Source organism: Vicia villosa, linkage group LG6 (assembly GCF_029867415.1).
Source record: "Vicia villosa cultivar HV-30 ecotype Madison, WI linkage group LG6, Vvil1.0, whole genome shotgun sequence".
In the NCBI taxonomy this organism is placed as follows: Eukaryota; Viridiplantae; Streptophyta; class Magnoliopsida; order Fabales; family Fabaceae; genus Vicia; species Vicia villosa.
In genome coordinates, this window is record NC_081185.1 from 25,337,027 (window position 1) to 25,409,115 (window position 72,089).

Here is a 72,089-nt window from a genome sequence, read left to right on the forward strand (position 1 = left end):
ATAATTGAAATTTCGCGGCTATGTAAGATATTTATGGGTATATTGAGAATTTGTCGTATGAAAATATGTTAAGTAGTATATAAAAGTTCATTTTGTCTTCTAAAGTACAGTAATTTTTTTTCTTTTCTGATAGAGATGTAAAAGCTCAAATTAATTATTTCATGAATGCATTTGAAATCCATAACAAAACAACAATCATAACAAAAACCAAAATGTTATACACTACTTGCAGAATTTGTTAAATCATAGGCATGAGAGTAGCACTTAAGCTGAGACTTTATTGTACTCTGTTTCAACTGCTTTCTTGAGGATGCTGTCTTCTTCCAACACCATTTGAATCGGCATGAAACCCATTCCATCCGCCATCGCAAGCATCATCTGCTTTGTTTCTGTCTTGAATTCTTCCAGATCAACCGTGCCATTTAAATTGTGATCGAATTGTATGAACAAGGACGCATAAACACGAGCAAGCTCATCTGGATCCGGCTCAACATCAATACCAAAATGTGTTTCGAAAACCCTCAGACCTTGGAGCTCTTTCAACATCTCGTCATAAGACAGAAGACCATCATTATTTGTGTCGAGGCGAGCAAACCGATTGCCTACCGTGTTATTAAATGCTTCTTCATCTTCAAGGAAGTGGACAATGGTAGCACCATCTAAAATTTCTACACTCATCTTTGTCTCTTGATAAGAAATAGAAGGTAGTTTGTTTGGACAAAAAGTAATGTTTTTTTGCAAATGCTAGTTGGTTGGTTGATGAGAAGAATTGGGAAATTGCTACTATATATATAGGCATTGGTAAATGGTAATGAGTTTTAAAAGTATATATTCTTTAACCACTAACATGGTATAGAAACCATGTGTTGTTTAATATGTGTATTTCTTTATTCATTGGTTAAACTGAGATTCCAATGGATGCTTTTTAAACCGTTGGTTACTGATTTTTGGAAATTTATCAGTAGTAAGTACAAAAATATACGGTGGAAGCATGAACGCGTAATGTAGTGGTGAAGCATATGATAAATGATGTAATATTATTTATTTATTTATTTTTGTCATGAAAGTAATGAAAGTAGTTATGTCAATGTCTTAGAGTCAGAATTGGTGGTTTTATTTACTCCATCCGTCTCATAATAAGTGTTCCATTTGTAATTTTTTCTTGTCTCAAATTAATTGTCCATTTACAATTCCAATGCATCAATCATTATTATTTTTTCACTATTATACCCTTATTTATTAACTTTCACGTTATTCAACTACTATTAATAGGGGTATTTTAGTAAATGACATTAACTTTTTTACTAAAACCAACACATCCAATCATTTTCTTAAAAACTGCGCATTATTCAAATGGGACACTTATTATGAGACGGAGGGAGTATTTATTAGACACGAGGTTTTAGTTAAAAGTCATAAACAACGGGCTGCTCAGGCTAGGGTGAGAGACTTATTTATTATTTTTTTTTTTGTTTCAAATGCTTTTCTGTCATTGAATTGAATTAATGTACCCTTGGATTGAATTGGAGCCATGGATGCTATGGTGTACCAAACACACACAATAAAATTCCTTTAATGTTTGTGTAAGTGTGACGCTGTTTCCAATGCAGAATGATACAGTAAAAGCTGAAAATTCTGCAGGCAATGATTATAGCATTAATTGAATGCTGAAGAAATTGAAAAAAAAGGAAAATCGGAAGGGAGCAAAATTGAGAAATGCAGCAAATTAAGAAATGCATAGATCTTTGGTTTTCATATTTGCTACCTGCACCAACTCATTATATTTTAATTTTGCAACCTGCACCCCCTCATTAACATATAAACATTACTAAATTAAAATTAATAATAAAAAAATTGCATATTTATTTATTTAAATTAAAAACTTGATATTCATTTAAATTAAAAAAATCAATAACATTTTTTTAAAATACATTAACATATTTTTTGTAAAATTTAATTTTTTTTTTTAATTTAAAATATAAATTATGTTAATCTTATAAAATCTCACGTTAATTTTAATTTTTTTTAAATTTAAAAAATATTATTTTTTATTTAAAAACTGGATGTTTATTTATATTAAAAAAAAATTAACTTACAAAATCTGACGTTCAATGTATTTTATAAAATTTGTTTTTTTTTTAATTTAAAAAATAAATTATGTCTAAATTTAGAAATCTCACGTTAATTTAAATTAAAATTTATTGTATTTAAAAACAATTATTTTGACGTTTAAATAAATTATATTGACCTATAATAATAATAATAGTAATAATAGTAATTATAATAAGAAAACTATTATAATAATAATAAAAATAATAATAATAATAATAATAATGATAATAATAAAAATAATAATATCAACAGCACATAGTTATAATAACCATAATAATAATAAAAATATTAATAATAATAATAACAAAAATAATAATAATAATATTAATAATAATAATAATAACTAAGTGGAACATGTCAGGGATTCAACTGATGATGTCGAACTATGTACGGACCATGTCAGGGATTCAACTGATGATGTCGAACTATGTGTGATCCATGTCAGGGATTCAACTGATGATGTCGAACTATGTGTGGACCATGTCAGGGATTCAACTGACGATGGTAAACTATGTGTGATCCATGTCAGGGATATAACTGATGATGTCGAACTATGTATAGACCATGTCAGGGATTCAAGTGATGATGTCGAACTATGTGTGATCCATGTCAGGGATTCAACTGACAATGGTAAACTATGTGGGGAACATGTCAGAGATTCAACTGATTATGTCTAACTATGTGTGGAACATGTCAGGGATTCAATTGATGATGTCGAACTATGTGTGGAACATGTCAGGGATTCAACTGATGATGTCTAACTATGTGTGGAACATGTCAGGGATTCTACTGACGTTGGTAAACTATGTGTGATCCATGTCAGGGATTCAACTGATGATGTCTAACCATGTGTGGAACATGTCAGGGATTCAACTGACGATGGTAAACTATGTGTGATCCATGTCAGGGATTCAACTGATGATGTCTAACCATGTGTGGAAGATGTCAGGGATTCAACTAACGATGGTAAACTATGTGTGATCCATGTCAGGGATTCAACTGATGATGTTTAACCATGTGTGGAACATGTCAGGGATTCAACTGAAGATGTCGAACCATGTATGGAACATGTCAGGGAAACAACTAATGATGTCTAACCATGTGTGATCCATGTCAGGGATTCAACTGATGATGTCTAACTATGTGTGGAACATGTCAGGGATTCAACTGATGATGTCGAACTATGTGTGGAACATGTCAGGGATTCAACTGATGATGTCTAACTATGTGTGGAACATGTCAGGGATTCAACTGATGATGTCTTACCATGTGTGGAACATGTCAGGGACTCAACTGACGATGGTAAACTATGTTTGATCCATGTCAGGGATTCAACTGATGATGTCTAACCATGTGTGGAACATGTCAGGGATTCAACTGACGATGGTAAACTATGTGTGATCCATGTCAGGGATTCAACTAATGATGTTTAACCATGTGTGGAACATGTCAGGGATTCAACTGATGATGTCGAACCATGTGTGGAACATGTCAGGGAATCAACTGATGATGTCTAACCATGTGTGATCCATGTCAGGGATTCAACTGATGATGTCTAACTATGTGTGGAACATGTCAGGGATTCAACTGATGATGTCTAACCATGTGTGGAACATGTCAGGGATTCAACTGATGATGTCTAACCATGTTTAGAACATGTCAGGGATTCAACTGACGATGGTAAACTATGTGTGATCCATTTCAGGGATTCAACTGATGATGTCTAACCATGTGTGGAACATGTCAGGGATTCAACTGACGATGGTAAACTATGTGTGATCCATGTCAGGGATTCAACTGATGATGTCTAACCATGTGTGGAACATGTCAGGGATTCAACTGACGAAGGTAAACTATGTGTGATCCATGTCAGGGATTCAACTGATGATGTCTAACCATGTGTGGAACATGTCAGGGATTCAATTGACGATGGTAAACTATGTGTGATCCATGTCAGGGATTCAACTGATGATGTTTAACCATGTGTGGAACATGTCAGGGATTCAACTGATGATGTCGAACCATGTGTGGAACATGTCAGGGAATCAATTGATGATGTCTAACCATGTGTGATCCATGTCAGGGATTCAACTGATGATGTCGAACCATGTGTGGAACATGTCAGGGAATCAACTGATGATGTCTAACCATGTGTGGAACATGTCAGGGATTCAACTGATGATGTCTAACCATGTGTGGAACATGTCAGGGATTCAACTGACGATGGTAAACTATGTGTGGAACATGTCAGGGATTCAACTGATGATGTCTAACCATGTGTGGAACATGTCAGGGATTCAACTGACGATGGTAAACTATGTGTGATCCATGTCAGGGATTCAACTGATGATGTCTAACCATGTGTGGAACATGTCAGGGATTCAACTGACGATGGTAAACTATGTGTGATCCATGTCAGGGATTCAACTGACGATGGCAAACTATGTGTGATCCATGTCAGGGAATCAACTGATGATGTCTAACCATGTGTGATCCATGTCAGGTATTCAACTGATGATGTCGAACCATGTGTGGAACATGTCAGGGAATCAACTGATGATGTCTAACCATGTGTGGAACATGTCAGGGAATCAACTGATGATGTCTAACCATGTGTGGAACATGTCAGGGATTCAACTGATGATGTCTAACCATGTGTGGAACATGTCAGGGATTCAACTGACGATGGTAAACTATGTGTGGAACATGTCAGGGATTCAACTGATGATGTCTAACCATGTGTGGAACATGTCAGGGATTCAACTGACGATGGTAAACTATGTGTGATCCATGTCAGGTATTCAACTGATGATGTCTAACCATGTGTGGAACATGTCAGGGATTCAACTGACGATGGTAAACTATGTGTGATCCATGTCAAGGATTCAACTGACGATGGTAAACTATGTGTGATCCATGTCAGGGATTCAAGTGACGATGTCTAACCATGTGTGGAACATGTCAGGGATTCAACTGACGATGGTAAACTATGTGTGGAACATGTCAGGGATTCAACTGATGATGTCTAACCATGTGCGGAACATGTTAGGGATTCAACTGACGATGGTAAACTATGTGTGATCAATGTCAGGGATTCAACTGATGATGTCTAACCATGTGTGGAACATGTCAGGGATTCAACTGACGATGGTAAACTATGTGTGATCCATGTCAGGGATTCAACTGACGATGGTAAACTATGTGTGATCCATGTCAGGGATTCAACTGACGATGTCTAACCATGTGTGGAGCATGTCAGGGATTCAACTGACGATGTCGAACTATGTATAGACCATGTCAGGGATTCAATTGATGATGTCGAACTATGTGTGATCCATGTCAGGGATTCAACTGACCATGGTAAACTATGTGGGGAACATGTCAGAGATTCAACTGACGATGGCTAACCATGTGTGATCCATGTCAGGGATTCAACTGATGATGTTTAACCATGTGTGATCCATGTCAGGGATTCAACTGATGATGTCTAACCATGTGCGGAACATGTCAGGGATTCTACTTATGATGTCTAACCATGTGTGGAACATGTCAGGGATTCAACTGACGATGGTAAACTATGTGTGATCCATGTCAGGGATTCAACTGACGATGTCTAACCATGTGTGGAAAATGTCAGGGATTCAACTGATGATGTCGAACGATGTGTGATCCATGTCAGGGATTCAACTGATGATGTCTAACCATGTGTGATCCATGTCAGGGATTCAACTGATGATGTCTAACTATGTGTGGAACATGTCAGGGATTCAACTGATGATGTCTAACCATGTGTGATCCATGTCAGGGATTTAACTGATGATGTCGAACTATGTGTGGAACATGTCAGGGATTCAACTGATGATGACGAACGATGTGTGATCCATGTCAGGGATTCAACTGATGATGTCTAACCATGTGTGAACCATGTCAGGGATTCAACTGATGATGTCGAACTATGTGTGGAACATGTCAGGGATTCAACTGATGATGTTGAACTATGTGTGATCCATGTCAGGGATTCAACTGATGATGTCGAACTATGTGTGGAACATGTCAGGGATTCAACTGATGATGTCGAACGATGTGTGATCCATGTCAGAGATTCAACTGATGATGTCGAACGATGTGTGTTCCATGTCGGGGATTCAACTGATGATGTCTACCCATGTGTGATCCATGTCAGGGATTCAACTGAAGATGTCTAACCATGTGTGATCCATGTCAGGGATTCAACTGATGATGTCTAACCATGTGTGGAACATGTCAGGGATTCAACTGACGATGTCGAACTATGTGTGAACCATGTCATGGATTCAACTGATGATGTCGAACTATGTGTGGAACATGTCAGGGATTCAACTGATGATGTCGAACCATGTGTGATCCATGTCAGGGTTTCAACTGACGATGGTAAACTATGTGTGGAACATGTCAGGGATTCAACTGACGATGGTAAATTATGTGTGATCCATGTCAGGGATTCAACTGATGATGTCTAACCATGTGTGATCCATGTCAGGGATTCAACTGATGATGTCTAACCATGTGTGGAACATGTCAGGGATTCAACTGATGATGTCGATCCATGTGTGATCCATGTCAGGGTTTCAACTGACGATGGTAAACTATGTGTGGAACATGTCAGGGATTCAAATGACGATGGAAAATTATGTGTGATCCATGTCAGGGATTCAACTGATGATGTCTAACCATGTTTGATCCATGTCAGGGATTCAACTGATGATGTCTAACCATGTGTCGAACATGTCAGGAATTCAACTGATGATGTCGAACTATGTGTGGAACATGTCAGGGATTCAACTGATGATGTCGAACTATGTGTGAACCATGTTAGGGATCCAACTAATGATGTCGAACCATGTGTGATCCATGTCAGGGATTCAACTGACGATGTCGAACTATGTGTGATCCATGTCAGGGATTCAACTGATGATGTCGAACTATGTGTGATCCATGTCAGGGATTCAACTGATGATGTCGAACGATGTGTGGAACATGTCAGGGATTTCAACTGATGATGTCTAACCATGTGTGGAACATGTCAGGGATTCAACTGACGATGGTAAACTATGTGTGATCCATGTCAGGTATTCAATTGATGATGTCTAACCATGTGTGGAACATGTCAGGGATTCAACTGACGATGGTAAACTATGTGTGATCCATGTCAGGGATTCAACTGACGATGGTAAACTATGTGTGTTCCATGTCAGGGATTCAAGTGACGATGTCTAACCATGTGTGGAACATGTCAGGGATTCAACTGACGATGGTAAACTATGTGTGATCCATGTCAGGGATTCAACTGATGATGTCTATCCATGTGCGGAACATGTTAGGGATTCAACTGACGATGGTAAACTATGTGTGATCTATGTCAGGGATTCAACTGATGATGTCTAACCATGTGTGAAATATGTCAGGGATTCAACTGACGATGGTAAACTATGTGTGATCCATGTCAGGGATTCAACTGACGATGGTAAACTATGTGTGATCCATGTCAAGGATTCAAATCACGATGTCTAACCATGTGTGGAACATGTCAGGAATTCAACTGACGATGTCGAACTATGTATAGACCATGTCAGGGATTCAATTGATGATGTCGAACTATGTGTGATCCATGTCAGGGATTCAACTGACAATGGTAAACTATGTGGGGAACATGTCAGAGATTCAACTGACAATGGTAAACCATGCTTGATCCATGTCAGGGATTCAACTGATGATGTTTAACCATGTGTGATCCATGTCAGGGATTCAACTGATGATGTCGAACCATGTGTGGAACATGTCAGGGATTCTACTGATGATGTCTAACCATGTGTGGAACATGTCAGGGATTCAACTGACGATGGTAAACTATGTGTGATCCATGTCAGGGATTCAACTGACGATGTCTAACCATGTGTGGAAAATGTCAGGGATTCAACTGATGATGTGGAATGATGTGTGATCCATGTCAGGGATTCAACTGATGATGTCTAACCATGTGTGATCCATGTCAGGGATTCAACTGATGATGTCTGACTATGTGTGGAACATGTCAGAGATTCAACTGATGATGTCTAACCATGTGTGATCCATGTCAGGGATTTAACTGATGATGTCAAACTATGTGTGGAACATGTCAGGGATTCAACTGATGATGTCTACCCATGTGTGATCCATGTCAGGGATTCAACTGAAGATGTCTAACCATGTGTGATCCATGTCAGGGATTCAACTGATGATGTCGAACCATGTGTGGAACATGTCAGGGATTCAACTGACGATGTCGAACTATGTGTGAACCATGTCAGGGATTCAACTGATGATGTCGAACTATGTGTGGAACATGTCAGGGATTCAACTGATGATGTCGAACCATGTGTGATCCATGTCAGGGTTTCAACTGACGATGGTAAACTATGAGTGGAACATGTCAGGGATTCAACTGACGATGGTAAATTATGTGTGATCCATGTCAGGGATTCAACTGATGATGTCTAACCATGTGTGATCCATGTCAGGGATTCAACTGATGATGTCTAACCATGTGTGGAACATGTCAGGGATTCAACTGATGATGTCTAACCATGTGTGATCCATGTCAGGGATTCACCTGATGATGTCGAACTATGTGTGGAACATGTCAGGGATTCAACTGATGTTGAAATCAATATATATATATTTTAATGTCCAATCCATTGGTTGTTTAAGATTTTTATTTAAATACTTACTTAAATTTACAATTTATACACAAATATTCTTATTTTGTCCAATTAATAAATATGTTGTTTTTTAATGCAAAATTGAAATATGTTTTTTTTTTTAAATATACATATTTCAATTAAAATTAAGTACTTATATTAAAATAACCTTTTCAAATAATACATATGGCCCACCACTTTATCATGTTACAGCACTTGGTTTTTTTGGAGGGAGTGTATTTAAAGGCGCCATATTTTAATTAGGCGGTAAAATGAATGCATAAAATATTTAGTTTTTACCGCCTACTATTGCACAAATGGGTCAAGATGGATGAAGGAAAGGAATGTGTTGTCCACGTGTGAAAAAAAAACTATATTAAATGAAGCAAAAGGTGAATATCAACTGTGTCAGTAAAGTAGATTTTTTGCAGAAAAAATAATGTACTACTAGTAGTACTAGTACTACTTAAAGTAATGCTCAAGAAATCAATATAGTGTGCTATTTTTGATTAAAGTAGTGGAAAGAATGGGGTGGTGGGACCAGCAGAGATGGCTATGTGTGAACAATTGTATTTTCTGTAGCATTTGTCCTTTTTCGAAAACGACATAGTTTGCATGGGAAAAGCTGGACGACATATTATCCCAATCCCCAGAAACATGAGAAACCAAACATGGGCAGATAGGCCAAAATTGGCAACATATATTTAACATAAATATAAGCATTTCTATATATAATATAACTACTGCAATAGAGAATATAAATGCTATAGATAATTAACACACAACCAATGTTCAACGTGCATAGCTAATTCTTAAACAAAATAGAAGTCTTTGAAATAATAGTACCACAATATTTCAAAATACATGCAACAACCTTCAAAACATCATCAAAATACATAGTAACTTCAACAAACCCCACAAAATCTGGCCTTACCATCCCCTGTGTTCAATGTTCAAACTGTGACAACGATTTCTTCAGCATGAGGATACTTGATGCTGAATCCCACCAAGTCTCCATTGCATAGCCCCAGATTCCTTGCAAACCTGTTCTAGCCGCCACCTAAATACTTCTCAGTGTGGCCTCCCCTCTCAAAGGTATGCACTTCAGACTGATAGGTGTCACCGGTTATGCCATCGACAATGTCGATATACCTCACTCGCTGAAGACAGCCAGTCATAACAACTTCCTGCGGGATTTGCTGCACGTTTACATCTCAACCAATGTTAGTTTTTATGTTTACGCGTAATATAAAATAAACTAAATTCATATATGTACATGTTTATGGTTTTAGCAACTAACTTACAAGAAGGTTACTTCGAGCAATCTGCGCATCTTTAACCTCCCTCTTCCATAAGCAATATGATGAACGGCGGGTCCTACTTCCAACAATGTCATAACCAACAGACATTACACCCCGACTGAAATAAATTTTGCAAGGAAATATAAATCAGCTTACATCATAACATATAAATAACCGATGATTGCAATAACATATAAATAAAATCTACACTTTCAAAAGCTATGTGTGTGAGTTAACAAAACAAAGTTTCAGAACCTACAACAATGACCAATCTGGTGATTTGCTTCTGGCCTCCTCATCGTTTTTCCCTTCACTGTGGTATGTAAAAAAAGATCTGCAAAAAGAAGTTTTGGAATCAACACACAATGTTAAAGATTATTTGTTAAACAGAGCATGCAAACAAATAATACTAACATATGATCTAAAACTTACCTTGCAGATGCCATTGTATGAACAGATGAAAAGATTGGAGAGATTACAAAAGAACTTATGTTATTTTTCCACCTTTACGTTTCAGCAGCAAATGCAAGTTTTAAGAGTAAGTAGTGTAGTGGTAATTATAAATGGTATAGATGAAGTAATTTTAATATCCACAACTACCAATACCCTACCAGCTTCCAATCCTCGATGATCTCATTTACTCCTCTTAATTGGAACCCCAAAACATCCTTTCAAATTCTTTAACTTTTACAATTCTAAATCTTCAAAATAATGCCATAAATATATTTTCTCAAAAGCTATATTCTCACAATTATCTAACAGAAGGTTTTCAAGACATTTTACCATTGGGACGGAGCCACGTTTGCAACACTGTAGACCTATGCCCCCACTTCATTTTGATTTATATACTATATATGTACCATAGTCTCGAAATATGAGTATTTAGATGGGTCCTACTCAATTTTACACATTATATTACACTTTCAAAAATTTTAAACAACTCAACTATATGTTTTACATATCCAGCCAACCCTATTTTTTCTTAATTATCCATCAACTGTGACAGCATGACAATATATTTATGCAAGCCATTTATATATCCATCCCTTTCTTTATTTTTATTTATTTAACTTTTAAAAAAACATACTATTAATAACATATAGTACTTTTCTATTTTCTTTTTCTTTTATTTTGTTTATTTTTTAAAACTTACATGTATAATATTTTGTAACTAAAGTTTACATAGTTATACATATTTATAAACATGAATTATAGTATTCTAATTAATAAATTATTTTAAACACTTATTTTACTATTTATTTAAAAATAAAAAATTTAAAATTATTATAAATTTATGTGAATATTGCCCCCACTATTTAAATTTTCTAGCTCAGTCCCTTTGATATATGTCCAATATATTTTTACTTTGTTTGTATGCATGGTGTAGAGCAACCCTTTTGCTCTAGTTAAATTCAATTGCCCATTAAAAAAAATATTTTAAACTGTATAATTTTTTTTATTGATATATGTTAAACTGTATAAATTATTTCACTATATATTATATATGTCCTATTACTTTTCATTTTGATTTGAATTTTGAAATACTGCAATTTTGTTTAAATTTTCGTGTAATGTACGTACATCAACAAAATACAATTAAAAAACCTTTACCTCCATTACTATAATATTGAATAACAAAAATCAATTAACAAAATAATATTACAACAATATTTTCTAACCTCCATCTCTTTACAATTATATTTCCTATTCTTACAAATTTTTTACCACAACTTAAAAATGAGAATTAATATGAAGAAGGGGAAAGAGAAACAGCTTAAAAAAAATAGAAATTGATATAGTTTTATGAGATAATGAGAAGTTAAATTATGAGGAAGTTTTTTTTAGAAAAGCATTATTTTTTATAATTAATTAATAATAGAATACGTATCATTTTATTTAGGAAGTGGAGTTAATGGTTTAGTGGGATTTATTTCATTTTTAGGGAGTGTGGACTGACGATGGTAAATATTTTAATTTAATAAAATTTTCTTAAATCATTAATAGTAATTAATATAAATAGAGGTTGGATCGTGAATTGAGTTAGTGGGACGTTTTGACTAATAGTTAATAGTTTTTATTTTTATTGATAAATATAAATGAGTTAGTGGGATGTAATACTATTTTAATTTAATTATTATTAAGTATTTAAATTTAAGAATAGAAAAAAATTTGACCAAAATTTTCTTGTGCGTAAATTAGTTGGGGTAATCATTAAAGAAATAGTTAGTTATCATCAATTTTTGGGAGTAGGTGGTTAATTGAAACGTGGTGAGTTGTTTAAATATAATATTTATCAATTATTAATTATTATTATTATTATTATTATTATTATTATTATTATTATTATTATTATTATTGTTTAAATATATTATGGGACATATAATATTTATCGCTAATAAAATGAAATACACTAGACACATATTTATTGATGACATATAAAATAATATGTTCAAGATGAACCGATGACGGTCATAAAAAAATTATTTATTCATCCATTATAATTGTTTCATAAGAAAGTTATATATAAATTTATTTTAAAGTTTTTATAAATTCAATAATATAAAATATTTTTGTTTTAAATTAGGTTTGTTAACAATATAAAATATATAGAAGGCTTATATATATATATATATATATATATATATATATATATATATATATATATATATATATATATATATATATATATATATATATATATATATATATATATATAGAGAGAGAGAGAGAGAGAGAGAGAGAGAGAAAAGGGGTGATGCACTGACAGTGTAAAATATTTTTACACTGTCAACCAATCACCACCCATGTATCCAATTAATGATTTTTTTATTTGAAAAAAACTAAATGACATGACACCTTTATCATTTTCTATTGGATGACAGTGTAAAATTATTTTACACTGTCAGTGGAGTACCTTATATATTTATATATATATTTATATTTTAAAGAATCCCAACAGTTTGTAAAAACTTTTTAGGAACATATTGGGCCTACAAATAGAACTTTTTGCATTTATCCTCAAATAGAAGTTGCAGAAGTTGCAGAGGCTCTCCGTCCGTTCGCAAAGGAAGTTTGAAATCCGGTTTCTCCAGCCCTACTATGTCTACTCCTGTGCCGATAGTAGAGGATAAGAGGTACATGTAGGTGTTGACGTTGATCGGAAGTAGTGAATGTTTATATTTCGTTTTGCATGGTAGATGTTTGGTACCCATTTTTTTGGTTGTTGTCTGTTTTTCAAAAATGTAGGTGTTATTATCCAGTACAAGTGTTATGTTTTGATCTGTAGTCCCATTGAAGGAAATGTTTATATTTCGTTTTACATGGTAGATGTTTGGTACCCATTTTTTGATTGTTGTTTCTTTTTCAAAAATGTATGTGTTGTTGTAGTTAACCAGTTCCAGTACATTGTTATGTTTTGATCTGTAATCGACCCATTGAAGGAAACTCTGTTATTTTGCATGTGTTTTTTTTTATAATCTACATTTGTTTGGAACAATTGATTTAGATTTACGGTATTTAAAATTTTAAATATGCGTTAGGTTTGTATTTTGGGATATTATGTGGATGGTAAATTTATTAGGGTTTTGTGTACAGCTCTTCTGAATTTGTTGTTGGGCAAGCAAGTGGTGAAAGCGTCGTTGGAGACGTTGTGGAAGTAAATGGTGTGAACCCGTAAGTATCATGTTTTAATGTAATGCAGTTTCCCGTTTTTTAAGTCATTAGTTAATGTTGTACTCTACGATTTTGCAGAGATGATACCTCTGATGAATCATATGATGGACTATTTGAAAGATTAACTGCTGTTCAGATGCGAGTTCGGAAAGAACTGAGAGATCCAAATGTGGATGTTCACAGCTCTGGTTCGGAAAGTGATGAATCAGGTGATGAGGAATACCCGGATGATTACTGTTGGAAACGAGTGGTGAAAGACGGTCAAAGTGCGCAGAAGAATGTCCTGGTAATGTCGTAGACTGGTTATAACTATTGTTTGAATTATGATTTGAAATAGTTTTAAGTGAGTTAGCTTGGATTTTGTTTTTCATGCAGCATTTCCCTCGCTGTGTTACCAAACACTAACTGTTTTGGAACCAGAGATCTATAGAACTTATAGATGAAGACACTCGCAAGAACTATTACGTTGAAATTGGCTGCAAAAGGAAGAGGAAGAAACTGTTGAAAAAGGAAAAATTCATGGGGCAAGGATGGTATCAGTTTGCGAAAACCAGGAATCTTGGAACCGGAGACATTTTGTTCTTCACAATAACATCGCCACCGAGACGTCTCTATGTTACGTTGAGAAATCCTTAGTCTTGTTTGGTTGTGGTGGCCTGTTTTTTAAGGAGCTTTAATCTCAAACATTATTAGTTTTTTGTATTATATATGGTACAATTAGGGGTGGCAAAACGGGCCGCCCGCCCCGCCCGCCCCGCCTTATGCCCGCCAAAAAACGAGCGGGGCGGGCATGCCCGCCAAGTAAAATGGGCATAAAAGTCATGCCCGCCCCGCCAAGATGGCGGGTTGGCGGGCGGCGGGCTTACCCGCCTATTTTTATTTATATTTTTTTAATAGTTTAATAGCCTTTTTTTACCTTTTAATTAAACTTTTTACTTATTTTTTAAAACAATTTTTTATAAAAGCAATTTTTTAACAAATTTACTTAAAAAAATATTACATATATTTATAAATAAATGTATAAAATAAACCATCAAGAATTAAAATTACTAGAATTAACTAAAAAAAGAGTGAATTTTGGAGGAGAGGCGGGTTTTGGCGGGCGGCGGGCTTTGGCGGGGCGGGTATGGCGGGCGGCGGGTTTTTGCGGGGCGAGCTTTGGCGAGCGGCGGGCCTAAAATCCCAACCCAACCCGTCATTTTTTGGCGGGTGGCGGGCCGGCCCCGCGGGCCACGGCCCGTTTTGCCACCCCTAGGTACAATTACAATGTTGGTTTTTTGGTAGTTATTTTTAGTTGATACAAGACTTGTTTTGAAGTATATATGTTTACATCAACTGCAGTTTGTTTGTTTGGTAGTCAATGACATTGACTCTATGGTTGAATCGCAATTCCGAATGTTTTAAGAATGCTTTCTTTATCTTTGATGATTGTTTGTCATCGATAATTCTCAATGCGTTGGTTGAATTTTAGAATTGTGAAAATAAAATTGTGACATAAACTATTTTCAACAAATATTTAACTGAAATAGCTTGGCTCGGTAGCAACAAACTATGGTTTCTAAATAAACAAATTGACGAGGAAGCTACTCTGGTTTATTTGATTTGTCAATTAACAGAAGATCCGCCATAAGAACAGGTTGTTTTTAAAAAATTAAATATATTTTCTATATGTGGCCACGATTATTTTTTCTCTCTAATCTGAAACAAATATGCAAAATGATTCTCAAATTTTAAATAAAATGTGTTTTCTTTTAATTTTTGTTATTGCCTCGTTTTACCTCAATTTTACATGTTATGTGTAGAAATGCTACTTATTAAAAAAAGAAACTCAATTAAATATTTATATTTATTTGATTTTAATTGTTATTATTTATTATAATTTTTGGATAATAATATTAGCCTAATAAATATTTAAATCAACACCTTATTTATATTTATAAAATTATTAATAAAAATAATAATAAAGATATATATTTACTATTTATTTATTATTTTTTATGAAACATAAAATAATCATTTCATAAATTAATTTTTAAAAACAATTTTATTCTTTGACTTGATCTCTTTTATTTTAAATTCAATATTTATATTATATATAAAAATAAAGTAGTAAATAATTTTATTCTTACTTGATCTCTTTTACATTTAAATATTTGTTGAATAATTATTAATGTATTTATTTTTTTATATAATAATAAATGTTTTCACATTCACTTTTAAAAATTTATCAATATTTTTAATCTTGTTTACAACATAGCAAACACAATATTCCTTAAATACACTCTTTTGATTTTAGGGTTTAATGGATATGCACTGACAGTGTAAATTAGTTTTACACTGTCATCCAATAGAAAACAAACAATCTGCCATATCATTAAAACTTTTTCAAAATAAAAGTGTGGTATAATTAGATGCATGGGGTGTGATTGGTTGACAGTGTAAAATTATTTTACACTGTCAGGGAGCATCACCCTTTTTCTCTTATTTTATTACACATTTCCAAATCAAATTGTAACTTTAAATTTAAATGGATTTTAAAATATATGCCACCATAAAACATTTTAAACAATAAAAAATAGTGTCAACACGTGTAGAGATTAACTCATTTATATGCTTTTAGACTTTTAGTAGCCAAAATAAATGGCAGATTGAAAGAGGAATAGCAACGTCTCTTTAGTTTCCAAGTGAGAGGAGCTGCTTCTTCAACAGTAACCCCACACCACACCCCATCAACACAGCCTCCATCACCGGCGGTCTCACGGCTGAAAATGGCTAATGGAGATAAAAGACAAAGACTTTCTAGGTAAGCGTACCATGTTTAATACTCCCTTTGTGTTAATTTCATATTGTACCATGTTCCCTCATGAAACCGCTTCTGAACCGTAAAGAATCGCTGTGTTACCCATTTATGGTTGACTTACAGAGAGGCCGAACACATTTCTACCGGCATGCATGGTGTATATCTAATGTGTCTTGAAAGTTTATGTTTTATGCAGATCTGAAACCCACAATGGACGACATTTCGAAGAGCATGAACTTCGAAAGATGTACGACAACTATGTTGATCACGAGGAAGAGCGGGAGCTAAGAACAAATAAGATCAGAAAAACCATATCTTATGAAGAATTTTGTGGGATTGTGCTGCAATCTGGTGAGGCGGGAAGTAATGAAGAACTTGAAGCAGATAAGGAAATCCCTTTTCCTACTCATTTATCAATGTCACCCGAGGCGGCAAGGTATACTATTTAGCATTATATAAATGTGGTGGTTCTGTTGTTCCAATATATACATTGAGTATTGACTGATTATGACTATGTTGCAACTTATGCAAAAGTTTTGCTGAGTACAGCATGTAGTGGTCGTGTTTTCGATTCAGATTTATTGTTCATGATATCTGCATGTGTCATGATAACTAAGTACTGTCTTTTTCTTGATCATGATTTATAAAGAAAGCTGTAAGATTTTAGTTAATGGAAGAGGTAGAGATAAACACAATTGTTATTAACTGGAATATGCATGGTGTATAAACAATGTTTGTTACATGTGTTATTTTATGCAGATCTCGAAATCTGAAGAAGCTACACTTTGACAAAGACGTCAGGGAAAGGTTGTACAACGGTTATCTGCATTATGAGGCCGACCGATTTATGCGAACAAAAGAGACCAGGAAAACGTTGTCATATGAAGAATATTGTTTGGAGATGCTGGGAATGTGTTATGTGGAAAGTACAGATGAAGTTGAAGACAAGGAACCGGGTAAGGAGGAAGTGCTGGGATCGGGTGGAGAAGGAAGTAAAGATGAAGTTGAAGACAAGGAACCGGGTAAGGAGGAAGTGCTGGGATCGGGTGGTGAAGGAAGTAAAGATGAAGTTGAAGATAAGGAACCAGGTAAGGAGGAAGTGCTGGGATCGGGTGGTGAAGGAAGTAAAGATGAAGTTGAAGACAAGGAACCGGGTAAGGAGGAAGTGCTGGGATCGGGTGGTGAAGGAAGTAAAGATGATGTTGAAGACAAGGAACCGGGTAAGGAGGAAGTGCTGGGATCGGGTGGTGAAGGAAGTAAAGATGATGTTGAAACAAGCAAAACTGCTAAGGATGATACTCAACGTGCTGTTGCAGATACGACATGGTAAGCTGTTTTATTAGTCACTATTCTTACGGTGTACTGATAGTATTTTGAGGTCACGACTCACGATTATTATCACATCATGTTAACTAAAGTGGCTGTTTTATTATAAAGTGTGTTAACTTTAAGTTGACTATGTTGCATGTAATGTGAATATAGTGATGAAGAAAGGGAGGAAAACACTGAGTTTGAAAGTAAAGAGATCACCTGGGAGCTAGTGGTGAAGCCGGGGAAGACTAAGACTATCAGGAATAATGTGCTTGTAAGTTGCATATTGACAAATTATAATGATATTGATTAGTTCTGTTATTTGATGGTAAATGATTTCATTAAATTGAATATGTGCAGCAAATTCCAAGACATGTGATAAGGACCTGTTTGTCCGCCCCCCAGGATACGATTGAACTTTTTGACACCGACACGGGAGAAACCTACCAGTGTGAAATGGGGGGACGAGACGATGAGGTGGAAAAGTATCTTTGCCGTGATTGGTACCGCTTTGCAAAAGACCGTGATCTGAGAGAAGGTGATGTTTTGTCTTTCTGCATCAGATACCCTCCAGCCACAAGGATATTGGTCTGTGTGGAGAGATGATAATTCTGGGTCGATAATGTATCCGTGCAGCAGGTGGTTGTTTTGGTTCATACTTGGTGGGTCGTAAGTGACGTTGTTGGTTCAGTTTGGTTAATAGTCTAATCAGTTTCAGTTAGATTTTGTTAGAGTATTATAAATGTTGTTGAAGACTTCATGTGTGAACTATATGTGTAATGGTCTAATGGTGTATTTTGAACTTTAGAGCTGCTGCTCTTTTATGATTGTATGAATATTACTGCATGTCTACTATTATGTAGTGGTTAAACTTTGTAGTGTTGATTTTGCATGGGATGGAGCTCTAACCATTTTCATTTTAGTGGACGTATGTGGCAAGGGTTAACACATGCAAACTGGAATTTTGGGCTTAGTAAAATAAGTATTCTACAAAAGTAACATAAAGGTTGGAAATATAAAGCATAGTATAGTTAAAATTCTTTATATAAAATTGATTTAATTTGTAAAAATAATATAATTCATACAAACTTTTATTCTAACTTTTATCAATTTTAATTACAAATTATTATAGGAGTTATACATAGTAATTATATGTAATAATTATTATTTTAATTTTGTCATTATTATAATTGTATAACATTTAATATTTATTTGTTTTTTTAGTATAAATTTTAGTTCTTAATATTTTTTTTAATTTTGAAAATTTACTCTTAACATAGGGAGTTTATTAGAAACCCTAATTTTGCCTTTTACTAATTTAACCCTACATTAAAAATAAATATAATAATCATAATAATAATAATATAATATTCATCCACAACTATTAATAATAATTATATAAATAATATATAAAGATGTAATATTTAGGTAATAATAATAATAAAAGAAAATATTAATGATAATATAATGTCCGAATATATAAAAATAAATATAAATAAATTTATACAAATAATTTATAAAGAATAAAAAAATTAAAAATATAACTTAAATGTAAAAATTTATAAATATTAAAATAAAAGTTAAATATCTCTATCTTTTACGATTCAGATTTAAAGTTAAATAATAATAATAATAAAAATTTTAAATCCAACTTATAACTTAAATATTAAACTTAAAATAGCTAAAGTATTTATATTTTTATAGTTATAAATTTATGTGTTAAAATTCTTTTTATAAAAAATAGTTTAAACAAAACAAAGTAAAAACAATTCAATATGCTATTCAACAAAGTAAAAATCAATGCTCCAATACACAAAACAAAATATTGCTCATTCATCACTAATATTTAAGAACATAAAACACATTTGGGATCACGACAACAAAACCAACACCCAGCACTGGCAGCCGCTGCGACACAACGCGGATTTGCGTTACATATAACACGACTATTGTGACTGCTACATAACACTATAGTTCACATTATTACATACATAGATACGGCGACCCATAAACATTAAGTTTTCCAGCTTTTTGATTTTACACCGCGAAACATGTCACCTTCAACGATTCAACAATTTCACGTACAACCTATTAGGAACCAGCGAAACGGTAAAACCTAACCGATCACCTCTCCTAAATCTTTTCATCCTTGCAAATTGGTACCACCCCTCCCCTATATACAGCTTCTCTCCACTGTTAAGAGTTGCACTCTGGATGATGCATTCATGTGTAAGTCCTGTATCATAATCACACAAATCTATCTGTGAAGAGTAAAAGCGACAGGACCTACAGACTCTCCTTGGAAAATGCTGCAGAATATATGATTACAACACCTGAGTTAGTGTTAATGAAACATGGAAGCAGCATATTGAATAACATGTATATACTTACAAGAACATTTCGGCTTGCAATGTAGCCTGATGTAATGGTTTTCTCCCAGTAGTATCCATCAGCTCCACCATCATCTGATGATTCATCTAAACTGCAATATGTAACATATTACAACAGATGCATTTCAAAAACATTTGTATAACAAACAACCAAACTATTTTATAACTTATTACCTGCTTCCGTGATTCATTTCTCCTTCTTCAGCAAACCTTCGCAGATATAAAATGAAACACTCAGCTGGCTTGACATTTATACATGCACGGTTAGGGAACAGTTTCAAACAGGTTCAGTTGAGTGCACCATTCAAAAGAATAATATAACTACTACAACACTCAATATAGTGAAACACTCAATGCAGTGAGGTCGACATGTAGTATTGGAATAAAATTGTTCATTCACGGGTGTCTTTTTCAGTTTTATACAGGGATGGAGCTAGGTGCATTGGAATGGGGTCACTAATTTGCACCCACTATGTTTTCTAAAAAATATATGAGTGCTATATATATATATATATATATATATATATATATATATATATATATATATATATATATATATATATATATATATATATATATATATATATATATACATACACTAATTATTTAACCATTGATAAAGAAATATTTAATTAAAATTGTATAACGCATTAACTAATCAAAAAAGTATTTTTGTTATAAATATGAATTCACGTGGTATATGAATAATTATTTAAGGTTTCATTATAAATGATAGTAAGTTTTTTATTATAAAAATCATATATGTCCTACTAAAATAGAGACGAGTTGGTTTTATGCTTAAATTTAAAATAATTCTTAATTAAATTTTCAAAAATAAGATTATGTTGTATATTTTTATTTTAACATTACAACATTATCATCAAAGATGGCAAACAAACAACTATTCATATCATTATTATTTATATTTATATATAAAAAGAGATTGATAGATAAATAATTTTGTTTATAATAACATTGAGAAAATTATACAAATAAAAATTACAAAATTATTAAATATTTTTCAAAATTAAATCTCATAATAAAATATATGTATGATATATATTTAATATACGTATGATGTATATTTAAGCTTAGAAAATAAACACTCTTTTATTACACTACATGAATATATTGCTCTCACAAAATATCGGACTCCGTCACTGATTTTATATATATCAAAATTAATCTCAATTGGGTCTTCCAATTTAGGACCGTTTTAGGGGGGTCAACTCTCTAAAATGGCTTTTATTTTTAGATCCTCTTCATTTTATTTTATGCTTATATTATGATTAATTAGTATTACTTAATTACTAACATATATTTTTCAATCTAACTATACTTATTTTGTGACATATTCATTAATACAAAAGAGTACAAAACTTTATTTATTTAATTTTATTCATATTATTATTCATAGTTTCATGTTATTCAAATAATGCTATAATAACTATTAAATAAAATAAAAAAGCAAACCGTATCAAAATAGTGTGTAATTGTCAAATTTGGGTGTAATAATGTCATTCCTCAATATTAAACTATCATATCAATTACTACCATACTCAACCGCTCAAGTAATTAACCCATGGCCAACTACTACCACCCTACCTCAGTTATTGCTCTCATTTACTCAACTTCATCTACTTAAACTTGAAAGCTGGTAAACTTCATCCACTCAAAACAGACAAGGGATCTACTGTGACCTGGGTGATAATGGAGAAAGTATACGTAGTTTTTGAAGGTCGTAACCCAGGTATATATTTGTCGTGGCCTGAATGTTTTGCTCAAGTTAACAAATGGAGTAACAACGCACATGGCAAATATTACAGCCTTGAGCAAGCTGAAAGGGCATACACGGAATATTGCAAACAAGTAGGTCGTGTCTATGAACAACATCACAACATCAACTCGTGCGAATCTGAAGAGTGTTCGTATGCAGACGACAGAGTTCAGCCTTCTCAAGATCTGTCGTGTAAGTTGATACAATACAACCTTATGTTATGTAGTATATATACGTTGCTTATCATATTAAACGATAACCATGATATGTAACTATGTATGACCTTTATTAACCTTTATGAACCTTTTTTATTTGTATTATAAGCTACGGTTTTGTCGAACTTGGCCGGGGAGACAGACGCGGAGGATATCGTTCTACAAAATAGCATACAAAAACAGGTAGAGGTAGTTTGCAACCGTATGAGAATCCTTGTACCGGTATACAATCTACACGAAGTCAAGGTTGAACATGGTTTCCAATTTTTAAGGTATCATGCTTGTTTGTGTAGTCCTTTGTTTTCCAAATCTATGGTTTCAGTTGGCCGTTTTGCGAAGACCGACTATGACGCGAAGGAAGATGTTGCGGTGCTGTTAATGCGTCGTTTGCTTTGCGCAACAGGTAGAAGGATTCGTGATTACAACTACTATAACGTCCAAACACTATCGGAAGAACTTCAAAATGCGAGGGATGCAAACTTTAAACTGAACATGGAGATTGCTACTTTGAAAGCAGAAAACAGGCTCCTCAGTAACCAAGTTTTAGCTAATGAACATGTTAAGTGAATGTATATAATAACAATGTGGACGGTGTTCCATTTTTTAGATTGATTCAGGTCTCAATGTAGTGACTACGGTCTTAATCGTTGTTGTGTTTTTAGCTTAGTTGCATGGCGTTGCATGTGTATAAGTTCCATTTTATGAAACTCGTTTGTCGTACCTTTCATTTGATCCCTATATGTGTATGGGATATTTGATTATGGATGAAGTGGTGTGCACCTCATTATATATATATATATATATATATATATATATATATATATATATATATATATATATATATATATATATATAATATATCATTAGTTTCAACCTTATGGTATGTATGTGATTACAATATTAATATCTCATGTGCAAGTAGCATATCAAACAGGTCTTAATATTATATTAAGATATCATTAGGTTTACTTTATGCAATTGTGATAGCTTGGGTCAATTCCACATTAAATGGTAATTAAGTGATTTGATGGAATATGTATCGAGATTAGTCTCTACATCATTACTCTACGTTTCTCCTTATTTTCTTTATATTAGCAACATCAACAACAAGCAAGTTCTATAAAAAAAACAACAAGCAAGAGAGCACTCATTATCAATGGAACCAACAAGATGCAACGACTTTGTGTTGATCCCTGGCCATTCAAAAGACAACGAAATGCAAGTTTTCCTTCTTAATAATATTTATTAGTATGTCTTTATGTGTTACATTTTTATATGTTCATGTACATAAGTAATAAAGGTTGTGGTGTTTATGTAGGGATGGTGACAAAAACTCCTCAAAGATGGGCGAGAGGATTTGTTCATCAACCATTCCAAGGGTTGGACAAGATGTAGATCACGACTCATTTAAACCTGATGTAAGCTCCAAAGAAGTCACGTTAGCTGATGTGTTGGATGCCGTGGAGGTAAACATTTTTGAAACCAACATGCTTTTAAAATATAAGTATATAACTATATAAGAGTTGTAATATTCATACAACTCTGTAATGTGGAAATGCACTACTGGTGCTGAGTAATAAAATCCATTGCTTATAAAAAAAGAGATATAAGAGTTGTGTTGAAACGTTTTATGTTGAACTTTTGTGTTATATAACTACTGATATGGTTCAACCATTGTGTATGATGCAGAAACTAAGTTTCAGGATAGATATTATGGAGATTTCTCACAAAGACATGATGACCAAACTTGTGTTCAATCAAAAAGAGATACTAAAAAAAGTAGGTGGGTAAATGCGTAGCCCAAGGTTCAAAGACAAAGTTGTCCATGCTAGCTCTGGATATTCCCCTGATGCAGAAGATGATGGAAATGATCGGGGCAAAGAAAAGATGATGGACAGAGGGATGGAGAAGCTGAAGAACTTTGGTACAATAAACATATCTGACTACGACTCTGAGGAAAGAATGAATGCTAAAAAAATAACAGTCTCCCATAACAACTACGTACGTACCGATACTGTTTGCAAACGGCAAAACACAAGCTATGGGAAACTTCCATACATTGATGCCGATTCAAACAGGGGTGGGAAAGAAGTTGCCGACAAAACCAACAAGCCATTCAGTAGTGATTATAGCCGAAGGTTTAATGCAAAGGTGGCATGCCTTCCACTCATATATTTGCATGGTTTTACGTTAATGTTGTTTAAACTTTAAACACTTGATTTACCATGTTATTCAAATTAATTGTTCTAATATTTATTTCAATAAACAAGGAGCTGATGACGAGATCAACAACTCCCAAGGGTCGAAAGCTCTCATTCACACCATCACCAGGAGAGGGGTCGAGGCCTATAGGTAATGCTATTGGCAACTTGCAGAGAAAAGCTGGAACCACTCCCAGATCACTCGGTGTCAAACGACAATCTCCGGGCGGTAGAGCTAAAAAAGCTGTTGCTATTGGGAGGACTAATGCATTCAGAAACAGTACTGGTTTAATGGTCCCGAAGGTAATCAAAATTCATTAAGCAGTACTTATGAAAGAACAATGTTTATATCGATTGTGTATGATATTCTAAACAAGTCCTATATTAAGCAGCATTTCAGATGCGCGGTTAAGACCTCCCCTGATATGAAACTGGATCAATCGGAAATCAGGGTGTGTGCGTATGTCTTCCAAGAAGACTTTGACTCATCGTACGTGGACATGAATTTTATTACCTTATTATGAAATCTCTTTAACAATGACTAACAATCGTTGTTGTATGTCAGTGATACAATATTCAGGGTTGGTAGGACAGAGTACACCAGAGCTGATTTTGAGTGCATGTGTCCAGGAATGTTGGTTTCGAGTGAGGTACATTTTTAACCTATACACATACCTATCATTTTACGTATTATGTTTGGTGGCTAACTGGTTACTGGTGTAAATGAATTCCAACCTTGGAACAGATAATACTGATGATGGCATTGAAGGTGATGTGGTCACAACACCAAAACTTATGCAAAAATTTGTGGTGCCTGCCTCCGTCGTTCGCGGTAATTACCATAAACTCCAAATTATTCATGATGCTTATGTTACATGAGTCTTTACTAATAAGTGATAATCACATGCTAATGTATTAAACTATCTGTTGGTTGTAGGAAGATGTTGTTAAAAATAATGGTCATGAGGAATTACACATGTTTTACAAAGATGACTGGGCTGTTCGTTTTGATCACCTGAGATTGGTAGAATGTTTCATTTAATTGTCTCTAATCGTTAGATGTTGTATGCACTGCCTCCTTTTTTACATAAGCCAATTAACGGATTTGTTCAAAAATTTGATATACGTTATAGATTTATGTCCCAGTAGAAGACCAGCGTGGACACTGGTACCTCATGGTCATTTCATTAGATGATCGCAAGATCTATCATTTGGACTCGCATCTGACCGAGGACGTGGTCGCAGAAAGAAGGTCCACCATCAGAAACACCGTGAGTATAAGTGAATTTTATAATCACATGTTTGAGAAAAGAAGCTATAATAAGCTATATCTTCTTAATTTATCAGGGAGTTGCGCTAAATAAGCTGGTGGAAACGGTGTATGAAAGTTCATTCTCACTCCACGTGATGACAGACTTTGAATACTGGGATATTGTGGAGGCAAGAGGGATCCCAAACTGTGGAACCAGGTATCAAATTTCTTCCAATCGACAATCACTTTCCATATACAATTGGTCAAACTGAACCCGTTGTGTTGTATTGGCAGCGACAGCTCTGCACTATGGGTGGTAGAGTGGATGAATATGCAGAACAACTTCACAAGCAACACTCTTGGTGTGGTATGATTATATGGCAATTCTGATGTGTTGTGTTTACAATAAATTATCACCATTTAACCCCAAAAATAATCTTTGTTAACTATTTCACATTTCACTTCCAGATGAATGAGATTGTCACAAGGATGGCCGTAACTATGCGTTTGCTTATGGGAAACCATAACGACTGCAACAACGAGCTGATTCAGAAGTCGAAGGAATACTGGAAAGTTATGACAACCACGACTTAGACAATGAGAATGTGCGGTGGCCATTTGTTTAGATATTTGGAAGGCAATGTGGACCATGTTTTGTTGATTGAAACTACTACTATGATTGTCTGTAATATATTTTTAGGATAATTTGCTTGCTGCTTTATGCAGTTTTGTGTAATTTGGACCGCCCTTTGCTGCTTTATGTTGCTTACATTGTTATGTGCTAGTTGTTGTGTCCTTGGGTGTGGATATATTGATGATGGCAAATAACAACAACGCATTATGTGAAGTAATTGGCAGAGGATTGAACTGTAGGCTGCAGCGAATGCTGTTGAAGGAGCGGTTTGAATGGTTGCACCTAAGGCTTCTGTGCTTGCACCAAAGCATTTGATTCGAGGAAAGTAATGATATAATAGTAGCTTCCACTGAAACTATGTTGATATTGTAAAATAGAAATGTAACATGAAGAATATTTAAATTATGTTGATGCACCTTTAATTGTTATGTTCCATTGAATTGAAAAATTATGCTATTTATTTTTGCATTTTCATATTGCACTAAAGGTACCAAAGTTTTGAAATAGTACAGGTAAGCAATCCTGTCCCGGGACCTTTCGGGTTATGCAAAGTTTTTTTTCATGCATTTATTTGTACTGCTTTAGAAATTTTGGTGCTGTTCTATTTTAATTTAATTTGGCTGGTTTCATAATCAAAATTGTGCATTGTATTTTTATCACAAATAATACAATATGAATTTACTCTATCTAAGTAATATTTAGAACATTGTTGATTAATTTATGAAATATATTATGTTGAATTAGGGAAATTACAATACAACAATAGATGAATTTCAATGTGCTTTAGGATAAAATTACAGCAATTCACTTCTTCAGTTACATCAACTTCCAGCCTTGGATATATTAAAACTAACAAGACACAATGTCTGTTACAATAAGCATACCAAATGCCTATTACAAAACAAATCCCACATTTGCAACACAGCACCCAAAATTACAAAATCAGTATAAATGCCAATTATATTATCCAATACAATAAACTACAAATACCACCTCTTACTTCACCACATTCCCATTCTTAACCCATTCTTAACAGAAACAGACACCTTCCTTGCCAAACAAGCAGCATAACATCATTTTGGCATTGCTTCATCACTTCACTGAATTTCAAACTGAAAATCCATAGTCATTACTTAACCTTACAGATGCTGATTGTAAAGAACTATCTGCAGGAGGCTCTCCATCTACTCCAAGAGTAGGGCAACATCTTCTGTTGTGACCAGCTGCACCGCATATCCCACACGTCTGTGTCCGCATACGTCTCTCTGATGTACCAACAGTACCTGGTCCACAACCCTTGCTTCTTGAACATGAAGGGTTAAGTATATTCACCAACTCCTCTTCAACATCTATGTTATCTGGAACATCTTCATTGTTGTACTTCGATTTAAGCCTACAAAGTTCAGTAGTAAGATATTCTAAATATTTTTTGTAATCATCAACATCCATATATGACAAGTCAGCGACCTCCTTACTAAGATTCACCAAAGTAGCGTGTCTAGCAACCAAATGTGAATCCCAGTAGTGGGAACCATCTTTATAACTTCCACTAATAGACTCCTTCGCATATAATGACCAACGATTCAACACAAGATTCTCAGGAAATTCTACAATATTAAGATAAGCCATCACAGTAACAATGTGCTCACAAGGAATCCCAATGGATTCCATTCTAAGACACGAGCATCTGAAATCGTTATTCGATGGACAGTGGGAAACACGCCATCCATGCCCTTCGTCTCTGTATTTTGTCACTGCATAAATGGTAACTGATGCCATATCTTGAATATCTAATACAGATGTTAAGGTTACCTTTTTCATAACAGATCGTACCATTTCAAATATCTCTTTTGTCCAGTGCTTTGATGCTGACCTCTCAAGCGCCCTAAGATTGGTATGCAACACTGCCTGTCCATATTGGGATTCAAAATCAGCTTGAACCTCTCTAAATCGAAAATATGCCACACACCTATGGAACTGCTTAACAAAATCAGTCATATTCATCTTCGAGTGTACAAACTGTCCCATATGACTATGAAATGCTTCGCACCGCGATGTCGTTCTTATTCCTGCAAAGAAATTTCCCCTAATATGAGTTGTTGCCCAAATCTTCCTTTTCTGGTACAATTCATTGATCCAATTATTATCTTCTAACCCAAACCTATCTAACATTTCATTCCACAGACTCTCAAATTTCCAAACATCGTGATCACCAAGCATTAATTTTTTGAAAACAGGGATGAAATTGGGATTGCTAATGTTGGAAATTGCATTTCGTAGGAGATGCCATGCACATAACCTGTGGTAACTGTTGGGAAAGACTTTCCTGATTGCATTTCTCATAGCAACATCACCGTCCATTATTACAGATAAAGGTGTCTTACCTTTCATTGCAACCAAAAACTGCTCCAGCAACCATACATATGTCCCTTCAACCTCATTTGAAACTATGGCAGTAGCAAATATAATCATCTGGTTATGGTGATTAACACCAGAAAAAACAACAAATGGGCACCTGTACTTATTTTTCTTGTATGTAGCATCAAAAGCAAGCACATCACCAAACAGTTGATAATTCTTTTGACTCTCACCGTCGCTCTAAAATAGGTTTTGCAACGTTCCATCCGCACCCACCGTGTGTGCAACAAGCATCAATGGATCTATTACACGAAGATCAATAAGATACCTGACAGCACCTTTAGCATCAGAAGACATCTCTTTCCTTTGTCTTGCAATTTGATTATGTACATCCTTCTTCAAAAATCCTACCTTATCATACCCCCCGGCAGCATTAGCGAATGAACCAATCATTTGAGTTACTTTGATTCCGGCATTCCCAAAATACTTAATTTGCATCTTATCTGACTTACTAAGCTTCCTATTACCTGCCAACAGCCTGCAGTGCTTCTCCTTTAACATTGCATGATTGTGCTCAAAGGTAAAAACTGTGACATACCAACGGTGTGAAATTATATCAATATGAACCCGAAATTTTGCTTCACATCCACACCGGGTTTCGTGCCTCGGACCACGTTTGCGATTATCTACTTTGTTTTTCCTAAATCCTGCAAGGTTACAAAGAAATGTTTGTTGAGTAACATCTCCACTCTTTTTTTTAATAACTTGACCTTTACGGACTGCAAAATCGTTCATCTTTGCAAACCAACAGTACCATGTGTAAGCTATTTCCAGACTTCCAAATTGCAGCTTCGAAACATCATCACATTGCAAGTTAAACATGTCCATATTTGCAATGTCGTCAAACTCATCAACAACAAATGATTCGTCTGGAATTTGATCTGAAGATATCGATTCATTCAATCTGTCCGAACCCCATTCCGATCCTTCCCCAGAAATTCCACCGCCGTTTGAATCTGTATTCCAATATTCGTGTCCACTAACATAACCGGAACCTATCTTGTCATCATAATCATCACCATCTAATTCGCCATCATCATCTCCATCTTCATCATCGTATTCACATCCGTAAAATTCATTATCTTCTTCCGCATCTTCATCATAGTATTCAACTTCTTCAAACTCAGAATCTTCATCAACAACTCTGTTGTCATATTCAACATTATCCAAGCATCCATCACTAACAAAATCCAGTTCACCGTCATCGTTAACACGACCATTCTCATGAAAAATCCCATCGTGTGCTTCCTAAAAAAATATAAATAACTAAATAGTAAATCAACCATCAATTAGGGTTACAACCACAAGATAAGATTGTTTGAAAATTGACTTACAGAGTTAACTTCCATTACTCCATGGCCAATAACGTCACCACCATCCATCTTTAACTCAATATCTGTTACTTTTACTAAGCGCAAAAACTTGCTTCAGACACAAATCGTTAATGGAAGAGGATCGAAAATGGAAGAAATGAAGAAGAAATCAGAAGGGAGCGCAAAAGAAGAAATCAGAAGGGAGCGCAAAAAGAAGAAATCAGAAGGGAGCACAAAAGAAAATGAAGAAGAAAATGGTTTCAGAAAAATAAAACGAAGAAGAGTAATGGCTGCAGAAAAAGAAATGAAGAAGGACAATGGAAGAAGGACACAGTGGAAGAAGGACGGTGAAGAAAGGTGTGTTGTACGTTTTCAAAAGGTGTAAGGGATGGTGGTGATATGGTGTGTGTTAGTGAAGTGAGTGACCATTAGGGACAGCTAATCTAACGGCTCTTGTTCATTTGGAAAAAAAAGAAGGAAAAAATGGTCTCTCACGGTGAGAGACCTATCCACGTTGCTCACCTTAGACAGCGCCTAAACAACGAACCAAAACTCTTATGCCTTACAAAGTATCTTCTTGGTTTATACTTTTTCTATATCTTTCCTTAGCCTAACATTATGCTACATGATTAGTACAAAATTACGATAATATAAAGATGCTTTTGAAAGAACCATATCATAACTAACTGATGAAAAAATTCATCATCATTTATTAAGAAAAATGCATATATAGCAAGCAATTCATGCAAAAGTTCCAGAAAATAGTTTTAGCTATTAAGAATATTTTGTAGCCACTAAAATAAATTTGTACTAATTGGAACATGTGTTGGGTTGTTTTGGGAGATGTCTTTGACTCTCTTTTTTGTAATTGTTGGTTAGCACCCCTTGTACTTTTTTTTTAATGTCATCTTTGATTATCAAAAATAAAATAAAACTGGAACATGATATCTTCCTATAAAAGTTCAACGGACAAATACTTGGATAGCAGACGAGAAGGTCACATGGCAAGTATGTGATTTAACCTGACCCATTTCCTCTAGTGGAGGACGTGGTAGACCACGTCTCAAACAAGTGCAATAAAACTCTGTCCAGAAATAGCTAAAGTATTTGTTGTATTGATCTTACTTTCAATATAATAGGATGTCTCATTCCGGTAACTCTTTTAACGAATCATATTCGCGAGACATGTAACTGAATTTGTAGCCGTTAAAACCAGTCTCCCCATTGACTCCTCCATCAGAATTCTCTATAGATACTTAGTTAGGCAGTTGAGAAACCACTCACTTTTTACACATTTTCTGCAAAATCTAGTACGGACCAATGAAATACGGAGTGAGCTTTCAAGACTTCAAAGTTCGACCAAAACCAATTACCAGAGTAACTCTTAAAAACACATGATCTCCCTCTTGGAGCTCAAGTGCTTTCCTTCGCTTATCATCCTAGCTTTTCTGGCGACTCCGCGAAGCTCTCATCTTCACTTGGATCACCTTGATCTCCTTTGTCGTCTGTTGTATAATCTCAGGTCTAATCATAACACTCTCTCCCGACTCATACCAACATAAAGGTTTCCTACACCTTCACCATACAACGTCTTAAACTGTGCAATTTCAATACTCGAATGGAAATTGTTGTGGTAGGTAAACTCGATCAACGATAAAAAGCTATCCCAAGCACCTCCTTGTTCTAGAGCATAAGCTCTCAATAAATCTTCTAAGGATTGAATAATCCTTTATGTCTGACCATCAGTCAGTGGATGATAAGAAGAACTCAAACGCAACTTCGTACCCAAAGCTTTATGCAAACTCTCCCTAAACCTCGACGTAAATCTCAGATCCCTTTCAGACACAATACTGGATGGAATTCCATACAAACTGACAATCTTCTCAATGTACAACTCTGCTAGATTCTCTAAATGATAGTTAAGTCAAATCAGAATGAAATGAGTCGATTTAGTTAACTTATCCACAATAACCTAAATAGTATCACAACTCTTCATTATTCGTAGAAACCCAGACACAAAGTACATTGAAATGTTGTCTCATTTCCACTTAGGAATAGACAACTGTTGCATCAAACTCAACTGCTACCGATGTTCAATCTTTGACTTCTAACAAGTCAAACAATTATAAACAAACTCGGTCACTTCCTTCATTCATGGTCAACATACTACTATAAAAAATAAGTTACACCTCGAACGCAAAATACATTTAACATCGGCTACAGAAGCGAGATAGCAAAGGGCGTCATAAAAAGTTGTCACTTTATCCCTCGGTGTTTTAAAAATATAAGGGTCAAGATATATGCACATGAAATTGAACTCCAATATCTGCATTTTAATAATTTTCAAAATAGTGCATCATACCTATCGGTTTATTAATAAAACTGAGGGGTAAGATAGATTATTTATTTTAAAACCCATTACATTGTTTACACAAAATACTAATAAATTAATTTGTTTACAAATTACATTGTTTACCCAGAATATTACATTGTTTAGACATAATATTAAATTAAAATTAATTTGTCAAAGAAGATAAAATGTTAGATCTTCGAATCATTGAATTTTGGGGAAGATCAAATGCTGAGTGCAGAATATTCTTTATGACTTTTGTTTGCATTTGTTTCTGATATAAAACAAAAAAAAGGATTTGATAAATAAATGATTTTCTGCTCAAATAAATATTTAAGAACACAAACCTTAAACCCAAATAATTTTCTGCTCTTGCAATCCATCATAAATATCTTTTTATGACAAATGCTCTTGAAAACCTTAAAGTGTTGAATGTAGATAGTTTCAAGCGCTTTAAGATGTTTCATTATCTGTTTTTGATATTTAGAATATTTTTATAATGAAAATTTTTTATGTTTCATGTGGATCACTAACGGTAGCGTCTTGAGCGTTGATACTCATGAAATGGACAAGGAAGATTTGTTTAACGACGGTGATCAATATCCTCAATAATCATGAAAAAAATGTTTATCCCTCGATTTAAAAAAAAAAACCTAGGTGAATAAACTTTTTTTTAACATTACATTATTTACCCTTAATATTAAAATTATTACAACAAATGCAGTTTCTTTAATCTATGAATTTTCCCAAAAATATTTTTAAATTTTCTTTTACAAATATATGGCCAACATACCTCTCAAATTATGCAACCTTAGTAATTTTAATTATTGTTGCATTAAAAAATTATAACAATCTTCGAGATTTAACACTCGTCATTCAGTTCATCAAATTTTTGGCACTGTTTCTAAAAATTGTTAGAATAATTTTAACAAGGCAATTCTTAATTTGACTAAGATTAATTTTTTAAAAAAACTTTAAGATACTTTATTTCATGAATACATTTGGAATCCATAACAAAACAGTGTAAGAAGTTTTAAAAGTAGCACTAAAGTTAAGCTGAGACTTTATTGAACTCTGTTTCAACTGCTTTCTTAAGCATGCTGTCTTCTTCCAACACCATTTGAATTGGCATGAAACCCATTCCATCTGCCATTGCAAGCATCATCTGCTTTGTTTCTGTCTTGAATTCTTCCAGATCAACTGTGCCATTCAAATTGTGATCAAATTGTATGAATAAGGATGCATAAACACGAGCAAGCTCATCTGGATCCGGCTCCACATCAATACCAAAATGTGTTTCGAAAACCCTCAAACCCTGAAGCTCCTTCAACATCTCGTCATAAGACAGAAGACCATCATTATTTGTGTCGAGACGAGCAAACCGATTGCCTACCGTGTTCTTAAATGCTTTCTTCATCTTCAAGGAAGTGGACAATGGTGGCACCATCTAAAATTTCTACACTCATGTTTCTGTTTTACTTATGTAAAATGGAAGGTAATTTTGTTTGTGTGGACAAAGAAAGTAATGTTTTTGCAAATGCTAGTTGGTTGATGAGAAGAGTTGGAAAATTGCTACTATATATATATATAGGCATTGGTAAATGGTAATGAGTTTTAAAAGTATATATTCTATAACCACTAACATGGTATAGAAACCATGTGTTGTTTAATATGTGTATTTCTTTATTCATTGGTCAAACTGAGATTCCAATGGATGCTTTCTAAACCGTTGGTTACTGATTTTTGTAAATTGTTCCCTATCAAGAGTAAGTACATAAATATACGGTTGAAACGAACTCCAAATAATATAGCGAAGCATATGAACAATGATGTAATAATAGTTATTTATTTTTGTCATCAAAGTAATGAAAGTAGTTGTGTCAACGTCTTAGAGTCAGAGTTTGTGGTTTTATTTATTGGGTCATGCTAACGAGTGCCCCAGGAGCACTCTTTAAGCATTCTAAATAAAGAAAATATTCTTTCAAAAGTTCACCATTTCAATTTTCGATGCATAGAAAAACTTACTTTTTAAAGCTATTAAAGAGTGCCCCTGGGGCACTTGTTAGCATTTCCCTTATTTATTTATTAGACATGAGGTTTTAGTTTAAAGTCATAAACAACGATACTCACCGCTAATTTTAAGATTATTCAATGAATCAAATTTCTTATGATTTAAAAAGGATCTTCTTGGTTTATTCTTTTTATATACTCCGATATTTCCTTACCCTAACATTATAACATTATGCTACATGATTAGTACGAAAATAAAGTTAATCTTTCAATATCTTAATGGTATAATAATTATTATAGATTAATCTTAAATTTTATATGTTTGATTTTAACATGATAGTATGTTTCAATTCAACAGTTGATTTAAAAAAATATTTATTCGACATGAAGTTATGAGCGAGTGTAACTTGTGGTGCAACTCTTCAGTTGTGGTGCAACTCTTCAGGTGTAATTTGATCCCTTATATATATATATATATATATATATATATATAAGGAGAGATCAAATTACACTCGTAGAGTTACACTCGTAGAGTTACACTCGATCATAACTTCAAATCGGATAAATATTTTTTAAAATTAACTATTGGATTGAAACATACTATCATATAGATCATATCGATAAAGTTTGAGATTAATCTATAATTATTTACTATGTCATTGAATTACTTCAAAATTAACATTATATAAAAGTTTATTTTGAGGTTAATCTTTGGATTTCTTGATGGTATATCAAATCATAATAGATTAATCTCAGACTTTATAGGTATAATTTATATGATAGTATGTTTCAATCCAACGGTTGATTTTAAAAAATATTTATTTGAAATGAAGTTATGAGCGAGTGTAAAAGAAAATACGCTTTTTTTTCTCCATAAAATACTCTTTGCTATTAAGAATATTTTGTAGCTATTAAAATAAATTTATATTATATTAGTAATTGGAATAAGACATCTTCCATAGAGGTCCAAAGTGTCTGATCCACCAACTCTCCAACAATTAAGTAACGAGACGAATAACTAGGTAGTAGATGTTATACCCCAAAATTTACCCGACATAATTTGCATCTGTCAGTTTATTAAAGGCGTTAAAAATTAGGAGCCATAGGGTTTAATATACCTATTATTAAATTCGCTCTCCTATAAAATTCCCGTATAAATTGGTTCAAAATAAGTAAGGGTGTAAATAGCAAAATCTCTAAATCCAATCAGCACTTGGCCCACTCCTTTTGTTTTGTTTTTGCTTCTGAAAAAAAAATAGAGAGGTGTGTTTTTTTTAGAAATAGAAAAGTTGAAGCCCAATAGGCCCATTTGTTCCATTTAATCATTTCTATCCAAATAAAATTATTATTATTAATTAATTTCATTTGCTACCAACTATAATTTATTATTATTCCGTATTATTAATTCTCATTACTGATGTTAGCATTAGTATTAGGATTATTAATATTGAATAAATATTGTTAGTTAGCAGTGTGATTAAGTATTAATATAATTATCAGGTGTTTTAAGGGGTATTGTTAAATTATTATTTTGATTAATTATGTTATTAAATTAACTAATTTAATTAAATAATAATTGGATCAGAATGGGGCAAACTAGTGATATTGGGCCATGGATCGGCATTGGGCCGAATGGATCAAAGCAGTAAACCGGGTCAGGAGGACCCGCTCCCTGTTCGTCTTCTCTACGCCCCAAACCCTAGCGCTGCAACCTGCGGCCGCCGCAGCCATCAAACCCTAGCAAAAACCCTATCCTCTTGCGTTGCTGCCCAGGCCCATGGATCAAGATACGAATCAGAATACACAGCAAGACAATAACATCATCAAATCTTCACAAATAAAATCGAACCTTAACAAATATAAAATCAAATGAAAGAATATTACAAGGAGAAGATCGGAATGAATTTACAATCAAAAATCAAACTAACCTAAATCAATCTAAGTTTTCCTAATTAAAACCTAAACCTAACTATAAATTGAAAGGAAATTAGATGAAGAGGGGGGATTTTTCTGAAAAAACCAGAGCGCCGCCACTCTTCCACGTCCATCTTCATCAGCGAGCCGCACCTGCAAAACGAAAGAGGAGAGAGAGATCAGAGCGAGGGGGAGCTAACACGTTCCTGAATTCAAGAATTTAAGGTAATCCAACATCAAACTTAGCTTAAGGCTCATTCGATTGCATAATTATGTGTATTTATCTGTGAACTTGGGTTCGATTTGGGGTTTTAGGGTTTATGTTCATAGGTTAGTGTCATACCCCAAAATTTGCCCATGTTATTTTTCACACATAAAAACAGATCAAAACACAAAAGCTCCAAAACACACTCTCCTATACAAAAACTCTGAATTATGGTTTGACTAATTCAATGGAAAATCATTGAATCAATGACTCAAGGTGGTTCCATAGGGTCACCAACATCCCAAAGAATCTCCATGTAAAGTTTCAAGTCAAACAGAGCAAATTGAGTCCCTCAAATCCTGATTAGGTCAACGGTCGACTCTCAAGGGCAAAACCGTCATTTCAAGTCAATATACAAAATATTTGGTCAACAACATCCTCATAACCCTAAAATCATCATTTGATCAAGGGTTGATCATGATGATGCAAGGAAAGATCAGAAAAGTCAAAAGTCAAAAGTTACTATTTTGGGCATGAACTGAAAAAGTCAACCAAACCTTGAAAACTCACCAAATATTCATACTTCATCAGAAAAATTCCCACCAAAGCTCATTTTGAAGGGAATTCATTCCTCTATCCAATGGCCCAAGAATCAGAGCTCATAGGTCAATAATCTAAGAGATATGGCTTCATACATTATAGGTCCTTTTCAAAAGTCAACAAGAAGACACTTTTTTCAAAAGGGCATAAAATGAGAATGGAAAATAATTTTGATATGAGACCAAAGACATTGGTTAGAGGACTTCTAAGGTTCCCAAAATGTCCTAGAACACTTCCATACCTCAAAAATTGAGAGAAATAGGCCTTGCTAAAGTTGGACTATTTTTGGAAAAGATGTGAAGAGAAAAGGTTCAAAATTCCAAAACATTTCCAAATGGGCTTATGTTTTTTTTCGTCCAAACTTTGTCTTAGGCCCATGCACGTCCCAAAAATATATGTCTTTATATTTTTATTATTTTTATTGATATTTATGGTTTTTATTTATTAAAAATTATAATTTAATCATGAAAATAATAAAAATAAGAGATATGATTTTTTCTTCAATTATGAGCCAAAGATTCAACCAATATACACTCAAAAACAAATCAAATTCGTGCACACATGATTTAGTGAAAAAAGATTGAGATTGAGACCAAAATAGAAGCTTGTGCTATAATTTTCAAATCAAATTTTCTCTACATACAAATCAAAGATTCAAGAAGATTTTGCCAAGTTTTGTTGACCTAAACTCTTCTCCTATATAAACACAACAAGTAGCAAGCCTGAAAGAGGGAGGACGGCAGTCAAAGGACCCCTAACTCGAGTGCAAAGTTGGAGGAAAATTCAAGTTCGACTTGGAATTAGAAGAGATTTCAAAAGGTTTCAGGCATTGCAACACGTTCCTGGGAGTTTGTTGAAGCTAATCAAACCCCTACACACGATCAGAACCTCTGGAATTGTCTCAAATAAGCCACGGTTTGCGCTCACTTTTTCTTGCTCGATCCCATTAATTCATGCATTGTTAACATGATTTGTTTACATATTTTTGTTTCTAATGATGCATATAATGATTCTGGATAGTTTAATTGAGGAATCTGTGCTTGATGTGGATTTCTCCATGTTAGGGTTTACGTTCTTGAAATTAGGGTTTTCTGTTTTAGCCCAAATTAGGTTTCGATTGTGGTACAGGTGAGTTCGTGACGATGAGACGAGTGAGACTATGGTCTCACTTTTGATTTTCTGTGCTTGTATGAGGATTATCATGTTTAACAGGTGTAATAGACATAGCCTTTTGCACCTAATCGATGAAAAGCGCTGTAAAAAGCTTTTCTGCAGATTTCCATCGAAGAAGACGATGTGTTGTCAACTAACCATTGGCTCGTTTCAAAACATTAAGCGCGCGTTTGGCATTATTTGAATTATTATTTTTTTTTTTATATTGCTCTTTTGTCAATTGAGTATCAGACAGCCTTCGCAGCACAATTGGTTAGAGGCGCATGGATGGGTCTGTGGGTGAGCAAGTTCGAACCCCTGGTAAGTTATGTTTTTTGATAAATTGTTATGTTATAACATGCCATCAGATCCTGTGTCATCATCATATGCGTACCCACCGTGCACGCTCGACATCCACCCTTGGATCTCCAACAAGTCCAAATCCAACGCATCTGGGGAATGAGGAGCGCCATGCACTCTCATGGCCTAGCAGCACCAGATTCAAGCTGAGTGTTTCTTTTGTTCTTTTTTAATTCTTTTATTATATTTAGTTATATTTATTTATATTAATTTTATTTTCTTAATAAAATATTATATATATTTATATATTTATTTTAATTATACTTTTAAATCATATATTTATTTTAATTATACTTTTAAATTATATATTTGTTTAATTATATTTATTTCCTTTTTCTTGTTCTAATTTATATTTAAATATGTGTATTATTTCAAAAATTCATATTTATTTTGTTTTTATTCCAAAAATTCCTAAAAAATATATATTACACTCGATTCAATTTTCTCATCCGGATTTAATTAATTAGGTCGCAAGACCAATAATTAATTAAATTAGTTTATCGTTATATTCCATTTGAATTTTAACCAGGATTTATTCTACACTGAGAATTCTTCGCCATGCCTTTTCAGGGTTATCAACATGGTTCACTCCGACAACGCGCCCGATCAAAAACCCAGAGCTAAGTACCTTATCTTTAAAGCATATTTTAATTTCTTTTAAAAATCAGGGGTTTGTCTTGCCTTCACTGTTTCTGCCTTGCCTTTTTCAGGATTACCCCGAGGCTTCCCGCCAACCATATCAGATCAAATTCGAAGCTAAGTGTCCTTTCTCTATTTTACTTTTAATTTCATTATTTTTTTTACTTTTTATGGTTAATAAAGTTCGCCTCCGAACCGATGATGCACTCACCCTCTTTTGTTTGTCATTTTTTCTTTCAGGGTTTGTCAAATGCCAAAGCTATGTCATTGGTAACCCTAAATCTTTTCTTTTTTTATTATTATTATTACTTGTGTCAAACCCTATTAAGGGATCCGCTGGTTACAATTCCCCTCTCCTCCGCTGGTTTCATTTTCCCCCTTCCCTTTATTGCTTTATATACTGCGTGGTTAGTAATTTAGGGAGTGCAACTCGTTAATTGAATTAGAATAACTAATTAAAAGATAAATATCTGAATTGAATCACGTGATTGGTGCACACACGCACGCTTTTTGGGTAACCCTCTCTGTTGCCTGTTGCCTTGTTGCCTGTTGCCTTTGTGTTTTTGCAGAATAAGCCACGTCCCTCGAATTCGATGATACCTCAGCCATGTTGCCTCGATAAAAAGGTCACGACCCTAATGATGTTGCCTTCGATACACAAATGACCTCGACCCTCGGATGTTGCCTACGAAAAAAGGCTGAGGTATCTTCTGGTTGCCTACGAAAAGGCTTATTCTGATCCTTACCTTAGACTACCTGCCCTTCTATGGCATGGGACAGTCTTATGGCAAAGGATGCTTCGATGACCCTTCAACCTCCAAACGAAAGGCTTCCTGCCCTCTTATGGCAAGGATAGACCCTTTCATTCTGAATGGCAAAAAGAGACCTATCATCTGAGTTTAAGGTAATTGCCCCTAATTGCCTTGCAATGCTCAAACCTTTTTATTATATTCTTTCTCATAATTTTTCAAAAGGGCAACGCTCATTTACGAGCTAAAGTCCCTATCTCTTTCATCTACTTTTTTCTAAACAAATGAGCAAGCAAAGCAATTAAGAGCCCATGGAAAACCATGGATGCAAAGGGTGCCTTACACCTTCCCTTTGCATAAATTACCCCCCGAACTTAGATTTCTTTTAAAAGGTTTTTTTTCTGTTTCTTTTTGCCTTTCCGAATTTGTTTGGATAAAATAAAAGTCGGTGGCGACTCTTGCTTACCGCGACATTCCGATTGATAAAAAGTCAGTTCACCGTGTTACAGAACTGGCGACTCTACTGGGGACAAATTTTCGATAAAAGAGGGGTTACCTTAAAAGTTTAGGATTCATTTAAATGTTTTCTATTGTTTGCTTTGTTTGATTTAATTTTGCAGGGCTGTTTTGGGTATTCTGTTGTGTGAAAGATCCTAACCCGGATCTGAGTACCTTAGGTATATGGCATGAGATCAAGGAGACTGCACAGCGTATACTGATGTGGTTGATCTGATGGCCATCGTTAGTGTGACACATTGGTTTGTCCTGGTGTTCCTTGGGATCCGACCTGAGGAAATGCTTGGCTGCCGCGTGGTGTCATTAAGCACTAATTCGCCCTTAGAACCTTAGTCGAACTTGACTTTGGCCTTTTAGAAAGTAGCGAGATGGCTGGCTTTGGTTCCGACTGAAGTTGGTTGATACTCGAAGCTACACTCATATGGACTGGACTTTCAGGACCTTTTCGGTTGGCGATTCGATTGCCGAACTGAGATAAGCGCCTTTGAGAAAGGTCAATGATATGAGCTCCCTAGAACCCGATCTTTATATAGGACAGGTTTGAACCAACTAAACTTCAGGGGGAGGGTACATACCTTTGGGCCACGTGCAAGCCTAACCATAAGGAAAAATTGTGTGACATGTGTGACTTGTTTGTGTTTGCTACTAACCTTCATTTCCTTGCAGGTTTTGTTGAAAGGACCTGTTTGTCCTTACAATCTCACACTATGCCTAACAAACTTCATTCGCATAACATCATGACATCATGACATCATAAGCATAACATGATTAACTAACCCTTTCAAGGATCTTAGGAATTTAGGACGCACAAATTCAGGTGCTCTTATCAAGGACTGAATTCCTATCTAGGGGCAAGAGGATTTATTTTCCTCAGGCCACGTACCTTCCAATTCAAAGACTCAGTACCTATCAAGGGGCAAGAGGATTTATTTTCCTCTAGCCATGTGCCTTCAAATTTAAGAGTATCCCGAATCAGAGGCTATGACCCACTTGATATGGTGAGCTCGATTCTCAAAAGAAGGATGTTCAAAGACAAAGTTCATATTTCTTCAAACGAAGATGCGACCAAATCATTTCTAATGTTGCTAACTAAATTCCCAAGGATCCTTGAAAACATTTCATTTGCATTCATAACATTGCATAACAGGTTTCCTATGATGGGTTTCTCATCCTTCCTCGCTGTTTATTTCAGCATCATGGATCTCGAACAATCAGTTAAGGATCTCCAAGCTCAAAACACTGAGTTCCAAGCCTTAATTCTGAATTTGTCCAAGGGGCAAGAAGAGCTGAAAGCCATGCTGACTAAAAAGAAGGAGAAGAAGGGTAAGAAGACTAAGGTGAAAAAGCTTAGACCAATCTTGCAACTTAGGGATGCTGAAACCTCTGAAGACAGTGATGAGGATGAGCAAGATGATGATGCTAGTATCAAAACCGATGCAAAAAGTAACCACGATTCTGCCAAACTCTCTGAAGAAGAAGAGGACTATTACCATGAGGACGAACATCCCGATGACAAGTACAAGATGTTAGAAGAGCGTCTGAAAAGTGTGGAAATTCAGAAGGTACCTGGGCTGGATTTTGAAGAGCTTGGACTTGTGCCTGGGGTCGTTATTCCTCCAAAATTCAAAACTCCCGCCTTTGCTAAGTATGATGGAGTCTCTTGTCCTAAACTACACTTGAGGTCTTATGTAAGGAAGATTCAACCTCACACTGCTGATAAGAGGCTCTGGATCCATTTCTTTCAGGAAAGCTTATCTGGAACTCAACTCGAATGGTACTATCAACTGGAAAGTACCAACATCCATACCTGGGAGGATTTAGTCGTTGCCTTCTATAAGCAATACCAATATAATTCCGATCTCGCACCAACTCGCATGCAACTACAAAGCATGTCTATGGGACCTAAAGAAAGTTTCAAAGAGTACGCACAAAAGTGGAGAGATCTAGCTGGAAGAGTCCGACCTTCTTTGAATGATAGAGAGTTGGTGGACATATTCATGGGCACGCTAACTGGGCCGTTCTATAGTCACTTACTGGGTAGCTCCTCATCTGGCTTTACTGACCTCATACTGACTGGGGAACGTGTCGAGAGTGGCATTCGAAGTGGTAAGATTCAAATAGCGACATCCTCAGGTACTACAAAGAAGCATTTCAATGGGAGGGCAGATTCCAATGCTGTGTATGGGCAGAAAAGGATAAACCATGATCAATCTATTGGGGCAGTTCTGAGCTCCACACCGGCGCCTCAACAAGGTCGTCAAGACAAACAAGTTACATCCAGACGTCAATTCACAAAGATCAATATGTCACTAGCTCAAGCACTACAACACTTGTTGAAGTTAAAGTTGATCACTCTAAAGGATCCCCCTAAGAATCCTAGTACTTCTCCTCGAAGCTATAATCCCAATATGAGGTGTGCATACCACTCTGATAGTCCTGGTCATGATACGAATAGCTGCTGGACATTAAGGAACAAAATCCAAGATATGATCGATGCTGGAGAAGTCGAGTTTGATCCTCCTGAGACTCCTAATGTAGCTGCTAATAATGTGGATGGCTAGAAGGATAAACTTTTAATCATTAGTTTTACTTTCGTTTGCAAATTCCTATTCTGTTTGTGTAAACATTCAAATTATGATAGACATTATCTATTTTTAATAATCATCATCAGTGCATTGCATATGTTTGTCTTGAATAATTTATTTCGTTATCACTCATTTTAAAGTTATGTCTTTACTTTACATATGTTTTTATGATACTCCACTCCTGCTAAAACTGTAAGCCTTTTGAGGGAGGATGACGAAAACGATACCGCAGCCTCATACAGTATGCTTTTGAGCGGACTATGCTGACGATGTACAGGCATTATTTCAATTCCTAAACAGTGGAGATACAAGGATGTTAATCCCTCGTCAACCCTTTTGAGCCTAAGGAGTAGAAGTTTTCTTTCTTGCACAATTTAAAACCCTTGATCATAACCTGGGGCAGGATAGTTCTCAGTTTAATTTGGCTGTGCATTCTATTTCAAGAAAATCGTTCATTACGCCTTTCAACAAAGGGTTCAATCACAAGCGATCATCCGTACACATCAAAGAAATGTTGGAGATGTCAAAAGCCAATGATGGTTCATCAATCGTCAAGCGAGGCAGTCAATATCTTTCAAAAAAGAAAAAAAAAGTGAAAAAACATATATACCAAGAAAAGCCTGCTAAAGTCAAAAATAAAAAAGAAGACTTAGGCAAAAATCAAGGCGTCCCGCTGACTGTAAGTTCAAAAGAGACAGTTCAGGCAAAAGTTAGGGATATCAAAAAATGAAAGAAGAGAAGTTAATAAATTCCTAAACAACACAATGTTGTGACTACCAAAAGGAAGAAGTGACTGCCATCTCAAAAGTTCTCTTTGTTTGCGAACCATCAACATTATCAAAGGCGCAAATCCAAAAATCTCTTGGAGCCTGAATGCATAAGTCGAACCAACTGAGCTTAGGAATGAAGAACATCACGAAGAAGGGGATGGGTATAAATAAACTTTGAGCCTTTATCCTTTGTTTCTTAAACCGTGAACTAAACCACGTTACAACCCCTTGAAAGTCCTAATTGAAGCATGGTTAGTTCGAAAGCATACTGTCACCAAAAAGGTATCCCGACTCCTTAAGGTTTACTAAAATGCTGAGTGGATATTTCGCTTCTACAAAAAATAGCATGTTTTACAAATATCACGCTTTTACATCTCTTGTTTTAATGTTTTTTTAAAAACTCAAGACAAACGTATGCATTGCATCTCATGAATTCATTATTAAACATATTCTGCTACGTAATTTCAAATGTTAGCATCAGAATAAATTTGCACAGGGTATGGCTAATGACTGAAAGTTATCCCGACAAACAAAATCACTCCAAGAAGCCATGTCTCTTATGTATACAAGGGGCATGACATGTTTTTCCCAATCAATCTGGGGCAATCAAGTCAAGATTCGAAGAATCTCTCAAAATGCCAAAAGTCAAAGGCATTCATCCCAAGTGGACTTCCAACTATTTCCCGATCAATCTGGGGCAATCAAGTCAAGATTCCGAGAATCTCTCATGGATGCTCGAACGATCAGGAGCATACATCCAAGTATATCTAAAGCTAGTCCCCAATCAACATGGGACACTGTCTTGAGCCTACGATTACTGGGGGCATATCGCCCATAGTGTACATCTCACAAAGTCCTCGCGAGGCGAATCTTTCTAAAGTTCCTGCTAACTAGGGCAAATCTATGCAAGTCCAGTCCGACATCTTGATCAATACTCAGCGGTGTGTCCCAATACAAATCCATGAATGGCAGCTATAATACTGGGGGCAACTTTCAAGACACCCATGTCTCCCCCACAGAGTCGGGTTCACAAGATCATATCCCCACAGAGCAATCATTAAGAAGATATCTTCAAATGCTCTCGTCCCGACAAGGATATGGCTCCCCAATAGAGTTTACATCTTCAACACAACCGGTTTCTTCAACACTTCGCTCTTCTCCAACATGGTTTACTAATATTTTTTATTCCCAATCAGGGTGCATCAAGTTACTGATTGTCCCCAAGCAGAAATCATAAATCCCCAGATGAGCATCTTCAAAAAAGATCATATATCAAAATCACAATGATGCAGAGATTTATTTTCTCAATCAAGGACAAACCACATTCTGACATCATATATCATAAACATGTTCATACATTGCATACATTGTCTCATATACAAGTTTCTCATTTATTTTGAGAAACTCATAACACATGCATCATAACATTGCATAAAGACTAACTCTACTTTTCTCAGGACATAAGTACAAGCAGATAAACAATATCTACGATCTAATTCAGTTACTATGAATGGTACTGACACGATCATCTCTCCAAGACCTAATTTGGCCACCACGAATGGTGCTGACACAATCAAAGAAAGAAACAGACTTAATCACAACACGCAAATCAGAAAAGACCACGACAACGGAGTCACGATAAAGGAATCACGACAACTGAGTCACGATGATGGAATCACGACAACTGAGTCACAATAAAGGAATCACGGCAACTAAGTCACGATAAAGGAATCACGACAACTGAGTCACGATAAAGGAATCACGACCACTGAGTCACGATGATGGAATCACGACAACTGAGTCACGATGATGGAATCACGACAACCGAGTCACGATGATGGAATCGCGACAACTGAGTCACGATGATGGAATCACCACAACGAAGTCACGACAATGGAGTCATAACGATTAAGTCACATGTCTAATCCTGGTATTCAGTACAGAAACAATCATGACAATAGAGTCACTACAATTAATTCACTTCACACTATCCAGATGGCATCTTTAAGCCCATTTCCGACAAAAGTCCCTACTTTAGCTAGGGCAAATTTCTTGGTATTCTAGTGTTCAATCATCTTCCACCTTCAGATACCGACTGGCATACAGACCACTCTACATCTTCAGGTTTAAGATAATTGAACAGGGGCAGCTGTCATACCCCAAAATTTGCCCATGTTATTTTTCACACATAAAAACAGATTAAAACACAAAAGCTCCAAAACACACTCTCCTATACAAAAACTCTGAATTATGGTTTGACTAATTCAATGGAAAATCATTGAATCAATGACTCAAGGTGGTTCCATAGGGTCACCAACATCCCAAAGAATCTCCATGTAAAGTTTCAAGTCAAACAGAGCAAATTGAGTCCCTCAAATCCTGATTAGGTCAACGGTCGACTCTCAAGGGCAAAACCGTCATTTCAAGTCAATATACAAAATATTTGGTCAACAACATCCTCATAACCCTAAAATCATCATTTGATCAAGGGTTGATCATGATGATGCAAGGAAAGATCAGAAAAGTCAAAAGTCAAAAGTTACTATTTTGGGCATGAATTGAAAAAGTCAACCAAACCTTGAAAACTCACCAAATATTCATACTTCATCAGAAAAATTCCCACCAAAGCTCATTTTGAAGGGAATTCATTCCTCTATCCAATGGCCCAAGAATCAGAGCTCATGGGTCAATAATCTAAGAGATATGGCTTCATACATTATAGGTCCTTTTCAAAAGTCAACAAGAAGACACTTTTTTCAAAAGGGCATAAAATGAGAATGGAAAATAATTTTGATATGAGACCAAAGACATTGGTTAGAGGACTTTCTAAGGTTCCCAAAATGTCCTAGAACACTTCCATACCTCAAAAATTGAGAGAAATAGGCCTTGCTAAAGTTGGACTATTTTTGGAAAAGATGTGAAGAGAAAAGGTTCAAAATTCCAAAACATTTCCAAATGGGCTTATGTTTTTTTTCGTCCAAACTTTGTCTTAGGCCCATGCACGTCCCAAAAATATATGTCTTTATATTTTTATTATTTTTATTGATATTTATGGTTTTTATTTATTAAAAATTATAATTTAATCATGAAAATAATAAAAATAAGAGATATGATTTTTTCTTCAATTATGAGCCAAAGATTCAACCAATATACACTCAAAAACAAATCAAATTCGTGCACACATGATTTAGTGAAAAAAGATTGAGATTGAGACCAAAATAGAAGCTTGTGCTATAATTTTCAAATCAAATTTTCTCTACATACAAATCAAAGATTCAAGAAGATTTTGCCAAGTTTTGTTGACCTAAACTCTTCTCCTATATAAACACAACAAGTAGCAAGCCTGAAAGAGGGAGGACGGCAGTCAAAGGACCCCTAACTCGAGTGCAAAGTTGGAGGAAAATTCAAGTTCGACTTGGAATTAGAAGAGATTTCAAAAGGTTTCAGGCATTGCAACACGTTCCTGGGAGTTTGTTGAAGCTAATCAAACCCCTACACACGATCAGAACCTCTGGAATTGTCTCAAATAAGCCACGGTTTGCGCTCACTTTTTCTTGCTCGATCCCATTAATTCATGCATTGTTAACATGATTTGTTTACATATTTTTGTTTCTAATGATGCATATAATGATTCTGGATAGTTTAATTGAGGAATCTGTGCTTGATGTGGATTTCGCCATGTTAGGGTTTACGTTCTTGAAATTAGGGTTTTCTGTTTTAGCCCAAATTAGGTTTCGATTGTGGTACAGGTGAGTTCGTGACGATGAGACGAGTGAGACTATGGTCTCACTTTTGATTTTCTGTGCTTGTATGAGGATTATCATGTTTAACAGGTGTAATAGACATAGCCTTTTGCACCTAATCGATGAAAAGCGCTGTAAAAAGCTTTTCTGCAGATTTCCATCGAAGAAGACGATGTGTTGTCAACTAACCATTGGCTCGTTTCAAAACATTAAGCGCGCGTTTGGCATTATTTGAATTATTATTTTTTTTTTTTATATTGCTCTTTTGTCAATTGAGTATCAGACAGCCTTCGCAGCACAATTGGTTAGAGGCGCATGGATGGGTCTGTGGGTGAGCAAGTTCGAACCCCTGGTAAGTTATGTTTTTTGATAAATTGTTATGTTATAACATGCCATCAGATCCTGTGTCATCATCATATGCGTACCCACCGTGCACGCTCGACATCCACCCTTGGATCTCCAACAAGTCCAAATCCAACGCATCTGGGGAATGAGGAGCGCCATGCACTCTCATGGCCTAGCAGCACCAGATTCAAGCTGAGTGTTTCTTTTGTTCTTTTTTAATTCTTTTATTATATTTAGTTATATTTATTTATATTAATTTTATTTTCTTAATAAAATATTATATATATTTATATATTTATTTTAATTATACTTTTAAATCATATATTTATTTTAATTATACTTTTAAATTATATATTTGTTTAATTATATTTATTTCCTTTTTCTTGTTCTAATTTATATTTAAATATGTGTATTATTTCAAAAATTCATATTTATTTTGTTTTTATTCCAAAAATTCCTAAAAAATATATATTACACTCGATTCAATTTTCTCATCCGGATTTAATTAATTAGGTCGCAAGACCAATAATTAATTAAATTAGTTTATCGTTATATTCCATTTGAATTTTAACCAGGATTTATTCTACACTGAGAATTCTTCGCCATGCCTTTTCAGGGTTATCAACATGGTTCACTCCGACAACGCGCCCGATCAAAAACCCAGAGCTAAGTACCTTATCTTTAAAGCATATTTTAATTTCTTTTAAAAATCAGGGGTTTGTCTTGCCTTCACTGTTTCTGCCTTGCCTTTTTCAGGATTACCCCGAGGCTTCCCGCCAACCATATCAGATCAAATTCGAAGCTAAGTGTCCTTTCTCTATTTTACTTTTAATTTCATTATTTTTTTTACTTTTTATGGTTAATAAAGTTCGCCTCCGAACCGATGATGCACTCACCCTCTTTTGTTTGCCATTTTTTCTTTCAGGGTTTGTCAAATGCCAAAGCTATGTCATTGGTAACCCTAAATCTTTTCTTTTTTTATTATTATTATTACTTGTGTCAAACCCTATTAAGGGATCCGCTGGTTACAATTCCCCTCTCCTCCGCTGGTTTCATTTTCCCCCTTCCCTTTATTGCTTTATATACTGCGTGGTTAGTAATTTAGGGAGTGCAACTCGTTAATTGAATTAGAATAACTAATTAAAAGATAAATATCTGAATTGAATCACGTGATTGGTGCACACACGCACGCTTTTTGGGTAACCCTCTCTGTTGCCTGTTGCCTTGTTGCCTGTTGCCTTTGTGTTTTTGCAGAATAAGCCACGTCCCTCGAATTCGAGGATACCTCAGCCATGTTGCCTCGATAAAAAGGTCACGACCCTAATGATGCTGCCTTCGATACACAAATGACCTCGACCCTCGGATGTTGCCTACGAAAAAAGGCTGAGGTATCTTCTGGTTGCCTACGAAAAGGCTTATTCTGATCCTTACCTTAGACTACCTGCCCTTCTATGGCATGGGACAGTCTTATGGCAAAGGATGCTTCGATGACCCTTCAACCTCCAAACGAAAGGCTTCCTGCCCTCTTATGGCAAGGATAGACCCTTTCATTCTGAAAGGCAAAAAGAGACCTATCATCTGAGTTTAAGGTAATTGCCCCTAATTGCCTTGCAATGCTCAAACCTTTTTATTATATTCTTTCTCATAATTTTTCAAAAGGGCAACGCTCATTTACGAGCTAAAGTCCCTATCTCTTTCATCTACTTTTTTCTAAACAAACGAGCAAGCAAAGCAATTAAGAGCCCATGGAAAACCATGGATGCAAAGGGTGCCTTACACCTTCCCTTTGCATAAATTACCCCCCGAACTTAGATTTCTTTTAAAAGGTTTTTTTTCTGTTTCTTTTTGCCTTTCCGAATTTGTTTGGATAAAATAAAAGTCGGTGGCGACTCTTGCTTACCGCGACATTCCGATTGATAAAAAGTCAGTTCACCGTGTTACAGTTAGGGATGAAGATTTAAGGGTGCTGGGTTTGGATTGAAGGATTCCGGGTTGGGTGTATGAATGTTTGAGTTTACCGGTTGAATATTCAACCGGAAACTGGATTTAACGGTGGTGTTAGGTGTGGCTACGGTGGTTCACGGTGGCTATTCTGGGTTTGTCTAGGAGAAGAAGAGAGAACGAAGAGAGACGAGGGCTGAGTTAGAGAGAGAAAGAAGGAGGAAAAATGAGAGGGAGAGTAAAGGGGGTGAGAGGATAACTCTCGGTGGACCGCTGGATTCCTGCCATGTGGCTTCACGATAGCCACATGGTCTGCACATGGACGTTGATCCGGTGCATCTCCATAACCATACGCCTTCCCCTAGGAGACATGCAGACCGTCAGATCATCCTCTGTCTTGATCTGAAGCCATCAGATCTAGATCAGGTGATCACACACTCCTGAACGCACACAATAGCCACACATCATCACCACACACGATCTCAACGAACCAAAACATAATTGGGCCTAACCCAATGCTTTTCATAAAATACACCCCCTTGTAGTTTTTTTAAAATAATTTTTAATTAATAAATTTTGTGAAATTTTAATTGTCTAAATGATTGTTCTCTCTTGATGATTTAATCCAATTTTCTCCTCGAACCGACTAAATTCATTAGTCGCAGTAGACGAGAAATAATTTTTGATCATTTAATTTATTTATTAATAATATAATGGATTTTAATTTATTTATTTAATCAATTCTAATTTATTGATTATATAATTGATTCAAGTTTAATTCTCTCCTCGACCCGACTAAAGCTATTAGTCGCTTTAGACGAGAGATAAAAATACATAAAATTTAAAACATATTTAATTTGCTGCCCGCGACGATCAATCTATCGATCTGAGTAACCAGCAATGCCACATTAATCCGTTAGCTATACTGACCAAATCTATTGGTCATCGCATCTAACGGTGCCATATCAAATCAGGGTTGTACGCCAAACATTTAAAACACACTAATCCACGATACTACAGATTTCCATCTCTACGATTTTCAAATCTACGATAAGGTAATTCAAAATACCTTCGAACTTCGCATTTCAAAAACTACGATAGGCCATTCAAAAAGCCTCCAAACAACTTCAAATATCCATAATCAATTCTAAGGCGTACAACCCTGTTCCCGAACTACGTTGACTCTGATTCTCCCTAAGGAGATACGTAGGCACTTGGATAACCAAGGCGAGTCCCCCTAGCTGTAGCAACCTGCCCTAAAAATTATGATTTAGAGTCGCCACCTATTCTGAAGGGCGAATAGGAAACCCTACGCAGATACGAGATTCGGGGTAAGTTATTATAATCAGGTTGAGGGAAGGTGTTAGGCACCCTCAACCCTTTCCTAAGGTTTGTATCTAAAGATAAAGGTTTATGGCTAAAATTGAGGTTTATAGCTAAGGAAGTGAATAGGGGAAAAATTGAGATTTTAGGGAGGGGGACTCGCCTTGTTACCAAGTGCCTACGTATCTCCTTATGGAGAATCAGAGTCAACGTAGTTCGGGCACAGGGTTGTACGCCTTTGAATTGAAATGAATGTATTTGAAGTTGTTTTGAAGTTGTTTTGAAATGCGAAGTTCGAAGGTATTTTGAATTACCTTATCGTAGTTGTGAACATCGCAGTGTTTGAAAGGATGTAAATCCGTAGTATCGTGGTTTAGTGTTTTAGATGTGGTTTTGGGCGTACAACCCTGATTTGATATGGCACCGTTAGATGCGATGACCAATAGATTTGGTCAGTATAGCTAACGGATTAATGTGGCATTGCTGGTTACTCAGATCGATAGATTGATCGTCGCGGGCAGCAAATTAAATATGTTTTAAATTTTATGTATTTTTATCTCTCGTCTAAAGCGACTAATAGCTTTAGTCGGGTCGAGGAGAGAATTAAACTTGAATCAATTATATAATCAATAAATTAGAATTGATTAAATAAATAAATTAAAATCCATTATATTATTAATAAATAAATTAAATGATCAAAAATTATTTCTCGTCTACTGCGACTAATGAATTTAGTCGGTTCGAGGAGAAAATTGGATTAAATCATCAAGAGAGAACAATCATTTAGACAATTAAAATTTCACAAAATTTATTAATTAAAAATTATTTTAAAAAAACTACAAGGGGGTGTATTTTATGAAAAGCATTGGGTTAGGCCCAATTATGTTTTGGTTCGTTGAGATCGTGTGTGGTGATGATGTGTGGCTATTGTGTGCGTTCAGGAGTGTGTGATCACCTGATCTAGATCTGATGGCTTCAGATCAAGACAGAGGATGATCTGACGGTCTGCATGTCTCCTAGGGGAAGGCGTATGGTTATGGAGATGCACCGGATCAACGTCCATGTGCAGACCATGTGGCTATCGTGAAGCCACATGGCAGGAATCCAGCGGTCCACCGAGAGTTATCCTCTCACCCCCTTTACTCTCCCTCTCATTTTTCCTCCTTCTTTCTCTCTCTAACTCAGCCCTCGTCTCTCTTCGTTCTCTCTTCTTCTCCTAGACAAACCCAGAATAGCCATTGTGAACCACCGTAGCCACACCTAACACCACCGTTAAATCCAGTTTCCGGTTGAATATTCAACCGGTAAACTCAAACATTCATACACCCCAACCCGGAATCCTTCAATCCAAACCCAGCACCCTTAAATCTTCATCCCTAACCTATGAACATAAACCCTAAAACCCCAAATCGAACCCAGATTCACAGATAAATACACATAATCATGCAATCGAATGAGCCTTAAGCTAAGTTTGATGTTCGATTACCTTAAATTCTTGAATTCAGGAATGTGTTAGCTCCCCCTCGCTCTGATCTCTCTCTCCTCTCTCTGTTTGCAGGTATGAAGACGACGAATCCTCGCGGCGGCGTTCAAGGGTCTTTTTTTCAGAAAACGTCCGAATCCCTCTTCATCTGTTCTTTGATTCTCTTTTATAGACTTAGGTTAGATTATTGTTTAGGAAATTAGAGATTAGATTAAGTTTGTAAATTGATTCAGAGATTTGATTGTAATCGTTTTGATTTTTTAGTTTAATGAAAAATTATATTTGATTTGTTAAGATTTGATTTCTGATTCATTCGGCCTGGGTGAGAGATTGGAACTTTTAGGGTTTGGCTGGTGTTGCAGCGGCGCTGCAGGTTGGGGAAGAGGATGATGAATAGTGGCCGGGTCGGTTTGACCCGGTCCACTACCCCTGGTCCACGTATGAAAATGAACCGGCCCAATTATCTTTTCTTTTCGGCCCAAACAAACAACAACAACAATCCATCAGCCAAAAAACCCTAAGAATTTTGTTTCACTTATTTAATTTTTTGATTAATTAATCAGTATAATAAACTTAATTACCTAATAATATACTCCTAATAAAACCCAATGATAATACTAATTAATGATATCCTAATAATCAACCATGATATATTAATAATTCTAACAATAATTGTATAGTTAGTAAGTGATAATAATAAAAAAGGTTAAATGAAACAAATGGGCCAAAGAACGAATCCGATCCCAGATGTTTGCTATTCACACCTTCATTTTATCTTAAATCAACCTATAAGGGAGTTTTATAGGAGAGCGAGTTTAATAATAGGTATATTAAACCCTATGGCTCCTAATTTTTAACGTCCTTAATAAATTGACAGATGCAAATTATGTTGGGTAAATTTTGGGGTATGACAGCGGCATGAGTAGACAAGAAGGTCACATGGCAATAATGTGATCTAATCCTACTCACTCCCTATAGTGGAAGAGGTGGTATACCACATCTCCAGCGAGTAGAATAAGACTTTGTAAAAAATATATGAACTATTCCTTGTACTGATTCCACTTTCAACATAATAGGGTGGCTCAATCCAGTCATTTTTTAACGAATCATACTCGGGAGACATGTAGTCAGTTTTGTAGTCGTCAAAATTAGTCTCTCTATTGACTATTCCATCATAGTTAGGCAGTTGAGTAAACCATTCACATTTTACGGATTAGAAAGTTGAGCCCTCTTGTGCACATTATTGCAGGCAGTAACATCTATTGTACTCACCGCAAGTACAATTGGTGCCCACTTTGTGGCATGATAAAAATGTCTTGGATCACACTCTAATCTGAAACAGTCATCGACTTGATCATCATTCCACAATGATGATACCCTCCACCACCAACAGGAATGACGACTAAGAAACCATATTAGAGATGCAATCCAGTATGAAAGAGTTATGTCACCACAACAAAACACGACATAGTTTTATATCTTTAACAACAACAACGACAGGAGGCCGATCAATAGTAGGCTTTGAAATCCTAGATCCCAAACCCTTATACGAAAAAACTGAAATGCTTCAGTACTAGAGAACTTCAAGTCATCGCCACTACTAACCTTCGATTCAAAAGCGCCCCCTAGAAGCATATTATTCTCACAATACTCCGATGAAAATAATAGTGCCATTGACTCCCTGAAGTGTAACATTTTTTTTAAAACACTTAAGGAGGCGACATTGAGTTAGCACATGAAATTACCTAGGTTTTCCATTACTAGCTTCAAGACCTCTCCAAGAAGGTGATCACCACTTCTCCACAAGCAAGGTTTAATGATACGATCCTTAAAGATGTCAGCCTCAACAGAGAAGTGTTTGTGGGCTTCCATGTCCACCTCAATGAGCCTTTCACCCAAAAGCCTGCAAATTCCATGGAAGCTATTATAGTGTATGCTTAATGTTATATAAAAGGCGAGGAAAACAACGCTAAGAAGAAGACCAGGGATGTGAAGGAATCTAATATCGGAGGATTTGAGTGTTGGATGGAATATCAGTGTAGAAAGATCTAGAGGAGAGGGTTTTATAAACCTTTCCCCAATAATATTTGTTTTCAAAATCATAGTTAAAAAACGCGAGAGTGGAAATTTAAAAGTGTATTTTAAAAAGGATTACAAGATCGAATTGATGTGTAGATGAAGTCAATGATATCAAGATGATAATGAATTAACTAATCAACAATATGTTAATTAATCCAATTAGATTCAAACGAAGATGCTTGTATAGAATTTGATTAATTGATACACCAGTCGAGAATTACAGTTTTCTAAAATAATCACCAGAAAGAAATGTTTAGAAGACTAGCTTAAACAAAGATCAAAGCAAAAAGACTTGTATTTTTATCTTGACCCTCTCTTGTTGTACATGGAGTCTGCTTTGCAAATCGTGCAATATCCACCTGATCTTGAATTAACTCTTCCAGAATCAATAATTTCGTCAAGCCTCCGTTTTGCCGCAACCTCTATTTGATCCTTCCAGACCCTTGAACATTGATTTGTCTAAAGAACAGGGAAACTCCAAATTCGTCTACAGGCTTCCACATAACTCTACCGTAATTACCCGGGGAGCATATTTCTTCTTTTTCTAATTGGATTTCCAAACTCTAACAACACCACACAATATAAATCTTGACCCGCAACTCAAGAACTTCACAAACATCAACAAATAATGAACCTCATCTACGATAGATCTCACATTATTTAAGAATTGAGAAGTAAATGATGTTAATCTTGCTAGAGGTTGGTGATGAGTCCAAATGCAAAAGATAGATGTGAAAATGTGTCTTTGAAAGTGAGTTTCCAAGTTTTTAGAAAGGCTTTCAAAGTTAAGATTATCATCACAATAATCATTATCTTGAAGGTGAGGGAGAAAGGAAATGATTTATATAGGTGCTTGATATTATGTACAAAAATGAGTGAAAAAATGATGTTTGATTCAAGTCATAAGCACATGTATGATTTGAGTTAAGTGGAAAAATAATTTGAATCAAGATCTAAAACATATGAGAAATCCATTTGTATGATTTGAGTCATGATTTGACCTATGATTCGAATCAACACTGAAGTCATGAACAATGTGAATCTACTCAAACAAGTTAGAGGTAAATCCTAGATTTCCATCATTTTATGATTCGAGTCATGAACAATGTGATTCGAGTTACATAGTTCCAAAATTTGAGTCACGTACAACCTGTGATTTGACTCACAGAATCCCTAATTTCCCTTTATTTCATTTGATTCGACTCTTATTGTAACACCTCAAATCTACCCCGCAAATATACAGGAAAATCATAGTGTAAAAGTCTCAAAACATACATCACATTTGAAGCGTCACAATTACATCGTAAAACAAATCATACACATGCTCACACATATATATATATATATATATATATATATATATATATATATATATATATATATATATATATATATATATATATATATATATATAGATACATAGCAAGTAATACGAAGGAAACTCACATCCATTAAACATCAATACTCAAATAGTCATAATATCGCAGCGGAACAACCTCAACAACAATATTCAAGTCATACATGCCAAACATGGGCAACTAAAAATCCAACATATCTCTGCAGGACATAACAACATAATCCAATGAGAGATAACAATAACCAAATATAATAACAAAAACGACAAGACAACATGACATAGTCAAAACAAGCTAGACGTCTCCCGAGTGCTACATATCAGAGCATAGACACACCGACACGAACTAAAAGGTAAACGACTACTCCACGTCGTTACCTGCACGTTACCAGCAGAGGGTAACATTCAAACAGAAGGGGTGATATATCATTTATTATAAATAAATGTATGATAATATTCAAAGCAAGAGAAAAGATCATACATTGGTCACCACTTCTCATCACAACACTCTATACAACAATTCACATCACATAATCAACTTATGAAAGACAACAATGTCAACAATCAACCATGACAATATATGCATTTCACAAGTAAGATTCCAACACATCACGACAAACATATCTTTATCAAGTCACAACAACATAATCAAATAAGACTCAAATGCAATTCACATGTGACTCGACTTATGCAAATGCATGTGGTATCATTTGGAGTAAAACTCCAATTATCTCAAAATTTTCCATTGGGTACATCGTCTCTATTTGCCATTAAGGCCGTCGTGTTTGCCATAGTTTTCAGGCCATCGCGTTTGCCATAAATTTCAGGCATGCAATATGCAATGGATGCGACTCAATGATGCACATCCACGAATACAATATAACAATACGACAAAACATCGTCTAAACAACCATATAACATTTTCAATCAAATGTCGAACTTCAACAACAACAACAAAATCATCATCATTCATAAGAATGCATCACTATGTTGCGTCATCATCATACAACAATACTTCACTTCACAACAACATTCACAACATAAAGCAATTCAATTCAAGGAAAGGATTCATAAAGATTTCCAAGGATATTCAAAGCATATACAATGGAAGGACATCAATTAGAGCTTCATGGAAGTTCAAACGGCATTTAAAAACAAGTTACGGTTCAAAAGATACATCATGTCAAAGTTTGAACAAGTTTTGCACAGGAAGGTCCGCTTAGCGACCTTCAAGCGCGCTTATGGAAATACAATTTCAATAACCCCGCTTAGCGGGGACTAAAACAGTAGCGAAATGCAAACCAGACTCTGCTTAGCGAGCCATCTTTATTTTTCAAAACAAACATCATCCGCTTAGCGGCCTCGCGTCCGCTTATCGAACGTGCGATTATGCAGAAAAATCACAGCAATGACAGACCTACGTAATCACTCATCTATCACCCAAAACTCATTCTAAACAGCAATTAAACACATATAATCATGAAATTTATCATCATCTATCATCAAACATCAATTAAAACACATTTCTAATCAAAGATTCATGCATTTTCATCATAAACCCTAAAATTCTACACACAATTCCATGGATACAACACATAATCAAAACCCCACCCTAAACATCATCATACATCCCTTTAGTATGAAAGAACCCCACCCTTACCTTGGGATTTGGATTGAAGCCAACTCTAATCTTCAATATCTCTTTCTCTTCTCTCTTCTCTTCTTTCACCAAAAATCCCAAATGAGCTTCTAATTCTATTTTCCTCTAAAATCCTTGTTTTGTTAAACCCTTACTATCTTCTAATTGCTAATGGGCCCTAATTAACACCTCTCTAATGCTAATCCTATCATAGGCCCAATAACTAGTCTAATCACCAATTTATGTCATTTACTAGTAAAACTCAATAAATAACATAAAACCACATAAGCACATATAAACACAATTAATCCACATAATTCACAAATAATAAAATAAAATACGAAATAATAAATGCGGGTGTTACACGCATGATGTGTGATTATCACACACTTAAAATCTCATATTTTTGCAATTTTCAAAGATGTTTTAAGATGTTACTTATGGAATGACTTGAACAAATCTCAAATATTGTTCTTAATCTAAACACTCGACTAAGTGACTTAAAGCATATTGCTCACACTAAAAAAACAGTTTGATTTATGCATGCAAAAACACGATTCAATGAAAAACACTATTTAAAAAGCATTACATTCAGTTCTAAGATATTTGCAGAGATCTAACTTAGAGGAGACTGAATTACAAAAGTGATAAAGGATAAATAATAAACGAGACAAGCAACAAAACCAAAGCCCTATAGGGCATAACAACTTCATTCTCCCCCTTTTTAATGCTTGGCAAACTTGCATTGTAATTGAGTCGACATGAGCATTAAGTAAAGCGTGATCAAGGCTTTCCTCCTTGCTCCCTCTAAAACATTATTGGACTTAAGACTTCACAAACAAATGGGGGCATGCCTTCTTCATATCGGTGTAGTCGACACACATTCTCAATTTTCCCGAGGCTTTCTTGACTAAGACTACATTGGATAACCACTAAGAATACTTCACTTCAAAGATGAAATTAGCATCTAGTAGCCCTTGAATCGTCTTTTCTATTAACTTTGGCTTCTCGAGAGACTGCCACCTTCATCTTTACGACACGTACCTGGATCCGGGATCAACATTCATTTGGTGACATGCCTGTTGAGGCGGTAAAGCGGCAAGCAACAAAAGTTTTGGAAGTATTCATCCGGGAATTATCGTGTCCACAGAGATTGGTGAGAAGAACTGCCGTTCGACTATCTCGCGTTCTAAGTTTCATGAATTGGGTGCGGAAAGGTAAATGCGGGAAAAGTAAATAAAAGCAGATAAACAATCTCAATAGTCTAAGAGAAAGAGTTATGGAATTGCATTTCGTTCTACCCGTCGAATACTTAAATCTGAAGATCTATCGCTCTACACTCACAATATGCGTCAACATCACCGGGCATCACTCGAGATGCCGCATTGGTGCCCATGTATGCAACACCGACGAAAGCTCAACCGTACTATTCACATCAGCGATTTCTCCACCGACACAAACAACACGGAGGCATTAAACTCGATACCCACTACGATTGTTAGTCCTAAATCCAAGTCTGCAACCCAGAAACTAACAGTTATCATTCCTAATCAAGATCTATGGTGTCCATGTCTGCAACAACACAAATCCAGAGCATTTAAGCAAAAAGATCAAGAACAACAACAATGATGATTTGTAAAGCAAATATATAAACGATCCCAAGATCCACAAATGTACATACAATAAGAGTAGAAATATACATACAACACCCACCATTGGAATGAAACAAAGGGAAGAGAGAAGATGAACCGGAAAGATCTCACCGGTACAATGAAATCGAGTCAGATCCATGATCAATCCACTTGACGTCGCACCCAATGGTGTTTCCTAAGCCTCTAAACTACCAAAAAAGGATCAGAGCTCAACTTGTCAAGAAGAGGTGATAAAAAACCTAAAAAAATCTGTTATTAACTATTTATACAAAACTGAGTTTCGCAGTGGGCGCGACGCGCCCTACTTCGGTGCGACGCGCCCTGTATAAATTTACCAAACCGCCTTAGCGCGCGAAGCGCCCTAAAAACCGCGTGACGCGCCCAAACTTCTGCCAGCTTTTGTTCTTCAAACTCAAAGAAGGCGCGACGCGCCCTACAGCGCGCGAAGCGCCCTGCACCAGAACAGCAGAATTATTTCCTCTTTGCTCTCGCAGCCGTGTCTTCGACACTTTATTCGTCAAGGCTCCGAAAACACAAGAATACCTACAAAAATACAACAAAACTATCAAACGGTATAAAAGTGTATGAAAATACAAGTATTCGTAAAGTACACGTAATTACACAAAAACGGGGAATTATTCAAACGGTATTAACCAAAAGCATTGATAAGTGCCACTATTTACATACTCAAAATAACACAATTTGGCACTTAACAACTCTCCCCAACTAGAATCTGTTTGTCCTCAAACAGGGCCAAACACTCCAATCGCAAAAGTAAAAATCAAAAGAATCAAGAATCAACATGATTTAGAAAAACGAAACAATTGTACGGTTCAAACAAAAACGTATGAACAAAGTAAATACTTACCACTATCCTACAACGACAACATGAAAATGACACGATTCCTAAGTACAAAAATTCATACAAAACATCCTAAAACAAAACAAGCTCAATAATGAATCACGCCTAGCAAAAACTCATCGGTAGATGAAAAACACCGAAAGGTGAGGACTTTGAACACTCATCCAACAATCTTGCAAACAATAGACAAAATTATGCATTCATCCAAAAATAGTATCGAAAATGCAACGGCACGAATCACAAGGGCTTTCAAGGTTGTAATGTGGCTCGGTTAACAAACAAATGATAAGTCCTAAAGCTAATCGAAACAAAAACTTGCCTAAACCTAAGGGAGTAATTACTTCCACAAAGTTTCAAACAATACAATTTCAATCCAACTTTCTTCTTCATCACAAGTTTCACACCAAACACAATACTTATTAACACAAATCTTATTCCAAACTCTTTTTGATATTTTTTTTCTTCAAATTTTTCTCTTTTTTCTTTCTTTTTCTTTTCTTTCTTTTTCACGATTTTTTTTCTTTTATTTTTCTTTTCTTAACCTCACATCAATCACAACATAAGCAAGCAAACATCCTCTCCCCAACTTGAATTCAACCATAACATAAAGTGAATACTCCCTACTTTCTAAGGCAAGGTAAAAATCCATCTAAACATCATAGTTAAGGTCAAGAAAACAAAGATAATCAAAATCCATCAAAAAGGGTGAACTATTTCTCAAGTTCAAAAACAAAATGGACAATGACAAAAAGGCTCAAAGGGGGTACTAATGGTCACACACTCACAAGGTAAAATGATATTTGGCTTATGGTAGTTGTACTCAAAATCAAACAAGTGCCTTGATCACTTTCGTGCATTCACAAAATCAATACAGACGAAAGATTAAACATAATAATATCCAGTTAAAACAAGAAATGTCGGTCACTCACATATATACACAATGGAAAGCCACCTCACATTTATGGTAAAAAGGAAAAACTAATTGTGATTCAAGTCATGAGCAAGTTATGCAAAAAGAATGAATAGTATGAAAATTGTACAAATGAAAAGTCTCCTAAACATGCTATGCTATAGAAAGCGATAAACGAGTACCTTGTTATGTACAAAGTCGATCAATCATTACCGCACAACCGGCTTGTTGAATCAATCAAAATCGAAGAATTACCAAATGCGACTCCAAGTAATCGGGCCAAAATTTGAGTCTAAACACAAACAAAACCATTAAAAATAAATCGATAGAATACTATACTATAAAGCCTTGGTGTAAGTGGGAAAAAGGCGAGCCGAATGACCCGTTAAAAAGAGGTCACTGGCCAAAAGCAACCCAGCGCGCGACACACCCAAGAGCGCGCGACGCGCGCTACACCAGAAAAACCAGACCAGTCTAAAAAGACAGATTTTCCAGTGAGCCACCACTTAACACCTACACAACTCAATTACAGAAAAACAGAAAAATAAAACTGTTGGGGTGCCTCCCAACAAGCGCTCGTTTAACGTCGTTAGCTCGACGCCTTTATTGTTTCGCGAATGGTAAGAAACTTCCTCGCGGTACGCCAATGCTTTCGCCTCAAACGCAACCTAAAGAAAACGTCCTGCCCAAACACTTAACAAACGAATTAAAAGCAAAAGTATATACAAGTATGTGTAAAAACACCAAATTACAAATGAATGGTGAAATTGACTAAACAAGTTGAAAAGTGAAGATATGTAATTTAAGAGCTAATCCGAGTTCAACTTGTTTAGTCAGTTTACCAAACAAAACGAAACAAGTATAACTATACAAGAAAATACAAGTATGAGTCTATACACAAAATATACGCTATGGACATATATACGAAACTTAAAACATAAAACCATCGCAATGCGATTAATCTCAACCAATCCCCGGCAACGACGCCATTTTGTTGAGGCGGTAAAGCGGCAAGCAACAAAAGTTTTGGAAGTATTCATCCGGGAATTATCGTGTCCACAGAGATTGGTGAGAAGAACTGCCGTTCGACTATCTCGCGTTCTAAGTTTCATGAATTGGGTGCGGAAAGGTAAATGCGGGAAAAGTAAATAAAAGCAGATAAACAATCTCAATAGTCTAAGAGAAAGAGTTATGGAATTGCATTTCGTTCTACCCGTCGAATACTTAAATCTGAAGATCTATCGCTCTACACTCACAATATGCATCAACATCACCGGGCATCACTCGAGATGCCGCATTGGTGCCCATGTCTGCAACACCGACGAAAGCTCAACCGTACTATTCACATCAGCGATTTCTCCACCGACACAAACAACACGGAGGCATTAAACTCGATACCCACTACGATTGTTAGTCCTAAATCCAAGTCTGCAACCCAGAAACTAACAATTATCATTCCTAATCAAGATCTATGGTGTCCATGTCTGCAACAACACAAATCCAGAGCATTTAAGCAAAAAGATCAAGAACAACAACAATGATGATTTGTAAAGCGAATATATAAACGATCCCAAGATCCACAAATGTACATACAATAAGAGTAGAAATATACATACAACACCCACCATTGGAATGAAACAAAGGGAAGAGAGAAGATGAACCGGAAAGATCTCACCGGTACAATGAAATCGAGTCAGATCCATGATCAATCCACTTGACGTTGCACCCAATGGTGTTTCCTAAGCCTCTAAACTACCAAAAAAGGATCAGAGCTCAACTTGTCAAGAAGAGGTGATAAAAAACCTAAAAAAATCTGTTATTAACTATTTATACAAAACTGAGTTTCGCAGTGGGCGCGACGCGCCCTACTTCGGTGTGACGCGCCCTGTATAAATTTACCAAACAGCCTTAGCGCGCGAAGCGCCCTAAAAACCGCGCGACGCGCCCAAACTTCTGCCAGCTTTTGTTCTTCAAACTCAAAGAAGGCGCGACGCGCCCTACAGCGCGCGAAGTGTAACACCCCGATTTTTAACAGCGAGAGTGTATTTTTTTTTCAAAATTAATGCCTTACAAAATATGGACCACTGTCCTTTTAGGAATAATAAAAATGATAAATCAGAGTACGAGCTTTTCGGTCTAAGTCTTTTCCATAAATAGGCCCAGCGCAATGCCCAAGGTCATAAAATATTTGACCACTTGAATATAATTGCGTACAGAGTATTTGACAACAAGTAAAGGTCAATACCACTAACACATTTAAGCATTAAGCTTCAACAAACTCCCCAATAACAGACCTGGACAACACTCTGAAACATAACCCTAAGCTGATCTTGAACTCCTAGCCAAAGACATTCACATCTTGCAAGTCTTCACGACACCAGGATACCTTAACTATCCCCAATTGCTAACAACCTGGGTGGTCGTTAGCCACAACAGAATAATAGTAGAGGGTCACGATCTAAAAATAGCATACATGAAAGAATACACACATGCAAGTAAAACATGATATACAACAGTCACAATATTTATTTCAACAAATAAAGTAATGCACAAATATCCAAATGCAGACTCTACATGGGTGTGATCCCCCTAACCGGGTTCCTCACATGCATGAATTCCGGAATTTTACCTCTCCGCAGAGAGTCGTAGGCACGTCCTACTAAAAAGGTTCTGCCTCACTAAAAGTGATCCCAACAGACACCGAGGTGCTGCCTCACTAGAAGTGATCCCAACAGAAACCAACTCAATAAAATCCCGCAGGATTAGGTGGGCTCATCCTCTAGAGTCCTCACCCGGTGCAGTCCTCTCGACATACACGCAACTATGATATGCATGAGCACATATATGCAAATGCATCATAATATTTCTCAAGAGTCAATTCATATATTCAACAAATCATATGAACTTACATAATCTTCACATATGTAATCATAACCACAAGTCAATTCATATATTTTCAACAAATCATATGAAAACAAATTCTCAAGTTTAGCATCACAGCAGAAACACACATCCCGAACCGGGCACACAATCATTCATACCAGCACATATGCATTCAATCATATATAATATCGTTAGAAAGTGCCCTTACCTTATCAAGCTTCAAACACATTCAACTTACGCTACATGAGAACGGTATGTCTCTCTCGCCAAGGTCACTATCCAGTTCACACTTTCAACCTTTTAAAATACACAATTTAATTAAGTTAACACTAACTCAATTACATCATAATTAAGGCTTTATCTTTGCCACTTACCAAATCATTTAGGTTTAGATTTTTATTAGCATTTTACTAACCTAATCATTTTTATATTAAAAAAACTATATATCATTTCAAATTGAAAATGATTTTTTTCTCATAAAAGAATAATAAAATAGTAATCAAAGGAAGTTTCTAACTCACTCTTTTAATTTATTTATTATTCTGATTAACTCATCGTGTCAAATACTTTGATTAAAATTATTGAAAATAAATTATTATACTTAAAATTAAAATTTATCAAGACAATATTGATAGCTTCTAAAAATTAACTAGTTTTAATTCATAAAAAAAAAAACTATTGTGGGAACATTTCCAAAATTATCAAAGTTCATACATTTTAATATCAAATTAGATTGGCCTCATTCTAAGAATAATTAAGAAATTCTAAATTAGAATATTATTTCCTATTTTGAATTTAGAATAAAATAAACTATCTATTATTTTTATTTGACAAAATATAAAGTATAGTTATTAAACAAACTCACGTCAGGTTGTTTGAATTTTAAAACAAAGTCTTCTCCCTAATCTTTTTGTATAAATTTAAATTTATAACAATTTTGTAGGGCTAAATAGAATAAGTTAATAATATAAACCCTGTCCTTAAAACAGCCATAGATATTTATATTTCAATTTGGATCTTAACTCTTTAAAACAATAATAAAAATTATTTATTTCTAAACATAAGAAAATTAAATTTAAAATAAAACGATTGATACAGTAAAACTAGATTACAGTTCTAAAACATAATTCTTTAAATTTAGTATTCTTCAAATATTTATTATTAACCATCAAATTTAAAAATGAATTAAACTATAAATGAGTTTATAGTAAATAGTCCAAATTAGAAACTATCGTTAACTTTAAATCAAATTTAAAGATAAACCCAAATTATGATCACAGTAGGTTCCAAAATATTAAATATAATTAGCCACATAATTATAGATTTTTTTATTCTAAACTTCATCTTGGGTTTTATTAAATTTCAAATTAAAATGAGTTAGACATATTTATATAAAGTGTTATAAGTTGGTGTAAGGATGATGAGTTAATTTAATCTGATAATAATAATTATTATTCATAGAAGAAATTTTAATCTACTGTCAAGCCTTAACATAAGTTATCATGAAATTCCAACTTTAACACATTATTTGAATCACAACATACTCTCATCATAAGCTTCTAAACTTGGCTAGTTATAAGATAATATAAAAGATGGAAAATATTTAATTGGTTACCTCAAGCTTTATTCTTTTCTTTAATCCTCTCTTAAATTGATTTCCTAAAACTCTCTCAAAGATCATTCAAATCTCACAAGGTATATATGTAAATTGCAAGAAGAAGAAAACATGAAGAGTGGAGAAGGGAGTGTTCGGTTAACAGAGAAGAGGAGAAAGACAATTTGAGGTGTTGGGCGTTGTTTTCTTAAATAGAGAATGTGAATGAATTACGGCCATTTGATGAAATGCATAATCCATGTGGGTTAAATCTCAACCCTTAATTCTCTCTACTCACAACATTATAATAATAATAAACCAAATAAGTATCTAGATATTTTGTTTGATTTAAATGTTAATTTAATCACTTAGAAAAGCCAACGTGTAGAATTTAGTAACTTTGGCTACAAGATTTTAACTATACTACATAAAATGAAAAAGACATACTATTTTACACGAATAAAATTGTAGAAATGGGGACCGGAATGAATAGCAGTTGGATACGTATTTTATCGAAAAATAAAAATAAATATAGGAAAATGATTTATGCGGAACGAAGTTTAATAAAACAGACTGAAAATGATTAAAATCAAAAATAAAAAATACTCGGTTAAACAGACTCGGACAGGTAAATTTATAACTGTAAATGTTGTAAAATAAAACGAGCTTACCAACACGATCTACGCGCAACATAGATTATTAAAATATTCGGATACAAGTCAAAACTTAAAATATTTCGCCTTCTAATTTTTCACACGGTGTCGAATTACTTGGACCGGTCAGTCTGTAAAACTCCTATTTAAATTTTGACAAAATGAAAATATTTTGCATAGATAATTAAAACTACAAGAATATAGTTTTAATATTAATAGATTTTTTTATATCACTTCGGCATGGTCTCAATAACGTTGTGTTATTTATAGACAATTATATAAAAAAATCGATAAAATAAAATAGCACTTCTATGGGTCTTACACGAAGCGCCCTGCACCAGAACAGCAGAATTATTTCCTCTTTGCTCTCGCAGCCGTGTCTTCGACACTTTATTCGTCAAGGCTCCGAAAACACAAGAATACCTACAAAAATACAACAAAACTATCAAACGGTATAAAAGTGTATGAAAATACAAGTATTCGTAAAGTACACGTGATTACACAAAAACGGGGAATTATTCAAACGGTATTAACAAAAAGCATTGATAAGTGCCACTATTTACATACTCAAAATAACACAATTTGGCACTTAACAATGCCACACTAGGATTTATTCTCGAAATTGAGGAAAGATGACAAAAATATCAATGTTGGCTCTCAAACATCTTACTAATTAATCCTACTTTTACTTTATCTGGTAGGCCAAATCCCATTCTAATTGACCTTATCGGATTATTGTCTAATTGGACGGTCTCACAGTCTTTTTTCATAAATGATTTGAGGATCTTCGCCTTGATCCCGACTAAGAATCACAATTTGTCTCCTAACGAGATCTCTTCCTTTCAGGCCTCGAGGAAAGCTATGTTCATCGCTCTACTATCCTCCCCAGCTCTTCCTTCATGAATGATGGTGGCCACCAGAAAATTCTACAATATCACTTCTTGTATTCGAAAAGCTCTGCGAAGGTAGGCTTTGATTACAAAGGGCATGCCAGATTCGTCGTGATATTTTAACTTTAGGTGTACAGGAGAAGCCATGATGTCTAGGGCCTCCATAAATGGTCGACCAAAGATGTCGCTGTAGACACTGTCACTTGAAACCACAAAGAAATGAACATCCATCGTCGTTCTACTACCCCTTCTCTTATGGTGACTCGCAAGTATATATATCCACATGGACGAGTAGGAGTGTCTTTGAAGGGCAATAGGTTAAGTCTTCGCATGACTTCAAATCAGGTTCCCTCAAATTAAGTTCAGTGAAAATTTAGAATTATATCAAATTGCATAAACTTCTATCAACCACGAGGATCCGTGAGACATAATGATAAGCGATGATGGATGTGATGATTACTAGAAGAACAACATTGGGAATTCAGTCCACCTTCTCATGATCTTGAAACCCCTAAAACTCATATATCGTCTTCCAGCTCCTTTCCTAAGGATATGGATTCGTCAGATCCTAAAAGAGGATACTCTATTTTTTTGAATTGATCTTCGCCAATTGTATCTGTGGAAAAAGTTGAAGAAGTTGAACTTGATTTGGAGAATTTCTAGAATGCTTTCATCTAAGCATGTTGGTCGAATTGGTTGAGATTTAAATAAGAGGAAATCTTATTGAACTAGGAGAGATCTGATCAAATCAGAGATCTGGTCATGGAAATTCGTAGGAATCAACAATCAATTTTCACAAATGAGCATATGTTATGTTTTTGAACTAGTATTGTTGGTGCTTATCCTCAATGTGTTGGTTTTTGTTACTCCGATGCAGTTATGCGCGAATCGCGATAGACATGCAAAGTAAGCACTCCAACGATCAGATCTTTTTTTGAATAATTAATGAGTATAAAATGAGTAATGAGAGAAATCATACGTTTTTCAGTGCAAGTGGTGATATTTATATGGAGGGCGAAGTTAGATATTCTTTGTATTGTATTGTGTTGGGGTGCGAGGCTAACCCAATTCAGAAATAATATTAGTTATTGATTTAAGGGATAATAGTTATTTTGTCCCCTGCCATATGGGCGAGGTTTGAAAAACCCCCTGTAAAAAAAAAGTTTGGATTCGTCCCCTAACATATGAATATTCTCCTATTTTGCCCCTTCAAGAAATTTAATCATCAAAATTATTGACGTGGTAACCATTTTTTAAAAAAATTATTTTTAATGACGTGGCAAGCTTAGTTGAAAATTTTTAATTATTTTTAATGGCGTGACAGACTTAGTTGGAATTTTTTATTTTTTTAATTATTTTTAATGACGTGGTAGGCTTAAAAATAATTTTAAAAAATAAAAAATTCCAACTAAGTCTGTCACGTCATTAAAAATAATTAAAAAATAAAAAAAAATCAATTAAGCCTGCCACATCATTAAAAATAATTTAAAAAATATAAAAAATGGTTGTCGTCAATAATTTTGATGATTAAATTTTTTGAAGGGACAAAACAGGAAAATCTTCATATGTTTGGGGCGAATCCAAACTTTTTTTTTATAGAAGTTTTTCAAACTTTGTCCATATGACATGAGATAAAATAGCTATTATCCCTTGATTTAAAGTTAAATAATTTTAATTGTTAAATAGTTATGATTGAATGATACTGTAATAAATTTTTACATTATCAAAGTAAAAAAAAAGGTTGTCTCTATAAAAATATGACACTTAAAAAAAATCTTCGAAATAAATGTCATTTTAATTATTTTAAAGAAATACTAATTTTATTATTATTATTATTATTATTTTATCAAATCCGGTTTAGTCCGGTTTGGGGGTCAGTTCTGATTGCAGAGGATCGAACAATAGTTCTCCCTACCAAGTCTAACGCCAATCACCACTAGACCAACTAACGAATGGTTTGTACTAATTTTATTTTTAAATTTAGATTATATACACTACCTAAGTATTATATTCTATTTTACATTTATGTTAGTAGAAAATTCATAAATAATTCATAAAATTGATTTGATAAAAAGTATAGTTTAAAAGTAGTGTATAGATGGTGTAAATCATTATTACACATATAACCCATCAAAATTCTTATATTTTTCATGTCATATAATAATTTTAAATTTTAAATTATGTTTTAATTAAATATATGTTTTTTATTGATTAAATATTTAAAAAAAATATTTTACACGGTTAATATATATTATTTTTTAGGGTTACATATGTTTTTAGTCTCTATAAAATTATTAAAAATGGTTTTTAGTTCCTATAAAAAAATATATTGACTTTTAATTCCTGTAAAATTACTTTTATACTTAATTTTAGTCTCTTTGCAGGGATTAAAATTGAGTGCAAAAATAATTTTACATGGACTAAAAGTCAATATCTTTTTATAAGACTAAAAGATATTTATACATACCAAAAACATATTTAACCCTGTTTTTTATAAAAAAAATATATAGGTTCTAACCATCTATGAGTAATTTTCAAATTTCATTATATGCACTAGTTTTTAAGTTTTGAAGTACTATATACCTATTTTATGTTTATATATTAGTGAAAAGTTCGTGAAATCGCTGTTTAGCTGTTTAGGAAGGGTTTTTGACTGGAGCAATTCTTGCATGGACACGACCCTAAATCATCATATTTAGGAACAACCAATAAGAAGTGAGAGAATTTAAATTTGTTTAAAATTTAATGTCGTTTTTAATTGCCAACATGGAGGGTGGTTGTGATAATGGAGGAGAGAGATAATTTTAATTTTATTATTTAATTAATAAAAAAATATGATTGGTTGTGTGTAAATCCAGGTGGTATGGCTGTGTCTATCTAAGTATTTTTCTTTTGACTGACGCTATTAGCTGTTAACCAAACTAGTTTGGTCAAAGAAATATTTTTTGGAATTTTAATATGTATATGTATGAAAAACTCTAACTTGTACTGTGTCCAAATTTATAAATTAAAGAGTTTTATCTTTTTAAAATTATAAATAAAAAATAATTTGTATTTTATTTAATCACTTTATTTTAAAAATATATCCTTTCAAAAAATTACTTTTAATTATTTCGTTAACTTTCAATTCAAATAAAATAAAAACCCAAAGATCAAACTATAAATTATCATGTTTTTTGTTTTCTTAATAAACATTGAATTTAATTACAATTTTGATTTCTCTTTTTTAATTTATTTTTAAAATTTATCTTCATATTTTTAAATTAAATAATTCTGATTTCATTCTCATATTTTCACTAAAAATCCATTTTAGCTAAAAAAAAATGATCGATTTTAAAGGTAAAAAATGAGACAAAATTAAACTATTTAAATATAAATTTAAAATAATAAAATATTTCTATGAATAATGTAAAATAAGAGAAGAAAAGTACAATTAAATTTCTTTAAATATAAATTGATTTATTTTCTAAATTTAGAACAAGGGAATATATTATTTTGAACGGATGGAGTAAAAGCCAATCAATAACAGATGAAATTAAAACCCAACCAATAACAGTGTGATGTCGGCAGCAGAAATCTAAACCGTTGGATTAATCGGACGGTTGGAAATTACGATAAGAAATACATAAATTACACTCACGTTCTCTGTTTAGCTATCGGCGCAAAAAAACCTAAACTGAAAACCTATCAACAAAACCGATTCAGATCTCTGAATCTGAGTCACATCAACCACCAACAACACCAGATCTCTCCCTCTACCAGAAGAACACTGCTTCAGATTCAATTTGTCATGTTAATTGGATGCGTAAGTAAGTAGGTAATTGAAGAAGGTGAGTGAGTGAAACGAGTGATTGGATCGTGATCAATGGGTTATGTAAAACGAGACACACAAGAGGAGTTCTCTTTTTTGTTTCATTTTACAAAATCCATTGATCATGGTATTCTCCCAATTCATTCCTTGTTTATTGTCTGAGTTATTTTTATTTGTTGTTCTTTTGATATGTTTGTGTTATAATAATCTATTAGGCTGTTTCTGATGTGTTTCTGCTGTGTTGTGTTCTGTACTTATCAATATGGTTAGATTCAAAACAGGAACTAAATAGTTTCAACTTTCAGAGTATGTGTTGTCTGTTTTTCCTTTTCAGGTAAAGTGATGTCATCACTGCTTAGGTATTAAGATTAGTTTGCGGGTTTTTTTATGAATCTTTAGGTGGATTTGGTGCCTCATCTAGCTTTCTTTTATTTTGATTTCTAACAACAGCCATAGCATCGATTTTTACTACTTGGTTTGCCGAAGGAAGTTTAGCTTATGCCCAAAATGCCCTGTCTAAGTTTTTAGGTTTCTATTCTTTTTTGTCTTTTCTATTTTGGTTTAGTATGTGAGGCTTATTTGTTGTTATATATTGTAATGGATTTGTATCTTCCTTCCTTCTTTAATTTCCTAGGAGAAGTAATTTAAATAATTGTAGTGTGACATTGTTTTTTTAATTTTTGGTCACAATATAACCTTCTTTTCTTATAAAATTAATATTGAATAATAATAATAATAATAATAATTTAAAATTCTTTCGAAAGTGATGCTAAATACATAACCAGTAATAGTCTAGTACTAATAATAAGAATAAGGTTGTTTTACGATCATAATTTACAAGTATCAACATTTTATTGAATAATAACCGCTGTTATTATTTAACATATTTATCAAGTTTTACAAAATTAATTGGAACTAAACACATATACGTGGGGTGACCCCATACGTGGGGTGACCCCATACGT

At 34.7% G+C, this 72,089-nt stretch overlaps 3 protein-coding genes, 1 long non-coding RNA gene and 1 pseudogene across 4 annotated transcripts; all 5 read right to left on the minus strand.

Annotated features, from left to right (window-relative positions):
- Positions 1–136: 136 nt before the first annotated feature.
- Positions 137–759, minus strand: LOC131611355 (uncharacterized). The gene has a single exon (XM_058883396.1). It carries the CDS (start codon positions 676–678, stop codon positions 265–267), a length of 414 nt encoding a protein of 137 aa, XP_058739379.1. The 5' UTR covers positions 679–759; the 3' UTR covers positions 137–264.
- Positions 760–19,972: 19,213 nt separating this feature from the next.
- LOC131613391 (uncharacterized) lies at positions 19,973–20,493 on the minus strand. The gene is made up of 3 exons (XM_058885066.1): positions 20,477–20,493; positions 20,304–20,394; positions 19,973–20,221 (listed from the first exon to the last, which is right to left on the minus strand). The coding sequence occupies exons 1-3, from the start codon at positions 20,491–20,493 to the stop codon at positions 19,973–19,975; spliced, it is 357 nt and encodes a 118-aa protein (XP_058741049.1).
- A 6,995-nt stretch (positions 20,494–27,488) lies between these two features.
- LOC131613392 (protein FAR1-RELATED SEQUENCE 5-like) lies at positions 27,489–28,853 on the minus strand. Its single transcript, XM_058885067.1, has one exon. The coding sequence runs from the start codon at positions 28,851–28,853 to the stop codon at positions 27,489–27,491; it is 1,365 nt and encodes a 454-aa protein (XP_058741050.1).
- Positions 28,854–33,379: 4,526 nt separating this feature from the next.
- On the minus strand, positions 33,380–33,928 carry LOC131611356 (uncharacterized; annotated as a pseudogene).
- Positions 33,929–58,471: 24,543 nt separating this feature from the next.
- LOC131609031 (uncharacterized) lies at positions 58,472–66,081 on the minus strand. Its single transcript, XR_009285921.1, has 4 exons — positions 65,792–66,081; positions 64,385–64,473; positions 61,476–63,705; positions 58,472–60,064 (listed from the first exon to the last, which is right to left on the minus strand). It is a non-coding gene; the product is annotated as an uncharacterized LOC131609031 (long non-coding RNA).
- Between the last annotated feature and the right edge of the window lie 6,008 nt (positions 66,082–72,089).

Bases quoted from the DNA above. Each gene is read 5' to 3' on its own strand.
- LOC131613392 (XM_058885067.1), bottom strand. From the start codon at position 28,853: ATGATTATATTTGCTACTGCCATAGTTTCAAATGAGGTTGAAGGGACA.
- LOC131611355 (XM_058883396.1), bottom strand. From the start codon at position 678: ATGAGTGTAGAAATTTTAGATGGTGCTACCATTGTCCACTTCCTTGAA.
- LOC131613391 (XM_058885066.1), bottom strand. The intron at 20,222-20,303 runs GTAAGTATATAC...TATATTCTGCAG, and splicing joins TTGCAAGCCGAAATGTTCTT to CATTTTCCAAGGAGAGTCTG.